The sequence below is a fragment of the Lathamus discolor genome, unplaced genomic scaffold, assembly GCF_037157495.1.
Source record: "Lathamus discolor isolate bLatDis1 unplaced genomic scaffold, bLatDis1.hap1 Scaffold_69, whole genome shotgun sequence".
Taxonomy (NCBI): domain Eukaryota; kingdom Metazoa; phylum Chordata; class Aves; order Psittaciformes; family Psittacidae; genus Lathamus; species Lathamus discolor.
The window spans coordinates 699,759-770,014 of record NW_027069384.1 but is presented as its reverse complement, the minus strand read 5'-3'; the positions used below and the strand labels follow the sequence as shown (position 1 = coordinate 770,014).

Below are 70,256 nucleotides of genomic sequence, written 5' to 3'. Positions count from 1 at the left end.
GACCTTCTGCCCTGTTCCTGCCCTGCGCTTCTGCCCTGCTTCCATCCCTGTCTGCTTCTTCCCATTCCTACTGCCCTCTTCCTTGCCCCTCGCACCCGAGTTTTGTACCTGACATGCAGCCCCAGAAGTGCACCCGCGTCCTGCTGGTGGCCGCGCTCAGCCCTTGCGGAGGCGAGGACGCCAAGGGCTGCCTCCACAGAGTAAGGAGCCGGTGGGTGCCGAGGCAGGCGCGGGGCCGGGTCTGTGCCCTGGCCCCGCAGGCAGGGAGCACGGCCGCTCACCCCTGCCCTCTCTGCTCTGGCAGGTCCTGAAGCCGCTACCGCCCCGCAAGGCGCTGAAGAAAAGCAGGCAGAGGATCCTCCGGCTGCACGCGCCAGCCTGTCAGAGCTGGTGGGTGCCGCTGCACAAGGAGCCCCCGGCCTCCCGTCAGCTCCTGCTGGGGACGTGCCCGGGGCCCCAGTGCCCCACGGCTCTGCCCGGGCAGCGAGACGGGACCGGGCTACCCAGAGCCCTGTCCCACAGCTGCGCTCCGCTGCTCTGGGCAGCGCCAATGCACTCTTCTGCTCGGCTTTTGCCTTAGGCTGTTCCAACACATGCGGGAGCTGGAGGAAGAGGCCACCAGCAGGACCCGAGTGGGGCTGCGTGAAGAACCGATGGAGGTGGACGGGGAGGTGGAAGAAGCGATGGAGGTGGACGGGGAGGTGGAAGAAGCAATGGAGGTGGACGGGGAGGTGGAAGAACCGATGGAGGTGGACGGGGAGGTGGAGGAGGATGACGCGATGGACACCAACTGATGAGTGGTAAGGCAGCACGTGCTCCCCATCCGCTGCTACAAACACAGTGACCATCAGTAGCCTCACTGAAATGACCTTGTGCTGCTTGTTTCCAGGGCTGGTCGACGGGGAAGTTTGCTGTGTGTTTCAAGTTTTCGTTAGAAGAGTTCCAGTTTTCCTTTAAGATTGTTGGTTTTTAAAGAAGATTGTTCGTTTTTCGTTAGGAGTTGTAGGTTTAGGTAGAATAGGTGTAGTTTTAAGAAGAAGAGTTGAACTTTTAGGTAGAATAGTTGTAGGTTTAGATAGCGTAGGTGTAGGTTTAAGAAGAAGCGTACTTTTAGGTAGAATAGTTATAGGTTTAGGTAGAGTAGGTGTAGTTTTAAGAAGCTTTGTACTTTTAGGTAGAATAGTTGTAGGTTTAGGTAGAAGAGTTGTATTTCTGAGAAGAACGGTTGTTCTTTGCTGTTTATTTTGTTCATTTTTTGTTGTTTTGTAAATACATTTCTTGACGTTCTTCTGACCCAGTCTCTCTTTGTAGTCACTGCGATCACACGTGGCTTTGGCAGACAAGTGGTTTCCACTCGCTCTGAGCTCCCAGGGCTGGAGGGGCCATGGCGGCTGGCGCTGGGTGCTGGGGCACCCCAACTGCCCTCACGTGGGCTCCCTGCCCTGGCAGAGCGGCTCTTTCAGGCTCTCTGCAGCTGTGGGCAGGGGTGGGCACGGGCGAGGGACCAAAGCTCTGGGCGCTCAGCCCGACCCCTCGCTGGCTGCAGGGCACCTGGTCTGGTGCTGCCGTCGGGCACAGCCTGCGCCGGCGATGACCAAGGCTTCTCGGGCGGCTCCTCAAGCTGGGGGAAACACGGCCACGTACAAGGAATCCCTCATGGAATCACAGAATCACAGCGTGCCCGGGCTCGGGTCACTGCAAGGAGCAGCCTGCACTCGGTATCCTGTTGGATGCTGCTGCCCAAACCAAGCCTTTTACCTCCTTCTGTCCCTTCCTTCCAGCGAGTTCCTTGGTCTCCATCCCACAGGGTGGGAAGAGGGTCTAGGGCCGGAGCTGGTTTGGGATACCAGATGTTGGCGGCTGCAGCTGGAGCCGGAGCTCTCATGTGGGACCCTGCAAGCGGGCAGAGAGGGGGAGCTGCCAGCAGGAGAATGGCAGCGGGCTGCAGGGGGAGCTGCTGCGTGCATGAGGTGTGTGTGCAAATGCAGATGGGGACACGCGAGTTACAATCATAGAATAGAATCATAGAAGAGTTAGTTCCAACCCCCTGCCATGGGCAGGGACACCTCACGCAAAACCCTGCCACACAAGGCTCTGTCCAACCTGGTCTTGAACACTGCCAGGGAAGGAGCATTCACAACTTCCCTGGGCAACCCATTCCAGTGCCTCACCACCCTCACAGTAAAGAGCTGCTTCCTTATACCCAATCAAATCTTCCCCTGTTTAAGTTTTAACCCATTACGCCTTCTCCTATCACTACAGTCCCTAGGGAAGAGTCCCGCCCCAGCATCCCTATAGGCCCCCTTCAAATGCCGGAAGGCTGCCCTGAGGTCTCCACGCTCCTTCAGGGCAAACATACATACCTCAGACTATGTTTCATGCAAAAACCACTGCATCTTCCAGAACTGCCACCTTGCAAACTAAAATCCCATCAGAATCTATTCCCATGCTGGAAAGTTTCAGGAGAGGTTGAGCAAAAGCAACTGCTCAGAACACCCAGTCTGAACCTCGCCCAGCGTAACTCGAGGCTGTTTCCTCTTGTCCTAGCACTTGCTGCCTGGGAGAAGACACCTAGCCCACCTCACTACAATCTCCTTTCAGGCAGTTGTAGGGAGCGAGGTCTTCCCTGAGCCTCCCTTTCTCCACACTAAACAACCTCACTTCCCTCAGCTGCTCCTCATCACACTTGTGCTCCAAACCCTTTATCAGCTTTGCTGCTCTTCTCCGGACACACTCCAGCATTTTAGTGTCTCCCTTGTAGTGAGGGGCCAAGAACTTACATGGCATTCGATGTGCAGGCTCACCAGGGCCCAGTGCAGAGGGCCGGATGATCACGTCCCTCATCCTGCTGGCCACGCTACTTCTGAAAACAGGCTAGGATGCTCCTGGCCTTCTTGGCTACCTGGGCACAAGCCGGCTCATGTTCAGTTGGCTCTTGAGCAGCATCCCTCCCAGGTCCTTCTTCCCAGGCAGCTTGCCAGCCACAAAGCTGCGTGTATGTCTTAAAATACAATTTCAACAGTTTCAAGATGTCATGCCCATTCTTAGCAGTACAAACCAGCAGGCATCGACTCGCAGCTTTGTCCTGCTCTCTAGGCTCAAAGAAATGGAGTTTTGAAAGCAGCAGATTTCACAACAAAAAGCAGAAACAGAAACATGCAGCCCTGGCTTTTGCTTCAGAAAGAGGACTCAGAGCTACACGGTTTGTTTCTTTCGACACGTATGAGAGTAGGAGCCCCACTCAGATTCATGGACAACACAATCATCTCCTTGCAGCTTATCAAGAGCCAAAAAAGAGGTCAACACAGACAGGTGGATTAAAAGAATCCACAGAAGCAGAGGACAACACGGAGAACTGCGGGACAGCTCTGCAAGCCACCAATTTGTTTCCAACAAGAAGGAACCAAAAGCCTTGTGATCTCCAGCACTGCCAAGGGTCTCCTTGACAAAACCACTATAGAATCCAACAGATACAGCTACACTGAGCCAAGCAGTCAAAAGCCCACGCAGGCAGCAACAGGTTTTTGGTCTCACCTGACTGAGTTTCTCTTGGGTTTCTGCTTTCTCCTTTGCCAGGGTCCTCAGCTCTACCCGCAGCCCCTCCTGTTGCTCCTCTGCTTTCTTCAGCAATTGCTCCAGATGGGCTTTCTCTGTGCTGAGCTCTTCATTTGCTCTCCCACACAAGCTCAGCTTATCCTGGCCAGAGATCTTTGCTCTCTTCATCTCATCCACCTTCACTGACAGAGCTTCATTCTCTTGCTCCAGCTGCAATCACAGAAGCACAGAGGAAATAAAGTACAACAACATTTGCTCCATAGGAGGTTTGGCTTGAACAGACACAGGAACATTTCCATATTCTGTCGGTCACACTGTTGAAAGGCAAGAAGCCTGAGAAGCAGCAGCAACTAGAGACAAACTCCTGGCAAGATCTTGGGCAACTCTGCTCACCTGCAGCACAAGCTGGTTCAACTGCACTTTATCCAATGCAAGAGCTTCATTGATACTGCTCATCTTCACCGCTGCAACACGTAGATCAGCTGTTTCAGCACTCAGCTTATTCTGAGCCCCTGTCAACTCTGCCACTGACTGCTCTGCCTGAAGGGACAAAAGAACATGACAACAAAGGCAGGAAAATCCCCGACTTCCAGCAGCAGCTCCAGATTACCTTTTATGTCTCTGATGTACTCCCAGTTCAGCACTCCCGTTAAGCACTACCCCAGAGAGCCCGTATGGTGTGATCACCATTTTCCAAGGGGGAGGACAACATTTTCCCTGTCTTCTACTGCCAGAAGCAGCATCTGTGATGGTTTTGCTATCACAATTCCCTCTCCCACAAATGCTACCTAAGAATAAGGTGATCATACCTTCCCTAGTGCCATGGTAAGCTCATGTTTCTCCTGCTTCAGCAGATCCCTCTGAAGGTGCAATTCCTCCAGCGTCTCTCTTGCAATTAACAACTCGCTCTGTAATGATGAATTTTTTCCTTCAAGCGCAGCTAAGTCCTTCAGTCTATGAGAAGGGGAAAGACAAGTTTTTAATGTAAAATACCTTCTCATTTCCAAGACCCAGATATGTACCATGCCCAGGACATGGCAGTATGAATGACTCCTAACAGATCTCCTTGTACACCGACGGAATGCTGGAATTTCCTGACTAGAGCTGCATCACTCTTTGTCACTGATGGAGATGAAACATTTGCCATGGAGAAAGTAAAACAAGCTTCCAGAAATCACAGAACATTTCCAAACAGTTCAGTTCAACTGAACAGCTTCCTGCCTGTTCGCTCTTGCTCTGCTTTTTGACGTATTGGCTCCAAGACTTCCCAAAGTTCTTCTTCGGGTGAGACAGGCTTTTTAAGTCAGATTCGTAGTCCCACAATTACTCTTGCCCTCCACAGTGAAAGAGCCTGGAATCTATGTGGCAAAGAGGTGTGTGTGAATTCCCGATCCAATAATCATAGGGTCACATCCATTCAGGCTGGCAGGGACTCCAGGAGGCCTCTAGCCCAAGCGTGAGCTCAAAACAGCTGGGCTCAGCTAGGGGATCAGCCCAGGTTGCTCAGGCTTTATCTTTATCCAGTCTGGTCTTCCAAATTTCCAGGCATGGAATCTGCACAACCTCTCTAAGCAACCTGTTCTGCTGCATGACTGCCTTCATGGTTCCAGCTTTTGTTCTCCTTAAATCCAGCTTGAACCTCTCTTGTCCCAGCTTGTGCCTGTCACCAACTCCCCAGGTCAGGTTCGGAATGATGCTTTTCAAGGGTCATAAAGGAAGCACAAGGAGTCAGCCAGACCTGCCCACGTGCTCCCTTCCCATTTCTGTGCTACAAATGATGAGCATGCAAAATTTCTTATCTTTATGTGGGCTGCCTAAAGCCCAGCAGTGCCCACCCCTGCCCAGAGAAAGCTTTAACACTCACAGGAGCTCCTTGTCATGATGTGCTCTCTCCAGTGCCTGCTGCTGCTCCACCTTTTCCCCCTGGGCTGCATCTTCCTTCAGCTGCAATTCAGTGTTACTCTGACGCAGACGTGAGGCTTCTTGCTCTCTTACTTCAAGCTGTTGCTGTAACTCTTCCCTGCTTTTCTCGAGGTTTGCACAGTCACTGCAGAGACAAGGCTCAGTTAGAATGAAGTGGTCTGAAAGTCACAGATCCCATTTTCATCATTCCAGGATGGAATTGTAGGGAGCACGGTGAGGAGCAACTTGCTCTTCCCCTCACAAGGTAACTGAAGAGGGAAAGAGAAAGGCAGGCTTTTGCTTTCATTCAGTGGCTAGGAAAGGGCATCCAAAGAAGAGGAACTCAGAGAAGCAGCACGTCAAGAGGGAGGCATACACACAGGAGGGCAGGCAAGTTCTTTGCCCATAGCACCTCCGAACTCCCCAAACCGGAAGCAGATTGCCTCTAGAACACAGGAGGAGGAGCAAACACTCACTTTCTGAGTGCTTCTGCCAGAGACTGGACGTGCTGCTGGGGGCTGCTGGACGTCTTGCATTGCTCCTCCAGTTGTTCAGTCCTTTGCTGCAGCCTCCTGCACTTCCCTTCCCGCTCTCTGTGCACTTCCCTTCCTGCTCTCTGTGCTGGTGCCGCAGGTCACTGGTAGCGTCCTGCCTGGCAGAAAGCTCTTCTTTTAGGGCCTGCAAGGGATGGGCAGGGAAAGAGCACAAACAAGCAATAAAGAACAGGGAAGACGGCTCCAGACAGATGAGAGAAGCAGCAAGAAGAGAGACAGCTCACCTGAAGGCAAAAATCTATGATAAGGTTTGGAGACCAAGGAGAGAAAAGCAGAAGAGCACAGAGGTGGTGGGACTGGAAAGACAGTACAGGACCAAGAGTGGGAAGGCTAGAAAGAAACCAGCTAAACTGGCTAAGCAAAGGAAAAGGTTTCAAGCTAACTGAGGCATTAGCAGTTGAACCTGTGGCCAGCAGTGAAGACAAGCAGAAAGTCTCACCCGTGCTGCCCCTCGCCTCCTTGACAGTGCTTCCTGCACTAACACAAAGGCATGCTCTGCATCAGCGAAGCTCAGAGAAGAGACGATGTTGCTAGACTCGATGTGCTGGGAACTGTCAGTGGAGGCAATGCTGACCATGCTGTCACTGTCATCTAACACCACCTGACATCCCACATCAAGCCGTTATTCTTTTTCATTCTACTTGCTTTTCCTTTTCTAACTCTCTTCCCCCCCCCCCCCCAACTTCCTCACAGAGCCATTAGAAACTCAGTCCTCTCATTCCCTCAGTCCACAAAGAAGTTTTGCCCCTGTGGCTACAAACACACCAGGGACTTCTGAATACAGCTACAATAAACTAGAAGAGCCAAGTGTGAAGTGGCTGGAGGCTGCCTGAACATCCACTTTCTTGATGCTTTCAAGAATGATTTTGCTCTCCTTCTGTTTCTTAGAGCCACAAGCACCAGATGCACACTGGAAATACCAAGGAAAGGAAACATTAATGCTGCCCAGGGAAGAAGGAAGCTGATGAACGCTAGAAAACAGCAGTGAAAAAGCTAATGTTTAGAATTACTCAGAGCAGTAGCACAAAAGGATAAATACAACTGTGCAAGGGGAACAAACTGACTTTGTGAGAGGCTACGTAAGAGATCTGATATTAAACCCCCCTTCACAGAGGGAAGTTTAGGACTGAGTTAAGGTTACCCCTAAACAGTTAGATCACTTGCAAATCTGGGGAGATAATAATGGTCAATGAACGTAGAGCGAAGGAGCAGAGCTGGCCAGTGCATCAATTGTGTCAGTGACCTTTTATAAAAGTCTGAGGAACAGCAGAGTCATTGCTCAAGGAAGATGGGGGAAGCATCCAAGAAAAACTGCAATACAAATGTCAAGTAGAGAACTCAGAAAGCACAGTCCAAGAGAGACTTTAGCAGGACGGTGAAGGCAAAGGTACTGAAACTTCCAGCCAACACAGCCTGAAGTGTCACAGGACAACCCGGGAGATCTAAACAGGTTTTATGTCAGAAAAGTGGTATAAAAACGAAACAGTCAGTAGCAGTTAACACAGTTTACAACACAGACCTAGCCCCTGGGCTTCTCTGTTGCCTTCCTCAAGTACTTTCAAATCAAATTCACAGGAATCTCCAGAGCGGCCCTGCAGAGAAGGACCTGGGGGTGCTGGTGGATGAGAAAATGAACATGAGCCGGTGGCAGTGTGCGCTCACAGCCCAGAAAGCCAACCGTATCCTGGGCTGCATCAAAAGGAGTGTGACCAGCAGGTCCAAGGAGGTGATCCTGCCCCTCTACTCTGCTCTTGTGAGACCTCACCTGGAGCATTGGGTGCAGTTCTGGTGTCCTCAACATAAAAAGGACATGGAACTGCTGGAACAAGTCCGGAGGAGGGCCACGAGGATGATCATGGGACTGGAGCACCTCCCGCATGAAGACAGACTGAGGAAGTTGGGGCTGTTCAGCCTGGAGAAGAGAAGGCTGCGTGGAGACCACAGAGCAGCCTTCCAGTACCTGATGGGGGCCTATAGGGATGCTGGGGAGGGACTCTTCGTCAGGGACTGTAGTGACAGGACAAGGGCTAACGGCTTAAAGCTTAAACAGGGGAAGTTTAAATTGGATATAAGGAGGAAATTCTTTCCTGTTAGGGTGGTGAGACACTGGAATCGGTTGTCCAGGGAGGTTGTGAGTGCTCTATCCCTGGCGGTGTTCAAGGCCAGGTTGGATGAAGCCTTGTGTGGGATGGTTTAGTGTGAGGTGTCCCTGTCCATGGCAGGGGGGTTGGAACTAGATGATCTTGAGGTCCTTTCCAGCCCTAAGTATTCTATGATTCTATGATTCTGTATTTCCTACTCCCTCGACAATGACTTTGTTTTCAGACAGAGGAAGTAAACGTGCTTCCTAGGGTTAGCTAAGAGCTCTCTGTGATAGCAAATTCATTTGCTTTGAGTCTTCACAGTTGCAGATTTCCATCTACAATTTCGCTTCCCCCTTCCTCTTCAACTTTGATGATGCCAACAGTTCGTGTCTTGCCTCCCCTTTGTGCTGTCTGGTCGCCGGATGCACCACCTTTCTCTGGCATTGTCACTTACTGAACCACAGAGTCATTTAGGCTGGAAAAGGACCTTTAGAGGTCACCTGGAATAACCCCCCTGCTCAAAACAGAGCCATTCAGCACACAAAGCTACAAATGCACCATAGACAGAGACTGAGGACCTGTCTCCCTTTGAAGCGGCTCCCCCAGCTGCTTCCCTTGGGAAGACCAGGCCATACCCATGGCTAGGTTTTCCCTCACTTCCAGGAGCATTCAGGATACCAAGTATGAGAGAACACTCCTTTCTTTTACCTTTGATGCTCCTCTTCCAACTCAAGCAGTGCTTTCTCCAGGCTCGGGTCATCTTCTTCACACCGGCCTGCAACGGATCCCTTTAGAAGAAAGGAAATATCAAATGTTTAGTTAACATTCCTGCGTTCCCTTCACTACTGTAAGCACCCACCACTTTCCTCTCCATTTGTTTGGTATCCCAGCAGCTAGTGGCTTCTTCCAGGCATCCCAGTGCCATGACTATGGAGAGGAAGGCAGTTACTCAGTGAGTAGCTCTCCTCAGTCTCCCGTGGTTGCACTCTCACAGCTAGGTAACCTCAGCTCCTGACCGGGAGTGCTCACGTAAGACCTGGAGCCTGGGAATACTCTCCTACCCTTCATTTCCCAGGTTTACTTTAGCTGTGAAGCACACAGCAAGCACAGAGACAGCTCTCTATGTTGAATGCCAGCACTCTCACCTTCCAAAATGCTATGCTTAACCAGTTCTTTCTCGGAGACAGCCAGAGAACGAATGTAAGAGGCAGTGCAGCCTGAACCTAAAATCCTTCTTGACAGGGTTTTCTGGACTGGCATTTCCAAGACTGCTGCCTGCTCTAAGAATGGCAACTGGACAAAACACCAATGGGCAAACTCAGAGTGCTTCTTCAAGCCAGTCTTGTTTTCCCCCGTCATTGCTTTGGGCAGCTTTCTGCCTGCATTAACAAATGCTACATGCACTACCTTTAGTTGGCAACCTACACACTCACCCCTCCTGCTTCCAGCTGCTGCTCCAATTCTTGACCCCGACTCCAGTACTTGAGGACCTGGATGGATACATGGAACGAAGTAGAGCAAATGCAGGCTGTAACTCGGCTCCTCCTGCAGTAGCTTTTCTCTTAAGTCTTTACAGCCCAAGCACGGTACATTTCACAGTGCCGCGGATACGGCCAACAAGCCACGATATAGGGAAGCTTCACTTTATCTCGCAGTAAAGGCATTGAGACAGGGCTTCTTTCCCACACACTGCTTCCTGCTGACCCTACTAACCCTGCCAACCCTGCCAGGGTTAGAACTGTGGGGTGCTAACAGAACCCCAGCCTGCTGTGGGTTGGAGGGGACCTTCAAGATCACCCAGTTCCAACCTCCTGCCACGGGCAGGGACAGCTTCCACTGGAGCAGCTTGCTCCAAGCCCCTGCCTCCAACCTGGCCTTGAGCACTGCCAGGGATGGGGCAGCCACAGCTTCTCTGGGCACCCTGTGCCAGCGCCTCAGCACCCCCACAGGGAAGAGCTCCCGCATTAGATGTAACCTAAATATCCCCTGTTTAAGTTTTAACCCATTGCCCCTTGTCTTGTTGCTACAGTCCCTCATGAAGAGCTGCTCTCCGGCAAACCTCTTGTAGGCCCCCTTCAGGTACTGGAAGGCTGCTCTGAGGTCTCCACACAGCTTCTCTTTAGGCTGAACAGCCCCAGTGTTCTCAGCCTGCATTTGTAATGGGAGGTGCTCTAGCAAAGGCCAAAGGGCCCCAGAGGACGAGGGCAACACCCTCAAACCTGCGTCTCATCAGCAAGAAGTTGGCAATGACACTAACTTTAAAGGTGTGCTGGAGTGGACTGCCTTCATGATAACGCTAAAAATGACACCCCATTGAGATAAGAGACCCCTGCCCAAAGAGACCCTTGCTCACAAACCAAGTGTAGTAAAATAAATCCATGTTGTGTCTCTAAATAGAGAAGGTAAGACCTAATGACTGTGAAATGCTGACCAAACACGGTACTATGCAATCACTTCTGGGTATAAATCGAATGAAGAAGCCGGCGTGGGGTGTGCTCCGCTGGTGGAAATAAAACACTGAGCACTCTGTGCAGAATCATAGAATAGTTAGGGTTGGAAAGGACCTTACCATCATCCAGTTCCACCCCCCTGCCATGGGCAGGGACACCTCACACGAAACCCTGACACCCAAGGCTCTGTCCAGCCTGGCCTTGAACACCGCCAGGGAGGGAGCATTCACAGCTTCCCTGGGCAACCCGTTCCAGTGCCTCACCACCCTCACAGTAAAGAGCTTCTTCCTTAGATCCAATCTAAACTTCCCCTGTTTAAGTTTTAACCCATTACGCCTTCTCCTATCACGGTTGGCCTTCTGGGCTGTGAGCACACACTGCAGGCAGCTCATGCTCATCTTCTCATCCACCAACACCCCCAAGTCCTTCTCCGCAGTGCCGCTCTGAATCTCTTCTTTGCCCAACCTGTAGCTGTGTCCGGGGTTGTTCTGACCCGGGTGTAGAACCTTGCACTTGGCATGCTTAAACTGCATGAGGCTGGCATCAGCACACCTCACAAGCGTGTCGATTTCCCTCTGGATGACATTCCTTCCCTCCAGCATATCAACCGAACCACACAGCTCGGTGTCATCGGCAAACTTGCTGAGCGTGCACTCAACCCCACTGCCCATGTCAGCGACAAAGATGTTAAACAAGACCTGTGCCAGCACCGATCCCTGAGGGACACCACTCCTTACGGGTCTCCAGCCAAGGGTAGGTGTCAGGATGATGGAGCTAGGCTTTTTTCAGTGATATCCAGTGATAGGACAAGGGGCAATGGGTGTAAACTGGAACATAGGAAGTTCCACGTTAACATCAGGAAGAACTTCTTTACTGTAAGAGTGACAGAGCATTGGAACAGGTTGCCCAGGGGGGTTGTGGAGTCTCCTACACTGGAGATATTCAAGGCCCGCCTGGACAAGTTCCTGTGTGATGTACTGTAGGTTACCCTGCTCTTGCAGGGGGGTTGGACTAGATGATCTTTTTAGGTCCCTTCCAACCCTTGGGATTCTGTGATTCTGTGATTCACAACAACTCTTTGTGTGCGGCCATCCAGCCAGCTCTTTATCCACTGACTGGTCCATCCATCAGACTGATGTCTCTCCAATTTAGAGACAAGGATGTCGTGCGGGACAGTGTGGAACGCTTTGCACAAGTCCAGGCGGATGACATCAACTGCTCTACCCCTGTCCATCAGCTCCGTAGCCCCATCATAGAAGGCCACCAAACGGCCAGGCAGGATTTCCCCTTAGTGAAGCCTTGCTGGCTGTCACCAAGCACCTTGTTGTTTTTCCTGTGCCTTAGCACGCCTTCCAGGAGAATGTGCTCCAAGATTTTGCCAGGCACAGAGGTGACACTGACTGGTCTGTAATTCCCTGGGTCATCCATTTTCCCCTTCCTGAAAATGGGGGTTCTATTTCTTGGGATGGTGTGGGCAGAGCCTTTGCCAGTGAAGACCGAGGCAAAGAAGTCATTCAGAACCTCAGCCTTCTCCGAATCCAGGGTAGCCAGGTCTCCCGATAGCTTCTGGAGGGGGCCTGCATTGTCCCTAGTCTGTCTTTTACTCGATACGTCCCTACAGGAATCCCTTCCTGTTCTCTTTAACATCCCCGGTGAAGTTTAATTCTAACTGGGCCTTAGCTTTCCTAATCTGGTCCCTAGCTTCCCGGACAGCAGCCCTGTATTCTTCCCAGGCCTCCTGGTCTTGCTTCCACCTTTTATAAGCCTCTTTTTTCCTCCTGATTTTCCTCAGCAGCTCCTTATCCACCCAAGGAGGTCTCCTGGCCCTCCCGCTGCACTTCCTTCTGGCTGGGATGCAACACTCCTGAGCATGCAGTAGGAGATCCTTGAATATCAACCAACATTCTTGGGCCCCCCTGCCCTCCAGGGCTATATCCCATGGAACCTTCCTAAGCAGGTTCCTGAAGAGGCCAAAGTCTGCTCTCTCGAAGTCGAGGGCAGTGAGCTTGCTGCACGCTCTTCGCACTGTCCAGAGGATCTCCAATTGGACCATCTCATGACCGCTGCAACCAAGGCTGCCCCGGAGCGACTTCAAGGTGCGGAGCTGCTGCAGACCCCTCCTGAAGGAGGCGGGCCTGGACACACGCTGCCGGCACCACGTCTTGTGCTGCCCTCGCAGCCTTCCATGCGCGTGGGGCGCAGGTTCTCGCACGGGCTCAGCCGTGATGGGCACGGCTGGAGGACGTCATGGGCAGGGCTGAATCCCAACCCCATGGACACATCCCAACTGCAGCACATGGGCATTGCTCAGGTCGCTCACTGAGTGCTTGTGGGACAGGGAAGGAGCACAGGAGACGAGCCTGGCCCTGTGGAGCTGGCCAGGGCAGCCCTCACCCACTTTATTGATTATTTAAGCACCAAAGTGTGTCTCTCTCGTCTCAGGGGGTCACGTAACCATTGCCCAATGTCCCCCATGAAGCTGCAGCCCCTTCAGGGCTCGTCCCCATCCCCTGCTCGCAGCAGTTCTGGAACTCTGGGGTGATGTCACAGCCCGCGTTACAGGGGCAACTGCCCGTGCCCAGACACCAGCACAGACCTTCACCCCTGAACCCGCTCTGTACCCCTGCTCCCACCTGCGTGCTCCGAGACCTTCTGCCCTGTTCCTGCCCTGCGCTTCTGCCCTGCTTCCATCCCTGTCTGCTTCTTCCCATTCCTACTGCCCTCTTCCTTGCCCCTCGCACCCGAGTTTAGTACCTGACATGCAGCCCCAGAAGTGCACCCGCGTCCTGCTGGTGGCCGCGCTCAGCCCTTGCAGAGGCGAGGACGCCAAGGGCTGCCTCCACAGAGTAAGGAGCCGGTGGGTGCCGAGGCAGGCGCGGGGCCGGGTCTGTGCCCTGGCCCCGCAGGCAGGGAGCACGGCCGCTCACCCCTGCCCTCTCTGCTCTGGCAGGTCCTGAAGCCGCTACCGCCCCGCAAGGCGCTGAAGAAAAGCAGGCAGAGGATCCTCCGGCTGCACGCGCCAGCCTGTCAGAGCTGGTGGGTGCCGCTGCACAAGGAGCCCCCGGCCTCCCGTCAGCTCCTGCTGGGGACGTGCCTGGGGCCCCAGTGCCCCACGGCTCTGCCCGGGCAGCGAGACGGGACCGGGCTACCCAGAGCCCTGTCCCACAGCTGCGCTCCGCTGCTCTGGGCAGCGCCAATGCACTCTTCTGCTCGGCTTTTGCCTTAGGCTGTTCCAACACATGCGGGAGCTGGAGGAAGAGGCCACCAGCAGGACCCGAGTGGGGCTGCGTGAAGAACCGATGGAGGTGGACGGGGAGGTGGAAGAAGCGATGGAGGTGGACGGGGAGGTGGAAGAAGCAATGGAGGTGGACGGGGAGGTGGAAGAACCGATGGAGGTGGACGGGGAGGTGGAGGAGGATGACGCGATGGACACCAACTGATGAGTGGTAAGGCAGCACGTGCTCCCCATCCGCTGCTACAAACACAGTGACCATCAGTAGCCTCACTGAAATGACCTTGTGCTGCTTGTTTCCAGGGCTGGTCGACGGGGAAGTTTGCTGTGTGTTTCAAGTTTTCGTTAGAAGAGTTCCAGTTTTCCTTTAAGATTGTTGGTTTTTAAAGAAGATTGTTCGTTTTTCGTTAGGAGTTGTAGGTTTAGGTAGAATAGGTGTAGTTTTAAGAAGAAGAGTTGAACTTTTAGGTAGAATAGTTGTAGGTTTAGATAGCGTAGGTGTAGGTTTAAGAAGAAGCGTACTTTTAGGTAGAATAGTTATAGGTTTAGGTAGAGTAGGTGTAGTTTTAAGAAGCTTTGTACTTTTAGGTAGAATAGTTGTAGGTTTAGGTAGAAGAGTTGTATTTCTGAGAAGAACGGTTGTTCTTTGCTGTTTATTTTGTTCATTTTTTGTTGTTTTGTAAATACATTTCTTGACGTTCTTCTGACCCAGTCTCTCTTTGTAGTCACTGCGATCACACGTGGCTTTGGCAGACAAGTGGTTTCCACTCGCTCTGAGCTCCCAGGGCTGGAGGGGCCATGGCGGCTGGCGCTGGGTGCTGGGGCACCCCAACTGCCCTCACGTGGGCTCCCTGCCCTGGCAGAGCGGCTCTTTCAGGCTCTCTGCAGCTGTGGGCAGGGGTGGGCACGGGCGAGGGACCAAAGCTCTGGGCGCTCAGCCCGACCCCTCGCTGGCTGCAGGGCACCTGGTCTGGTGCTGCCGTCGGGCACAGCCTGCGCCGGCGATGACCAAGGCTTCTCGGGCGGCTCCTCAAGCTGGGGGAAACACGGCCACGTACAAGGAATCCCTCATGGAATCACAGAATCACAGCGTGCCCGGGCTCGGGTCACTGCAAGGAGCAGCCTGCACTCGGTATCCTGTTGGATGCTGCTGCCCAAACCAAGCCTTTTACCTCCTTCTGTCCCTTCCTTCCAGCGAGTTCCTTGGTCTCCATCCCACAGGGTGGGAAGAGGGTCTAGGGCCGGAGCTGGTTTGGGATACCAGATGTTGGCGGCTGCAGCTGGAGCCGGAGCTCTCATGTGGGACCCTGCAAGCGGGCAGAGAGGGGGAGCTGCCAGCAGGAGAATGGCAGCGGGCTGCAGGGGGAGCTGCTGCGTGCATGAGGTGTGTGTGCAAATGCAGATGGGGACACGCGAGTTACAATCATAGAATAGAATCATAGAAGAGTTAGTTCCAACCCCCTGCCATGGGCAGGGACACCTCACGCAAAACCCTGCCACACAAGGCTCTGTCCAACCTGGTCTTGAACACTGCCAGGGAAGGAGCATTCACAACTTCCCTGGGCAACCCATTCCAGTGCCTCACCACCCTCACAGTAAAGAGCTGCTTCCTTATACCCAATCAAATCTTCCCCTGTTTAAGTTTTAACCCATTACGCCTTCTCCTATCACTACAGTCCCTAGGGAAGAGTCCCGCCCCAGCATCCCTATAGGCCCCCTTCAAATGCCGGAAGGCTGCCCTGAGGTCTCCACGCTCCTTCAGGGCAAACATACATACCTCAGACTATGTTTCATGCAAAAACCACTGCATCTTCCAGAACTGCCACCTTGCAAACTAAAATCCCATCAGAATCTATTCCCATGCTGGAAAGTTTCAGGAGAGGTTGAGCAAAAGCAACTGCTCAGAACACCCAGTCTGAACCTCGCCCAGCGTAACTCGAGGCTGTTTCCTCTTGTCCTAGCACTTGCTGCCTGGGAGAAGACACCTAGCCCACCTCACTACAATCTCCTTTCAGGCAGTTGTAGGGAGCGAGGTCTTCCCTGAGCCTCCCTTTCTCCACACTAAACAACCTCACTTCCCTCAGCTGCTCCTCATCACACTTGTGCTCCAAACCCTTTATCAGCTTTGCTGCTCTTCTCCGGACACACTCCAGCATTTTAGTGTCTCCCTTGTAGTGAGGGGCCAAGAACTTACATGGCATTCGATGTGCAGGCTCACCAGGGCCCAGTGCAGAGGGCCGGATGATCACGTCCCTCATCCTGCTGGCCACGCTACTTCTGAAAACAGGCTAGGATGCTCCTGGCCTTCTTGGCTACCTGGGCACAAGCCGGCTCATGTTCAGTTGGCTCTTGAGCAGCATCCCTCCCAGGTCCTTCTTCCCAGGCAGCTTGCCAGCCACAAAGCTGCGTGTATGTCTTAAAATACAATTTCAACAGTTTCAAGATGTCATGCCCATTCTTAGCAGTACAAACCAGCAGGCATCGACTCGCAGCTTTGTCCTGCTCTCTAGGCTCAAAGAAATGGAGTTTTGAAAGCAGCAGATTTCACAACAAAAGCAGAAACAGAAACATGCAGCCCTGGCTTTTGCTTCAGAAAGAGGACTCAGAGCTACACGGTTTGTTTCTTTCGACACGTATGAGAGTAGGAGCCCCACTCAGATTCATGGACAACACAATCATCTCCTTGCAGCTTATCAAGAGCCAAAAAAGAGGTCAACACAGACAGGTGGATTAAAAGAATCCACAGAAGCAGAGGACAACACGGAGAACTGCGGGACAGCTCTGCAAGCCACCAATTTGTTTCCAACAAGAAGGAACCAAAAGCCTTGTGATCTCCAGCACTGCCAAGGGTCTCCTTGACAAAACCACTATAGAATCCAACAGATACAGCTACACTGAGCCAAGCAGTCAAAAGCCCACGCAGGCAGCAACAGGTTTTTGGTCTCACCTGACTGAGTTTCTCTTGGGTTTCTGCTTTCTCCTTTGCCAGGGTCCTCAGCTCTACCCGCAGCCCCTCCTGTTGCTCCTCTGCTTTCTTCAGCAATTGCTCCAGATGGGCTTTCTCTGTGCTGAGCTCTTCATTTGCTCTCCCACACAAGCTCAGCTTATCCTGGCCAGAGATCTTTGCTCTCTTCATCTCATCCACCTTCACTGACAGAGCTTCATTCTCTTGCTCCAGCTGCAATCACAGAAGCACAGAGGAAATAAAGTACAACAACATTTGCTCCATAGGAGGTTTGGCTTGAACAGACACAGGAACATTTCCATATTCTGTCGGTCACACTGTTGAAAGGCAAGAAGCCTGAGAAGCAGCAGCAACTAGAGACAAACTCCTGGCAAGATCTTGGGCAACTCTGCTCACCTGCAGCACAAGCTGGTTCAACTGCACTTTATCCAATGCAAGAGCTTCATTGATACTGCTCATCTTCACCGCTGCAACACGTAGATCAGCTGTTTCAGCACTCAGCTTATTCTGAGCCCCTGTCAACTCTGCCACTGACTGCTCTGCCTGAAGGGACAAAAGAACATGACAACAAAGGCAGGAAAATCCCCGACTTCCAGCAGCAGCTCCAGATTACCTTTTATGTCTCTGATGTACTCCCAGTTCAGCACTCCCGTTAAGCACTACCCCAGAGAGCCCGTATGGTGTGATCACCATTTTCCAAGGGGGAGGACAACATTTTCCCTGTCTTCTACTGCCAGAAGCAGCATCTGTGATGGTTTTGCTATCACAATTCCCTCTCCCACAAGTGCTACCTAAGAATAAGGTGATCATACCTTCCCTAGTGCCATGGTAAGCTCATGTTTCTCCTGCTTCAGCAGATCCCTCTGAAGGTGCAATTCCTCCAGCGTCTCTCTTGCAATTAACAACTCACTCTGTAATGATGAATTTTTTCCTTCAAGCGCAGCTAAGTCCTTCAGTCTATGAGAAGGGGAAAGACAAGTTTTTAATGTAAAATACCTTCTCATTTCCAAAACCCAGATATGTACCATGCCCAGGACATGGCAGTATGAATGACTCCTAACAGATCTCCTTGTACACCTAAGGAATGCTGGAATTTCCTGACTAGAGCTGCATCACTCTTTGTCACTGATGGAGATGAAACATTTGCCATGGAGAAAGTAAAACAAGCTTCCAGAAATCACAGAACATTTCCAAACAGTTCAGTTCAACTGAACAGCTTCCTGCCTGTTCGCTCTTGCTCTGCTTTTTGACGTATTGGCTCCAAGACTTCCCAAAGTTCTTCTTCGGGTGAGACAGGCTTTTTAAGTCAGATTCGTAGTCCCACAATTACTCTTGCCCTCCACAGTGAAAGAGCCTGGAATCTATGTGGCAAAGAGGTGTGTGTGAATTCCCAATCCAATAATCATAGGGTCACATCCATTCAGGCTGGCAGGGACTCCAGGAGGCCTCTAGCCCAAGCGTGAGCTCAAAACAGCTGGGCTCAGCTAGGGGATCAGTCCAGGTTGCTCAGGCTTTATCTTTATCCAGTCTGGTCTTCCAAATTTCCAGGCATGGAATCTGCACAACCTCTCTAAGCAACCTGTTCTGCTGCATGACTGCCTTCATGGTTCCAGCTTTTGTTCTCCTTAAATCCAGCTTGAACCTCTCTTGTCCCAGCTTGTGCCTGTCACCAACTCCCCAGGTCAGGTCCGGAATGATGCTTTTCAAGGGTCATAAAGGAAGCACAAGGAGTCAGCCAGACCTGCCCACGTGCTCCCTTCCCATTTCTGTGCTACAAATGATGAGCATGCAAAATTTCTTATCTTTATGTGGGCTGCCTAAAGCCCAGCAGTGCCCACCCCTGCCCAGAGAAAGCTTTAACACTCACAGGAGCTCCTTGTCATGATGTGCTCTCTCCAGTGCCTGCTGCTGCTCCACCTTTTCCCCCTGGGCTGCATCTTCCTTCAGCTGCAATTCAGTGTTACTCTGACGCAGACGTGAGGCTTCTTGCTCTCTTACTTCAAGCTGTTGCTGTAACTCTTCCCTGCTTTTCTCGAGGTTTGCAGAGTCACTGCAGAGACAAGGCTCAGTTAGAATGAAGTGGTCTGAAAGTCACAGATCCCATTTTCATCATTCCAGGATGGAATTGTAGGGAGCACGGTGAGGAGCAACTTGCTCTTCCCCTCACAAGGTAACTGAAGAGGGAAAGAGAAAGGCAGGCTTTTGCTTTCATTCAGTGGCTAGGAAAGGGCATCCAAAGAAGAGGAACTCAGAGAAGCAGCACGTCAAGAGGGAGGCATACACACAGGAGGGCAGGCAAGTTCTTTGCCCATAGCACCTCCGAACTCCCCAAACCGGAAGCAGATTGCCTCTAGAACACAGGAGGAGGAGCAAACACTCACTTTCTGAGTGCTTCTGCCAGAGACTGGACGTGCTGCTGGGGGCTGCTGGACGTCTTGCATTGCTCCTCCAGTTGTTCAGTCCTTTGCTGCAGCCTCCTGCACTTCCCTTCCCGCTCTCTGTGCACTTCCCTTCCTGCTCTCTGTGCTGGTGCCGCAGGTCACTGGTAGCGTCCTGCCTGGCAGAAAGCTCTTCTTTTAGGGCCTGCAAGGGATGGGCAGGGAAAGAGCACAAACAAGCAATAAAGAACAGGGAAGACGGCTCCAGACAGATGAGAGAAGCAGCAAGAAGAGAGACAGCTCACCTGAAGGCAAAAATCTATGATAAGGTTTGGAGACCAAGGAGAGAAAAGCAGAAGAGCACAGAGGTGGTGGGACTGGAAAGACAGTACAGGACCAAGAGTGGGAAGGCTAGAAAGAAACCAGCTAAACTGGCTAAGCAAAGGAAAAGGTTTCAAGCTAACTGAGGCATTAGCAGTTGAACCTGTGGCCAGCAGTGAAGACAAGCAGAAAGTCTCACCCGTGCTGCCCCTTGCCTCCTTGACAGTGCTTCCTGCACTAACACAAAGGCATGCTCTGCATCAGCGAAGCTCAGAGAAGAGACGATGTTGCTAGACTCGATGTGCTGGGAACTGTCAGTGGAGGCAATGCTGACCATGCTGTCACTGTCATCTAACACCACCTGAAAGCCCACATCAAGCCGTTATTCTTTTTCATTCTACTTGCTTTTCCTTTTCTAATTCTCTTCCCCCCCCCACTTCCTCACAGAGCCATTAGAAACTCAGTTCTCTCATTCCCTCAGTCCACAAAGAAGTTTTGCCCCTGTGGCTACAAACACACCAGGGACTTCTGAATACAGCTACAATAAACTAGAAGAGCCAAGTGTGAAGTGGCTGGAGGCTGCCTGAACATCCACTTTCTTGATGCTTTCAAGAATGATTTTGCTCTCCTTCTGTTTCTTAGAGCCACAAGCACCAGATGCACACTGGAAATACCAAGGAAAGGAAACATTAATGCTGCCCAGGGAAGAAGGAAGCTGATGAACGCTAGAAAACAGCAGTGAAAAAGCTAATGTTTAGAATTACTCAGAGCAGTAGCACAAAAGGATAAATACAACTGTGCAAGGGGAACAAACTGACTTTGTGAGAGGCTACGTAAGAGATCTGATATTAAACCCCCCTTCACAGAGGGAAGTTTAGGACTGAGTTAAGGTTACCCCTAAACAGTTAGATCAATTGCAAATCTGGGGAGATAATAATGGTCAATGAACGTAGAGCGAAGGAGCAGAGCTGGCCAGTGCATCAATTGAGTCAGTGACCTTTTATAAAAGTCTGAGGAACAGCAGAGTCATTGCTCAAGGAAGATGGGGGAAGCATCCAAGAAAAACTGCAATACAAATGTCAAGTAGAGAACTCAGAAAGCACAGTCCAAGAGAGACTTTAGCAGGACGGTGAAGGCAAAGGTACTGAAACTTCCAGCCAACACAGCCTGAAGTGTCACAGGACAACCTGGGAGATCTAAACAGGTTTTATGTCAGAAAAGTTGTATAAAAACGAAACAGTCAGTAGCAGTTAACACAGTTTACAACACAGACCTAGCCCCTGGGCTTCTCTGTTGCCTTCCTCAAGTACTTTCAAATCAAATTCACAGGAATCTCCAGAGCGGCCCTGCAGAGAAGGACCTGGGGGTGCTGGTGGATGAGAAAATGAACATGAGCCGGTGGCAGTGTGCGCTCACAGCCCAGAAAGCCAACCGTATCCTGGGCTGCATCAAAAGGAGTGTGACCAGCAGGTCCAAAGAGGTGATCCTGCCCCTCTACTCTGCTCTTGTGAGACCTCACCTGGAGCATTGGGTGCAGTTCTGGTGTCCTCAACATAAAAAGGACATGGAACTGCTGGAACAAGTCCGGAGGAGGGCCACGAGGATGATCATGGGACTGGAGCACCTCCCGCATGAAGACAGACTGAGGAAGTTGGGGCTGTTCAGCCTGGAGAAGAGAAGGCTGCGTGGAGACCACAGAGCAGCCTTCCAGTACCTGATGGGGACCTATAGGGATGCTGGGGAGGGACTCTTCGTCAGGGACTGTAGTGACAGGACAAGGGCTAACGGCTTAAAGCTTAAACAGGGGAAGTTTAAATTGGATATAAGGAGGAAATTCTTTCCTGTTAGGGTGGTGAGACACTGGAATCGGTTGTCCAGGGAGGTTGTGAGTGCTCTATCCCTGGCGGTGTTCAAGGCCAGGTTGGATGAAGCCTTGTGTGGGATGGTTTAGTGTGAGGTGTCCCTGTCCACGGCAGGGGGGTTGGAACTAGATGATCTTGAGGTCCTTTCCAGCCCTAAGTATTCTATGATTCTATGATTCTGTATTTCCTACTCCCTCGACAATGACTTTGTTTTCAGACAGAGGAAGTAAACGTGCTTCCTAGGGTTAGCTAAGAGCTCTCTGTGATAGCAAATTCATTTGCTTCGAGTATTCATAGTTGCAGATTTCCATCTACAATTTCGCTTCCCCCTTCCTCTTCAACTTTGATGATGCCAACAGTTTGTGTCTTGCCTCCCCTTTGTGCTGTCTGGTCGCTGGATGCACCACCTTTCTCTGGCATTGTCACTTACTGAACCACAGAGTCATTTAGGCTGGAAAAGGACCTTTAGAGGTCACCTGGAATAACCCCCCTGCTCAAAACAGAGCCATTCAGCACACAAAGCTACAAATGCACCATAGACAGAGACTGAGGACCTGTCTCCCTTTGAAGCGGCTCCCCCAGCTGCTTCCCTTGGGAAGACCAGGCCATACCCATGGCTAGGTTTTCCCTCACTTCCAGGAGCATTCAGGATACCAAGTATGAGGGAACACTCCTTTCACACACCTTTGATGCTCCTCTTCCAACTCAAGCAGTGCTTTCTCCAGGCTCGGGTCATCTTCTTCACACCGGCCTGCAACGGATCCCTTTAGAAGAAAGGAAATATCAAATGTTTAGTTACATTCCTGCGTTCCCTTCACTACTGTAAGCACCCACCACTTTCCTCTCCATTTGTTTGGTATCCCAGCAGCTAGTGGCTTCTTCCAGGCATCCCAGTGCCATGACTATGGAGAGGAAGGCAGTTACTCAGTGAGTAGCTCTCCTCAGTCTCCCGTGGTTGCACTCTCACAGCTAGGTAACCTCAGCTCCTGACCGGGAGTGCTCACGTAAGACCTGGAGCCTGGGAATACTCTCCTACCCTTCATTTCCCAGGTTTACTTTAGCTGTGAAGCACACAGCAAGCACAGAGACAGCTCTCTAAGTTGAATGCCAGCACTCTCACCTTCCAAAATGCTATGCTTAACCAGTTCTTTCTCGGAGACAGCCAGAGAACGAATGCAAGAGGCAGTGCAGCCTGAACCTAAAATCCTTCTTGACAGGGTTTTCTGGACTGGCATTTCCAAGACTGCTGCCTGCTCTAAGAATGGCAACTAAACGAAACACCAATGGGCAAACTCAGAGTGCTTCTTCAAACCAGTCTTGTTTTCCCCCGTCATTGCTTTGGGCAGCTTTCTGCCTGCATTAACAAATGCTACATGCACTACCTTTAGTTGGCAACCTACACACTCACCCCTCCTGCTTCCAGCTGCTGCTCCAATTCTTGACCCCGACTCCGGTACTTGAGGACCTGGATGGATACATGGAACGAAGGTGAGCAAATGCAGGCTGTAACTCGGCTCCTCCTGCACTAGCTTTTCTCTTAAGTCTTTACAGCCCAAGCACGGTACATTTCACAGTGCCGCGGATACGGCCAACAAGCCACGATATAGGGAAGCTTCACTTGATCTCGCAGTAAAGGCATTGAGACAGGGCTTCTTTCCCACACAGTGCTTCCTGCTGACCCTACTAACCCTGCCAACCCTGCCAGGGTTAGAACTGTGGGGTGCTAACAGAACCCCAGCCTGCTGTGGGTTGGAGGGGACCTTCAAGATCACCCAGTTCCAACCCCCTGCCACGGGCAGGAAAAGCTTCCACTGGAGCAGCTTGCTCCAAGCCCCTGCCTCCAACCTGGCCTTGAGCACTGCCAGGGATGGGGCAGCCACAGCTTCTCTGGGCACCCTGTGCCAGCGCCTCAGCACCCCCACAGGGAAGAGCTCCTGCATTAGATGTAACCTAAATATCCCCTGTTTAAGTTTTAACCCATTGCCCCTTGTCTTGTTGCTACAGTCCCTCATGAAGAGCTGCTCTCCGGCAAACTTCTTGTAGGCCCCCTTCAGGTACTGGAAGGCTGCTCTGAGGTCTCCACACAGCTTCTCTTTAGGCTGAACAGCCCCAGTGTTCTCAGCCTGCATTTGTAATGGGAGGTGCTCTAGCAAAGGCCAAAGGGCCCCAGAGGACGAGGGCAACTCCCTCAGACCTGTGTCTCATCAGCAAGAAGTTGGCAATGACACTAACTTTAAAGGTGTGCTGGAGTGGACTGCCTTCATGATAATGCTAAAAATGACACCCCATTGAGATAAGAGACCCCTGCCCAAAGAGACCCTTGCTCACAAACCAAGTGTAGTAAAATAAATCCATGTTGTGTCTCTAAATAGAGAAGGTAAGACCTAATGACTGTGAAATGCTGACCAAACACGGTACTATGCAATCACTTCTGGGTATAAATCGAATGAAGAAGCCGGCGTGGGGTGTGCTCCGCTGGTGGAAATAAAACACTGAGCACCCTGTGCAGAATCACGGAATAGTTAGGGTTGGAAAGGACCTTACCATCATCCAGTTCCACCCCCCTGCCATGGGCAGGGACACCTAACACGAAACAGAATCACAGAATCACAGAATCCCAAGGGTTGGAAGGGACCTCAAAAGATCATCTAGTCCAACCCCCCCACAAGAGCAGGGTAACCTACAGTACATCACACAGGAACTTGTCCAGGCGGGCCTTGAATATCTCCAGTGTAGGAGACTCCACAACCCCCCTGGGCAACCTGTTCCAGTGCTCTGTCACTCTTACAGTAAAGAAGTTCTTCCTGATGTTAACGTGGAACTTCCTATGTTCCAGTTTACACCCAAGGCTCTTTCCAGCCTGGCCTTGAACACCGCCAGGGAGGGAGCATTCACAGCTTCCCTGGGCAACCCCTTCCAGTGCCTCACCACCCTCACAGTAAAGAGCTTCTTCCTTAGATCCAATCTAAACTTCCCCTGTTTAAGTTTTAACCCATTACGCCTTCTCCTATCACGGCTGGCCTTCTGGGCTGTGAGCACACACTGCAGGCAGCTCATGCTCATCTTCTCATCCACCAACACCCCCAAGTCCTTCTCCGCAGGGCCGCTCTGAATCTCTTCTTTGCCCAACCTGTAGCTGTGTCTGGGGTTGCTCTGACCCGGGTGTAGAACCTTGCGCTTGGCATGCTTAAACTGCATGAGGCTGGCATCAGCACACCTCACAAGCGTGTCGATTTCCCTCTGGATGACATTCCTTCCCTCCAGCATATCAACCGAACCACACAGCTCGGTGTCATCGGCAAACTTGCTGAGCGTGCACTCAATCCCACTGTCCATGTCAGCGACAAAGATGTTAAACAAGACCTGTGCCAGCACCGATCCCTGAGGGACACCACTCCTTACGGGTCTTCAGCCGGCCATTGAGCCATTCACCACAACTCTTTGTGTGCGGCCATCCAGCCAGCTCTTTATCCACTGACTGGTCCATCCATCAGACTGATGTCTCTCCAATTTAGAGACAAGGATGTCGTGCGGGACAGTGTGGAACGCTTTGCACAAGTCCAGGCGGATGACATCAACTGCTCTACCCCTGTCCATCAGCTCCGTAGCCCCATCATAGAAGGCCACCAAACGGCCAGGCAGGATTTCCCCTTAGTGAAGCCTTGCTGGCTGTCACCAAGCACCTTGTTGTTTTTCCTGTGCCTTAGCACGCCTTCCAGGAGAATGTGCTCCAAGATTTTGCCAGGCACAGAGGTGACACTGACTGGTCTGTAATTCCCTGGGTCATCCATTTTCCCCTTCCTGAAAATGGGGGTTCTATTTCTTGGGATGGTGTGGGCAGAGCCTTTGCCAGTGAAGACCGAGGCAAAGAAGTCATTCAGAACCTCAGCCTTCTCCAAATCCAGGGTAGCCAGGTCTCCCGATAGCTTCTGGAGGGGGCCTGCATTGTCCCTAGTCTGTCTTTTACTCGATACGTCCCTACAGGAATCCCTTCCTGTTCTCTTTAACATCCCCGGTGAAGTTTAATTCTAACTGGGCCTTAGCTTTCCTAATCTGGTCCCTAGCTTCCCGGACAGCAGCCCTGTATTCTTCCCAGGCCTCCTGGTCTTGCTTCCACCTTTTATAAGCCTCTTTTTTCCTCCTGATTTTCCTCAGCAGCTCCTTATCCACCCAAGGAGGTCTCCTGGCCCTCCCGCTGCACTTCCTTCTGGCTGGGATGCAACACTCCTGAGCTTGCAGTAGGAGATCCTTGAATATCAACCAACATTCTTGGGCCCCCCTGCCCTCCAGGGCTATATCCCATGGAACCTTCCTAAGCAGGTTCCTGAAGAGGCCAAAGTCTGCTCTCTCGAAGTCGAGGGCAGTGAGCTTGCTGCACGCTCTTCGCACTGTCCAGAGGATCTCCAATTGGACCATCTCATGACCGCTGCAACCAAGGCTGCCCCGGAGCGACTTCAAGGTGCGGAGCTGCTGCAGACCCCTCCTGAAGGAGGCAGGCCTGGACACACGCTGCCGGCACCACGTCTTGTGCTGCCCTCGCAGCCTTCCATGCGCGTGGGGCGCAGGTTCTCGCACGGGCTCAGCCGTGATGGGCACGGCTGGAGGACGTCATGGGCAGGGCTGAATCCCAACCCCATGGACACATCCCAACTGCAGCACATGGGCATTGCTCAGGTCGCTCACTGAGTGCTTGTGGGACAGGGAAGGAGCACAGGAGACGAGCCTGGCCCTGTGGAGCTGGCCAGGGCAGCCCTCACCCACTTTATTGATTATTTAAGCACCAAAGTGTGTCTCTCTCGTCTCAGGGGGTCACGTAACCATTGCCCAATGTCCCCCATGAAGCTGCAGCCCCTTCAGGGCTCGTCCCCATCCCCTGCTCGCAGCAGTTCTGGAACTCTGGGGTGATGTCACAGCCCGCGTTACAGGGGCAACTGCCCGTGCCCAGACACCAGCACAGACCTTCACCCCTGAACCCGCTCTGTACCCCTGCTCCCACCTGCGTGCTCCGAGACCTTCTGCCCTGTTCCTGCCCTGCGCTTCTGCCCTGCTTCCATCCCTGTCTGCTTCTTCCCATTCCTACTGCCCTCTTCCTTGCCCCTCGCACCCGAGTTTTGTACCTGACATGCAGCCCCAGAAGTGCACCCGCGTCCTGCTGGTGGCCGCGCTCAGCCCTTGCGGAGGCGAGGACGCCAAGGGCTGCCTCCACAGAGTAAGGAGCCGGTGGGTGCCGAGGCAGGCGCGGGGCCGGGTCTGTGCCCTGGCCCCGCAGGCAGGGAGCACGGCCGCTCACCCCTGCCCTCTCTGCTCTGGCAGGTCCTGAAGCCGCTACCGCCCCGCAAGGCGCTGAAGAAAAGCAGGCAGAGGATCCTCCGGCTGCACGCGCCAGCCTGTCAGAGCTGGTGGGTGCCGCTGCACAAGGAGCCCCCGGCCTCCCGTCAGCTCCTGCTGGGGACGTGCCCGGGGCCCCAGTGCCCCACGGCTCTGCCCGGGCAGCGAGACGGGACCGGGCTACCCAGAGCCCTGTCCCACAGCTGCGCTCCGCTGCTCTGGGCAGCGCCAATGCACTCTTCTGCTCGGCTTTTGCCTTAGGCTGTTCCAACACATGCGGGAGCTGGAGGAAGAGGCCACCAGCAGGACCCAAGTGGGGCTGGGTGAAGAACCGATGGAGGTGGACGGGGAGGTGGAAGAAGCGATGGAGGTGGACGGGGAGGTGGAAGAAGCAATGGAGGTGGACGGGGAGGTGGAAGAACCGATGGAGGTGGACGGGGAGGTGGAGGAGGATGACGCGATGGACACCAACTGATGTGTTTGGGATTGCTCTGGCCCAGGTGTAGGGCCTTGCACTTGGCATGCTTAAACTGCATAAGGTTGGCATCAGCCCACCTCACAAGCGTGTCAAGTTCCCTCTGGATGACATTCCTTCCCTCCAGCGTATCAACCGAACCATACAGCTCGGTGTCATCGGCAAACTTGCTGAGGGTGCACTCAATCCCACTCTCCATGCCAGTGACAAAGATGTTAAACAAGACCTGTCAAAAATACCAACCCCTAAGGGACACCGCTCGTTACAGGGCTGCAGGCGAGCGATGGTCCTCTAAGCACCATCAACGTAGCTGCTGAGCAGCCATTAGCATCAAATTGTAAGTTTAGCACATCAGTCTGGTCAAATGAGCCCTTCCCTTTCCATGCCAAATCCTAAACACGTTGCCTAAGCTTGCCTAATAGGAGAGAACCAAATACCCATCCCCAGCTTTTGCACTTGAGTTAATTTTAACAGCAAGCTCCCTTCTTGGCTAAGCAGATTGTATGTTCATGGGGATACATATTTTCGTATATTTATGGGAAACATCATGAGAAACCTTTCTAGATGTTTTAGTTGACTGACAAACAATCATAGTGCCTACCTGGTGATGAAACCGGTCTGTGTCCCTCTCTGAAACCGCAGTCTGAAGGATGGCTATTTCTTTCCTCAAAGTCCCATTGGCCAATTCACATTTCCTAAGGGCAAGAGTGAGGGCTTGGGCCGTCTCCTTCTATTCAATTTCTCCACTTTCAGTCTGCTTCAAAATAGCAATCACACGCTCCATTTCTTCCCCCTTTGCCTTCCTTTCATCTTCCAGTTGCTGGGTTAGCTCTTTCTGCCTTTGCAAGGAATGGTCTCTCTCTTGGAGCACTCTCTTCTTCTCTGCTTCCACTTCCTCCCACTTTTGAAGTTTTTGGATTAGTTTCTTTAGGGTGTGCCCTTCATCTTTCCATTGCAAAACTGATGTGAATTGTTTTAGGAGTTCACTTTGCCTCTGAAGCTCTTGTTCTTTTCCTGGCAGAGTCTTCTCTAAATTCCTGATTCTGTCTTGCTGGGACTTTACCTCTTCATCCTTCTTTGTCAGAGTCTGCTGAACATGCTGGAGATCTTCCTGAAGAGCTCTTACTTCCTTTTCTAATTCTTTTTGCCCACCTTGAGCTTTGGTCTCTTGCTCCCTCTCAGACAAGACTTCTTCCAGGACCTTCTTGTGCTCTCGGCGATGTCTCACCGCCTCGTTGCTCTCAGTTAGCCTAACGTGGAGATTCTGCAAGGTCTTTAATTCCTCTTCTTGGTGCTGGAGTTTTTGCTTCAGAGCTTCATTGTCTTCATCCCTCTTCCTCACCACTTCCTCAAGCAGATTCACTTGCTTCTGGCATGACGTTAGTGCTATTTCCATGCTTTTGCCCTGAAGCTGTAACATGCTCATTTGCTCTGTCTGCTTGAGGAACTCCAAACGCTTCTCCTCCAACATCCCGCTCGTTTCTTCTAGATCCTGCTCTAGACGCTTGGCTTGCTTGCCTTCTAACTCCTTCTGCTCTTGAAGGTCCTGCACACGCTCCTGCAAAGACATTATCTCTTGATCTTTAGCTTCTAGAGAAGATTCAGCATGTTCTAGTTTTTGCAGTATGGCTTTAGCCTGCATTGCTGCCTCCTCCTTTTGCCGCTGAAGCTCAGAGACAGCCTCCTCCAGAGCCCCTATCCTTTCTTCTCTTTCTTTCAGAGCCAGTTCTATAGCTTGAAGATTTGTTTGCTCAGCTTCAAGTTTTGCCTCCTTTGCCCTGCCTGCCTCACACTGCTTTCTAAGGGATAAAATTTCTTATTCCTTTCCCTTCAGTGCCACTTCAAGATGCTGCAGAATTTTCTTCTGCTGTTCAGAGTCTTGTTCCTGGTTTTGGAAGGTCTCAATCACTTCCTTCTGAGATTCAATCATGAAATCCTTCTCTTTCAGTATTGCCTTAGTGTATTCTCAGTCTCTGTGTAAGACATTCATCTTTTCTTCTGTTTTTTCCTCATAGCTCCTCATTTGTTGCTTTTGGATGTCTATGAGTCTGTCCTTTTCTTTTAAGCTTTCTAAGGTCTGGTCCAGTTGGTCACGGAGAGTCCTCAACTGCATTTCCATGGTTTCTTCAGCTTCCTGGATTTGTTTTTGTTATGACTCAAGCTCTTGATCTTTCTTAGATAAAGAAAGTGCCATCTTTTCAACTTTACCATGAAGCTCTTGAAGTTGCCCCTCTTGCTGCTCCTTGTACTGCCGCAGGAGTCTTAACTGATCCCTTTGAGAATCACACTCACTCTCTCTGTCCCTGAGACCTGCCCTCAGGTGTTCAAGGCTTGCCTGCAGAGATTTCACTTGTTCTCTGTGCATTTCCAGTTCTTGGTTTTGCTGAGTCAGAGACACAAGCGCTGAGTTTTTCTCCTTCAAGTTTCCTTTCATATGATCAAGATCCAGAAGCAGATTTCTCACTTGTGATGCACCGTGTTGTTCTAGCATCTTTATTTTCCCTTCCCGGAATTTGATCTCCTGATCCCTCTCCTCCAGCTCTTTGCTCACCTTGCTGACAGCAGTCCTCTGCAATTCTAACTGCTTCTCCAGCTCCCGTATCTCTTCTTGCAGGGACCTGATCTCCAGGTCCCTCTCCTCCAGCTCCTTCCTCTTCTCAGTCCTCTGCAGTTCTCGCTGCTTCTCCAGCTCCTGCATCTGCTCTTGCTGGGACGTGATCTCCTGCTCTCTCTCCTGCAGCTCTTTGCCCATCTTTCTCATCTCAGTCCTCTGCAGTTCTCGCTGCTTCTCCAGCTCCTGCATCTGCTCTTGTTGGGACCTGATCTCCTGCTCTCTCTCCTCTACCTCTTTGCTCACCTTGTTGACAGCAGTCCTCTCCAGTTCTCGCTGCTTCTCCAGCTCCCGTATCTGCTCTTGCTGGGATCTGATCTCCCGGTCTCTCTCCTCCAGTTCTTTGCTCATCTTGCTGACGGCAATCCTTTGTTTTTCTTGCTGCTTCTCCAGCTCCTGTATATGTTCTTGCTGGGATGCCACCTTCTGTTTTTTCTCTGTTATGTCCTTAATAAACTGATCAAGAGTAGCTTTATGTACTTCTTCCTGGTTTTCCAGCATTCTCATCTGTTCCTGGTATAACTTCATTTCTCCCTCCGTCTCTGACAGGATGGCACTCATATGAGCGAGGGTCTCCTGCAAAGCTTTTATCTCCGATGTCTCTTTCTGGAGCATCGGGATTTTCTCCCGCTGGGTTTCCACTTCCCCATTTTTCATTTTTAAGATGGACAATGTGGCTTGAAGCTCTTGTTCCAGGCAGTGATTCATGTCTGTTGCTGTGTTTGCTCGAGCTTCAGAGGCTGACACTGATTCCTGAAGAAGTTTTCTCTTTAACTGCCTGCAGTCTGTCCCGTTTGTGCTGCAAACCAGGGAGAAAAAGGCTCAATAATTCCACTGCTATGCATTTGCTTTTCATATTGGATTTGACTCCTGCTCTAGTGGCAGTCACGGGCAGCCTGCTCTCTTCCTGCCTCTTGAGATGTTGTGCCACCCTATACATTGCATCTTTTCCAGCTGACTCAGCCAGCTCCATCTTCCTTTTTGCCCTTCCTTGAACCTAGCTCCAGTGTGTTCTTTTGGGGAGGAGCTGCCAGAACTGCAGCCAGGATTTAAAGTCCAGATTAATCACGATTTAGGCAGTGGCTCGATGACGCCACTCTATTAGGAAGAAAAAAAGAGAACACTTCATTACCCTTTTTATTATTTGTTTGAACCTCTACTGTGCAGAATTGTCATGGGGCCATCCTCTAGAACGCTACTGTCCTCTCTTGAAGGAGTAACAGTCAGATCAGTGTCTGTCATTCTGTGTTTGAAACCAGGTCTAGTTTTCCCCTTGCAGACATACATATTTAGCTGGATCAGCATTCTGGTTTCTCAAATTTGTCTCCTTTCTCCCCACTGTCTGCTCTCAGATGGGTAACACTGAACAGTTTTCTCTATTAGCAGACTTTGTCTTCTCACCCCTTTCCAGATCAGTACTTAGAAATCTACATCTGGATTTGGACACAATAACTGGACAAAGCATGAACTGTAAATAGAGACAAGTTTGAAAATTACTTTCACTAAAGCTTCAAGGCAAAATTCTTCAGAATTGAGGAAAAGAAGCACCCTGAATCATAACTGGGGTTTTATGTGACTGCAGCATCTTTTCCTACTTACTCAGAAGGATGCAACTGGAAAAGTTCAACTGAAAAAGTTGCTCTTTTAGAATTATTAACAGAAGGCCAACAAAATGTAAGAAATGGCCTTTCACAGCATCTGCCAGCCTCACCAGGGCATCCTTTCTTTGCTCCTCAGCACGCCCAAGTTTCCTTTCCAAAGATGCCACTTCTTGATGTAGAGTCATAGCCTCCTCCTTTAAAGCAGCGGCCTCTTCCTGCAGGACAGCTTGTAGAGAGTTCTTCTGGTGTTCTGCCATCTGTGTCTCTGCAAGCAGTAAAGGTGAAGGTGAAAGGGAAAGCAAGACCAAAGGACAGAGAAAATGTAGTATCTGTCTACCTGCGGTTTCCAGGCCCACAAGGACTTTCAAAGCAGACATAAATCAAGGAAAATTCAGTCAGAGAAAAGAGGAATTAAAGTGGCAAGGTTCGAAAGAATGTGAAAATGTGTTTGCTCTTCTGCTTTTCGAAAGGCCAGGGCTAAGAGCATGGCAGCACATCACCCACAGCATCAGATGCAGGTAGAACCGACACTGATGAAACAAGGAGAGAGACAGTAGATCAGAGTCAGATCTAGTGTCCTAAATGAAAAGGAAGAAGCAGCAAAAGTGAAGGCTGACTGTGACACGGTTAATTGACTGGGAAGGCTTAAGAGATGTTACAGAGGACAGACATCAATGTTGTACTTGAAGTGTACAAACTAAACTAACAGACAGGAACTTGTTGTGGTTTAAACCCAACCACAAACCTCGTACACTCACTCCCCCCGTTCTTGCCCTCCCCCTGCTCCTGGAGGGACGGAGAGGAGAATAGAAAAGAATGCAACTCCCACGGACTGATATAAGAACAGTTTAGTAACTAAGGTATAACACAAATCACAGAATCACAGAATCCCAAGGGTTGGAAGGGACCTCAAAAGATCATCTAGTCCAACCCCCCTGCAAGAGCAGGGTAACCTACAGTACATCACACAGGAACTTATCCAGGCGGGCCTTGAATATCTCCAGTGTAGGAGACTCCACAACCCCCTGGGCAACCTGTTCCAGTGCTCTGTCACTCTTACAGTAAAGAAGTTCTTCCTGATGTTAACGTGGAACTTCCTATGTTCCAGTTTACACCCATTGCCCCTTGTCCTATCACTGGATATCACTGAAAAAAGCCTAGCTCAATCATCCTGACACCTACCCTTTACATATTTGTAAACATTGATGAGGTCACCCCTCAGTCTCCTCTTCTCCAAGCTAAAGAGACCCAGCTCCCTCAGCCTCTCCTCATAAGGGAGATGTTCCACTCCCCTAATCATCTTTGTGGCTCTGCGCTGGACTCCTTCAAGCAATTCCCTGTCCTTCTTGAACAGAGGGGCCCAGAACTGGACGCAATATTCCAGATGCGGCCTCACCAAGGCTGAGTAGAGGGGGAGGAGAACCTCTCTTGACCTACTAACCACTCCCTTTCTAATGCACCCTAAGATGCCATTTGCCTTCTTGGCCACAAGAGCACATTGCTGGCTCATGGTCATCCTCCTATCCACCAGGACCCCCAGGTCCCTTTCTCGTTCACTACTTTCCAGCAGGTCAACCCCCAACCTGTACTGGTACATGGGGTTGTTCTTCCCCAGATGCAAGACTCTACACTTGCCCTTGTTAAATTTCATCAAGTTTCTCCCCGCCCAACTCTCCAGCCTGTCCAGGTCTCGCTGAATGGCAGCACAGTCCTCTGGTGTGTCAGCCACTCCTCCCAGTTTTGTGTCATCAGCAAACTTGCTGAGGGTGCACTCAGTTCCCTCATCCAGGTCATTGATGAAAATATTAAACAGCACCGGTCCCAGCACCGACCCCTGAGGAACTCCACTAGTCACAGACCTCCAGCTAGATTCTGCGCCATTGACCACAACTCTCTGCCTTCTTCCTTTCAACCAGTTCTCGATCCACCTCACTACTTGATCGTCAAGCCCACACTTCTTTAGCTTATCTATGAGGATGCTGTGGGAGACAGTATCAAATGCCTTACTGAAATCAAGAAAAACTACATCTACCGCTCTACCATCATCCCTCCACCTAGTCACTTCCTCATAGAAGGCTATAAGGTTGGTCATACATGACTTCCCCCTCATAAAACCTCGCCCGTTTCCCACGACTTACCAAAGATGATGGAAAGTGGCCTAGCAATGACCTCCGCCAGCTCCCTCAGCACCCGTGGGTGCATTCCATCCGGACCCATCGATTTACAGATGTCCAGATTGCATAGCTGATCCCTACAAATAAAAACAAATCACTACTGCTACCACCAATAATAATAATGCTAAAGGAAAATAACAAGAGGAAAGAATACAACACCTCAACACCAGCCGACCGATAACTTGCCCCACTCCCCCCAGCAGAGCACCAACCGATACCTCGTCCAACCCTGCAGTCCCAGCCCTTCCAGGGTAACTCCCCGTTACATCCTGGGCATGACGTGCTGTGGTATGGAATACCTCTTTGGTCAGTTTGGGTCAGGTGTCCTGTCTCTGCTTCCTCCCGGTCTCCCCTCCTCCCTGGCAGAGCATGAGGCTCACAAAGTTCTTGGCCAGACCAAACATTCGAGCAGCAACTGAAAACATGGGCGTTATCAGCACTGTTCCCAGGCCAAAAGATCAAAACACAGCACTGTACTAGCTCCTAAGAAGGAGAAAAATGACTGCTGCTGCTGAACCCAGGACATTATCCACCCCTCATTCCATACCATTCACGTCTTGCTCAGATCCCACATCTTCAATATGCCAACACTCTTACATATATATATATACAACTACATACACACAGAGAAAAAAAAATAATTTCTTAGTGCATGGACCTATAAAGCTGCTGAGTCCATCTGGTCCATGATGTCAGGCTCCATCTCTTGTAACAGTCTCTCGGAGCAGGAGAGGCTGTGTGCAGTGTTCACACTCGTGAATAACCTGGGCAATAGTGTCAATTGCTAAGTCCACCCCTCGATCATGAGTCCATCTCTATGTTGCATCTCTGCCCTGATGGCCTGAAGTGTCATGGGACCACCAGATTCAAAATAATTCACTGTTCTCCTCAGCAGTTTCTGCAGCTTGTTGCTGGGGACTCCATAGAGCTGCCTTCCACCTCCGACGCTCCCAAAGCACTGGAGTGGCCCAGTGGACCAGATACTCTTCGCTCATACCGTCCCACACACCCTGCCACTCATGACTGTCCAGCCTTGGGGAAGATCTCTTGGTCCTCCCATATTGTGGTCTAACCCCAGAGGAGAAGCAAACCTGACTCTGCTTAACTTCTGAGATGAGACAAAATGGTGGTAGGTAGAACACCCTCTGTGTGTGTGCCAACACGCTGATCCCCATCACAATCAGCAGGCAGGTCCCAAGGGTACCCACAGGCCATTCAAACCCTTCAGAACTCTCCAATGACGCTGCTATACTTGTCCGTGGGGCTGGTGTAGCTGCCGTGCTTGCCGCCTCTCCCACCACCAGCTTCTCTTTTCCTGGGTGCAGCTCTTCCTCCTCTGCCTTGCTGGGAAATGCTGCCTGGGCCCCTGCATCCTCCTGGGGCTCGGCGGACGGCTGCCGGGCGACGCTCTCGGCTGCCGCGGGGCTGGGCTCGTCCGCGGGGCTCGGCTCCTAGGCCGCCTCCTCCCGCTGCTCAGCAGCCGCCTCTTTCCCGGCCTCTGGCCCCGCTCCCGCCGCCGCCTGGTCCCCGGGGCCGCTCTCCCAGGCCGCTTCGGCCGCCGCCGGCTCCCGGGGCCGCTCCCCCTCAGCTCCCCGCAGCCTCACAAAGACAGAGGCGAGGACAAGGGCCAGGGCCGTGAAGAGCAGCGGGACGGCCGGGTACAAGTCCACGGCCACGTCCATCTCTCCCTGCTGCTGGAGCCCACCCGTATTACAAGTCATTGCCATAAAGCACAGTGAAACAAGAACCTTAGCCCAAGCCCCACACTTGATAAACACTATCACAGCAAATACTGGCTCTAAGTAATGTACTACATTCTGAAACTCTGAGAGCAAGAGAAACAACTTTGAGAGCCAATAAACCAGCATTGTGATGACTATTAATCCGATCATCTCTGTCATTATCTCAACCCTTCGCGCCCCACGTTGGGCGCCAAAAAAAGAACTGTCGTGGTTTAAACCAGTCCACACAGGTCGTCCACTCACTCCCCCCCTTCTTGGCCTCCCCCTGCTCCTGGAGGGACGGAGAGGATAATAGAAAAGAATGCAACTCCCATGGGTTGAGATAAGAACAGTTTAGTGACTAAGGTACAACACAAATCACTACTGCTACCATCAATAATAATAATGATAAAGGAAATAACAAGAGAAAAGAATACAACACCTCAGCACCAGCTGACTGATAACTCGCCCCACTCCCCCCAGCAGAGCACCGACCGATACCTCCTCCAACCCTGCAGTCCCCTAGCCCTTCCAGGTAACTCCGCGCTACATCCTGGCCATGACGTGCTGCAGTATGGAATACCTCTTCGGTCAGTTTGGGTCAGGTGTCCTGTCTCTGCTTCCTCCCGGTCTCCCCTCCTCCCTGGCAGAGCATGAGGCTCACAAAGTCCTTGGCCGGACCAAACATTCGAGCAGCAACTGAAAACATGGGCGTTATCAGCACTGTTCCCAGGCCAAAAGATCAAAACACAGCACTGTACTAGCTCCTAAGAAGGAGAAAAATGACTGCTGCTGCTGAACCCAGGACATTATCCACCCCTTGGATAATGTCTGACTGTAAAGTACGATCTGCATTTGGCTGCAGAAGAGCTCTCAGCACTGAGTCAGGCCCAGGAGCAGGTGCAGACATTTGTGCAGAACATCCTGTCTCTGCTGCTGGCCTGGCCAGAGGCCTCTGGAGACTGCTGAGGGCAGGTCAGGCCTGGAGAACAGCCAGGATCAAGGGCAGCAGCGCCACCTCCTCTGAAGGAAGCCCAAGGGCTGAGGCTCTGCAGTCTCTCCTTTCCCCTGCACCACCCTTGGCTTTCAGCCCCACAGCAGAGCCCTTCTGCAGCCGCTTCTCAGCTCTTGTCATTCGCTGGTAGCTTCCAAAGGCACTTGTGCCTCTGCCGGAGCCAGAGCGATGGCCCAGCCCGTGCTGCGGTGTGTGCGGCGCTCTGATGGCACCATCAAGGGAGTGCAGGGCTCGGCAGCGCTGGCAGGAGCAGAGCTGTGGGGCCTGACCCTGCTCCTGGGGCAGAGGTGGCTGAGCTCCAGCACTTGGGGTTTTGGGCAGGAACCTTCGGCTCCGCCTTCCCCTCAGCCTGCACGGCCGCCATGACACCGGGCGGCGCCGCCGGATGACGTCGGAACTGGCGGACGGAAGGGAGGGGGGGAAGGGTCCGGGCGCGCGGCTTCTGTGGTAGCCCCGGGCGGGGGTTGTGAAGATGAAAGGGCGGGATGGGGCCGGGATGGAGCCGGGATCAGAGCGGGCAGGAGCCGGGCAGGAGCCGGGCAGGAGCCGGGCAGGAACCGGGCAGGAGCCGGGCAGGAGCGGCGTGAGCGGGGCTGTGGCAGGGATTGAGTGGGAAGGGCAGGGGCTGGGCTGGGCTGGAGCCGGGGGGCAGGGGTCGGGAGCAGGGATGCAGTGGGGGGGTCAGGGCTGTGGGGCGGGGTGGAGCGGGGTGGGCAGGGGGCACAGCAGGGGTGCAGTGGGGTGAGGTGGGCTGGGCTGTGCCAGGAGCGCACGGGAAGCGGGGCCGGACCCAGCAGGGGAAGTGCAGGCAGGGCTGGAGCCCACGCTGCGCATGCTGGGGATGGCGGCGGGCCCAGTGTGTCCCAGCAGGGCTGGGCTAAGGAGCCCCCGCCGTGCTGGAGCAGCGCTGTCTGCGGTGCTGAGCAGTGTAAAGGACGTGTGTGGAGGGTTAAAGGGTCGGTGACGGAAGGAAAGAGTTGCGGTGCAGGCTGGTTTCCTGGCCCTGAGGATCCGTTCCCGAGATGTGGAGTACATCTTTGTGCGATGTAAAATGTTGTTGTATCCAAATGCAATTCGTCATTCTTGAATCGTGTGACACGATAATGACGATGGAAATGATGCAAAGTCGTGTTTGGCACCTGTTTGATAGGCATATTCTTAATGCATAGAGAAGCTGAGATAAGCTGAAGCACTGGCTGTCTCGCTTTAGCCCTTTGCAGGACATCTGGCATCTATTCCGATGGCTGCAGTGAAACAAGAGGCTGGCTCCAATGTGCCATTCGGGTGGAGAGGCTTCCCTGGGACTCCCTCCTACCACATAGCATTGATGTGTGATGCTAAAGCTGTTTCCCTGGAACACATAGGAGCCAGACGTGAGTGAGGAAGGTCAAAGTGATATGAAAGCGGCAGTGCTCATCTCAAGCTTTGTTCACAGTTGTGCAACAGGAGCATAAGTTGGAATTGGGATGGTTGTTAGCACCTTGATCATTTCCAATGTGAAAACCATGCCATGACGAATAACACTTTAAAGAATCTGGTGTTCGCTCTTTAAGAGAAACCAATGAAGACAGGAATCCCATTCAAAGACCTTATGTCTCAATGCATTCTTCTGTTCAGAAACATTATTGTCTGCCTTTTTGCTTTTCTTCTTTCCAGAGCACAGTGGAGAAAGTGGTGGCTGGCTCTGTCCCAGTTCCTCAGGTGATCCCACTTGGAATCCCTCTTCCAGGGAAGGATAAGCATGAAGTAGCCACAAATACTCTTATAGAAATGAAATCGGGTCTGAGTAAGGGCTTTGAATCCAGGTGAAAACTTCACTTATGTGTTCATGTGGAATATTAAGCCTCGAGACTGCAAAAAGCCGTGTGTGTAAGTATAGTATATTTTATTAATTTCTCATCCACATCCTCTGTGGATCATTGGCCTTCACCCCCAGCTCAGGAGATAAACATCTGAGGCTGAGAGAGCTGAGCTTGTTGAGCCTGGAGAAGAGAAGGCTTCTTAAAGGGAGAGCTTAGAGCAGCTCCCAGGGCCTAAAGACGCAATGAGAAACCTGGAGAGGGGCTTTGGACAAGGGCCTGTAGGGACAGGACTAAGGGAATGTCTTTAATCTATGAGAGGGAAGATTGAGATAAGCTCTTAGGCAGAAGTTCTTCCCTGTGAGGGTGCTGACATGCTGGCACAGGGTACCCAGAGAAGCTGTGGCTGCCCCATCCCTGGCAGTGTTCAAGGCCAGGTTGGACACAGGGGCTTGGAGCAAGCTGCTCTAGTGGAAGGTGTCCCTGCCCGTGGCAGGGGTTGGAACTGGATAAGCTTTAAGGTCCTTTCCAACACAGACTAGTCTGGGATTCTGTGATTTTGTTCAATACCTTTAGCACTGGATGTAATTCTTAAATGATGGGCAAAATGAACCACAGAACCCTTCAACTGCCATATATGTTAGTAAGGGTAAGACTGGAAAACTAAGTTGTGTTTTCTTCTCCAGTGTCAGGAAACATGACCAAATTCAAGTTCCTCTTTGTCCTGCAAAAACAACCACCGCATCTTTAGGAGCTGCGCATGCATCTTGTTCCAGTGCTAACTAGTGCAGTTAGTTAGGAACTACTGCTTGTGTCATAGGTGTAGAAGATCCATCATGCCTCAAACCTTGCACGGTGGCAGGTGTGGGCATATATGTAAGAGCTCCAAGTTTTTCCAGTGATGCCTGTAAGTGTCTTCTCTCTGGCTTTTTAATTTTACTGAAAACTAACTTAGTACCATTCTGGCCTAGTTTAGTTGTCAGTAAAGTCACTCTTCCCAGTTGTTTTCCTATTTTCTCAATAGCCTTTGAGCTGTAAGGATCAGTACCAGCAGCTGCAACTATCAGCCGCTGTGTCTCAGTTTTGTGACTTTGTGACTGCTGCTGCAGACTCTAATCAGGAAAATACTGAAAACCTCTTGTTAGCCTTAATGACATGTGATGTGGCTTTTTCTTCAGATGGCACCATGTCTTGAATGCAGACATCTGCTACCAGTAAATGCACCCACTTGCATTGGATGGGAGTCAGCAACAGCTGCACAGGTGCATCCCCAAACCAACATCTGCATAAAGGTAATTGAGAATAAATCTAACAAAAGAGCAGTTTACCTCCTGGCATGCATGTTTCTAACAGATGACTTCATTAAAGCTAGTTTGATCCAGCTTGGGTTTCTCTAATTACATTGTGACAGCTTTAAGGGTTAGTAGAATTCAAAGCATCTTGACTAGAAATAAGCATTAAAGGTAAACCACATAAGCTCAGGAAGGCATCTTGAAAATCACAGGAGGTAACAGTGTGAAAGACAGGATGTGCACTTGTGTTCAGTAGGGAGGTATTCTGTGATTTTTATCATTATGGCCTTACTATTACTGAGCATTAGAAGTTTATTAAATAGGTCCTCATTACTCTGCTTCCCTCTGTTGCTTGTAAGTGCTTGGCACAGATGGGCTGGCAAGATTGGGGCAGTGGGGAGATGCACAGAATGCTCAAGCACAGCATTAGTCAGCGATCCAAAAGTGCTGGTGGGCTAAAGTAGTCAAAATCTACCCTCCAGAATACTCCCTACATAAGGGCATGGGGACCCACGCAGGGGCTGTCCTCCACCCTTCCAATGAGGGGAAGGGGTGTGAGAAGGAGCCAACTGACACTGCATGTCCACAGTTGGTAGATTATAGACACTGCCCCAAACTGGGTGTTTCCTGGCATTCCTGATGCAGGTGCAAAGGCAGCCCTAAACTATTTGGTGCAACCATCAAAAGAGCAGACTCGTGATTCTCAGCTGTGGTGGAATCTTGCTTGTGAGATACAGTGACTGTGCTCGGTCACCCTCAGGGCGATAAGATCCATTTTCCTTGCAGATACTGGACTTGCTGTTTTGTGTGAGTGCAGTGACTAAGCAAACTGGCACTAGTCTGTAGAAACATCTGCAGGTATTGATGCGGGATCTGCTGAGGGAACTGTACCATAGTTGAAAATGAATTGGCACCAACATCCATGGGTTTGTGCTGGGCAAGCACTAAGGCCTAATGTCCTGGGTTCAGCAGTAGCAGTCATTTTTCTCCTTCTTAGTAGCTAGTGCAGTGCTGTGTTTTCATTTTTTGGCCTGGGAACGGTGTTGATAATGCCGATGTTTTTAGTTGCTGCTCAAATGTTTGGTCTGACCAAGGACTTTGTGAGCCTCCTGCTCTGCCAGGGAGGAGGGGAAGCTGGAAGGAAGCAGAGACAGGACACCTGACCCAAGCTAGCCAAAGAGGTATTCCATACCACAGCACGTCATGGCCAGGATGTAACCGGGAGTTACCCGGAAGGGCTGGGACTTGAGGGTTGGAGGAGGTATCAGTCAGTGCTCAGCTGTGGGGCGTGGGGTGAGTTATTGGTCGGCTGGTGTTGAGGTATTGTATTCTTTCCTCTTGTTATTTCCTTTATCATTGTTATTATTGGTGGTAGCAGCAGTGATTTGTGTTATACCTTAGTTACTGAACTGCCCTTATCTCAACCTGTGGGAGTTGCATTCTTTTCGATTGTGTCCCTCGAGGAGCTGGGGGAGGGCAAGAAGGGGGGGTGTGAGTGGACTTGCTGTATGGTTTATGGCTGACTTTGTTTAAACCACGGCACCTAACTAACACCTGAAGCCCACAGCAAGGACTTGAAGGATATCTTCTATCTGCAGGGCTGAATAAGCACAGCACTTGGTAAGATTAAGTCCTGTTCTTATTAGAGTTGTTCAGTTTGCAGATACTATGTAAAACATATTCTTTCTCTATTTAAAAGGGCAAAGTAATTTGTCAGGCATGTGGTACAGGAAATCTTTACTATAAACGCTGTGCGACTTGCGAAAGCAAGCTGCCTGCAATACAGATGCTGAGGCTTCTTTCATCAGTCACAGTGGGGTTAAACAAATCAAAGCACAACATTCTTTTTGTCTAGGAAACTGAAGTCATAACCCTGTGTTCCTGTTATAAAAGCAGAGATTCCCTCCCTCATGGGATATTAAATCCCGGTACTCCCCCAGATTGTCCATCACAAATGTCCAGCTACACAGAAGCTTACGTTTGAGTTTCTCCTCCGGAAGTCAGGATTGTTTGTGCCATTTTAAGAAAGCTCAGAAGGCTCTTAGAAAATGGGTAGTCTTGACTCCAAGGGAGTTTTGTTGTGTTCAGATTATTTTCAATTGCAGTAGAAACCTTGAATGTCTACATGAGGAAGCCAGTTTTTGTTGTTTTCCATTATTTTGTGAAAATAAAACATTCTTTTATACTATTTTTCTTACCTCCATTTTCATCTCCATCTCTATGTACATAGAGCTCCTCTGCTTGAATTTGGCTGTGAGAGTGTAAGGGATGGGAACCTAGCTGAGAGTTGATTCCCTGTCATGACTGAGAGACATAACACAATGTGATTTTTTTCACAGTGTATTTGGCAGAGTGCATATGTGTATGCTCATGGTGACTGTCGGGAAGAGGCAGGAAACCATCAGGGTGCACCTCTTTTATGAGCTTCCCACTTGGGCACGCCAGGGTGCCTGGCCAGCGCTCTCGGTGAGGCCAACACGGAGATGATGAGAAACTGCGCGGCCCCACGAGTAAACAGTGACAGAGCTGGCATAGAGCCTGTTGTGTTTCTAAGGGTATAAAAGCAGGAGCCTCTTGCAGCCGAATCTGAGGCCTCCCGTATGGGTGGATGTGCCTTGCAGGACCATTCCCACTTCCCTGAGACTCCCAGCATCAGCTGCAACCAGGTTTCCCAGCTGAAGTGTGGGCCTGGAGGGTGGTTTGGTGGTGACTGGTGATGTCTTTCTTCTCAATCTCTATTCTCTTTCTGCAGTACTTATGTGATGCATTGCCAATAGCTCTCTGTACTTTTCTTATACGCATATACAAAATTTATTTAATTATTTACTGTTCGCTTTGCTGTGCTTGGTTGCTTTAGTGTGCTTGTTTAATACACTGTGCATGTTACCCAGCTAGTGTACTGTCCTGGGTTAAGCAGTAGCAGTCATTTTTCTCCTTCTTAGTAGCTAGTGCAGTGCTGTGTTTTCATTTTTTGGCCTGGGAACAGTGCTGATAACGCCGATGTTTTCAGTTGCTGTTCAGGTGTTTGGTCTGGCCAAGGACTTTGTGAGCCTCGTGCTCTGCCAGGGAGGAGGGGAAGCTGGAAGGAAGCAGAGACAGGACACCTGACCCAAACTGGCCAAAGAGGCATTCCATACCACAGCACGTCATGCCCAGGATGTAACAGAGAGTTACTCGGAAGGGCTGGGACTGCAGGGTTGGAGGAGGTATCGGTGGGTGCTCGGCTGGGGAGAGTGGGGTGAGTTATTGGTCGGCTGGTGTTGAGGTATTGTATTCTTCCATCTTGTTATTTCCTTCATCATTATTATTATTGGTGGTAGCAGTAGTGATTTGTGTTATACCTTGGTCACTAAACTCTTCTTATATCAGTCCGTGGGAGTTGCATTCTTTTCGATTCTCCTCTCTGACCCTCCGGGAGCAGGGGGAGGGCAAGAAGTGGGGGGAGTGAGAGAGTGACTGTATGATTTATGGGTGACTTTGTTTAAACCACATGTGTGATCATTTTGTGGAGTAGCCTGCCTGTCAGCAGAACACTTGTGTACCCAGCAACCTCCCTGGGACTCTGACAGACACCAGGTCCTGCTGCATTCCCCAAGGTGGAACTGGACGTCTGCAATAAAGGAGCTCCCATGTACACGATGGAACCAAAAGCAGCCTTGGAGGAGACAAAACAGGGAAGCCAGGGCCAGCAGACTAGCACCCGGGAAAGGTAAGGCAGCCTGCCCACCTCTCCTCCTCTGCTTTGCAACTACCGGCCTTTGAGCCTCCCTGCTTTCTGTTGGGGGTTCTGAGAGCACACGACCACCTTAGCGCAGTGACCAGCCACAGAACAGCAGGCCTGCTCTCCTGCCTTGGGCCAAGGCTGAGCAGAGGGAGGCCAAGGAGCATCTTTGCCTCTCCACTAGCTCAGCTATTGAAAGCTGACACGTGCTCACACATCACGAACTGTTCGGAAGGCATAAGCAGACCGTGGATCAGACCTTTGTCGTGCACTGGGGATCAGAGGGCAGAGTAGGGGCATCCAGCAATGTCTGGCTGGGGCTAGAAGGGTTCTAGACTTGGAACCAATTCCAGTGCCAGCTCAGCTCTAGCCATGAGCTTGCCCTGCCACATGGAGTGGGCATGTCACTCCAGTTTCCATCAGAGACTAGATTTTTTCCTTTGAGTGGCCTTCTAAAACCCCTTGAAGGATGTATTTTATCTGCCCCATAGCTCTGTCTCTGTTGCCTTTACCTTCCTCCCCCAAAAAGGGAGAGATGCCAGTCAGTACTGTGGCAGAGCACTAGCAATGTCCTAGTAACACCAGAGGTTTCAAACGTGCCACTGGGACCTGGGGACTTTAGCTAAAGGTGCTGTCATGGTTTAGGACAGCTGGTAGCTCAGAACCACACAGCCGCTCACTAAGTCTCCTTCCTGTTCCCCCCCTTGGCTTCTGGAGGAAAGGGGAGGAGAGTGGAAAGAATGTAACTCCCATGGGTTGAGATAAGAACAGTCCAGTAGCTAAGGTATAACACAAAACCACTACTGCTGCCACCAATAATAATAACAATAAGGTGAATAACAAGGGGAGAGAATACAATTGCTCAGCACCCATCAACCTGCCCTGAGCAGGGATCTGGGCCTCCCGATGGACTCCTCCCAGTTTCCCCCTGGGGCGGCTGCAGGGTCTCTGTGCCCCCCTGCAGGATGGAGGGATGCGGGCAGGGGAAGGGAAGGGCAGCACAAGAGACGTGACCACACCGGGGAGCGTCACAGACCGGGTCACAAAGGGCCCCGCTGTGACCCTGCCGCCAGGGGCAGGAGGCACAGGGTGTCCGGTGCAGGCTGGCCCTGGAGCTGGGATAGTCCCTGTGCCAGGAGCTGTCCTGCTGTCGGGAACCTTCTCTGCAGCTCTCTTTGTACCCAGCCCGGGTGTGCTGGGCTTCCTCCATCTGCCATGGCCCTCAGTGGGGAGCGGGGGCACTTGCTGGATCTGCTGCTGCACACGTGAAGGGAAATGGACTTGGAGCTGTGCCTCACTGTGCTTCACAGGGGAATGGTTCAGAGAAGCCATCCTTGTGGGGATAACTGAAAGGGCCTTGTTAATGACCAATGGTAATTAATCAGGGACTGAATTAAAATCAAATGGGAATCCAGTGGTGATTTAGCAATAATTGATTTTCAATTCAACTCTTAGTTCACAATGATTTGAAGATGATACATATGATAATTTGGATGATGACTTAGACAATGAGTTTGCCTCCCAATATCTGTTTGATGCCTACAAGAAAGCTGGAGGGGGATTCTTTACAAGGGCATGTAGTGATCAGACAAGTGGGAGCGGCTTTAAGTTGACAGAGGGGGGTGAATAAGATGAGACCTTAGGTGGAAGTTCTTCCCTGTAAATGTGGCGGGACACTGTCACAGGCTGCCCAGAATGAAATCCATCTGGCAGCAGTTTTCTACTGGTTCAAGACCTGCAGAGAGGCAGCTCTGCCTGGATTTACCACTGATTTAACAGAGATTAACCCATGGCATGGGGGGTTGGAACTAGATGATCTTAAGGTCCTTTCCAACACTAACTATTCTGTGATTCTGTGATTTGATGAGAAGGAGAGAAATTCTTTTTAATAAGTGTCAGATTTGAGAAAATGCTCTCTGCTCCTGGCAAAATTGGAGTATAATAACCCCAGTTTGGCTGCTATGACCCCTAGAGCAGCCCTGGAACATCCTCAGGAGTCCCGGAGCATCTTGGGGATACCACTAGAGAATCCCAGCGAATGCCTGTAGCACCTCCGGAGTACCCCATGGACCCAGACAGAGCTCATGCATCACAATGACCTTGGGGACATGGGACCACAGGGGTGGCTGATTCTGGAACACTCCATGTTCAGGCGTGCAAGGCCACGGAACTCCACGGAACCCTTCAGCAGAGGCGCCGGGAGACGACAGCTGCCCCATGGAGCACAAGCTACCGGTGGAGGAGGCAAGAGCAGCTCCTCTGGTGGTTCCCGTCTTGGTGCCTCGGAGCCGGTGCCACCTGTGGAGACAGGAGCGTGGAACGAGGTGGGTGGCGATGGTGATCTTGGGGTGCTTTAGGAGTTGCCAAGAACACCTCAAGTGACTTCCCCAGAGTGGCTGCTTTGGAGTGGGTGTGCGAGTTGCGCTGGCTGAGCCGGCAGCGGAGCGCTGCGGCTGCGTAGGGATGATCCTGGGATCTGGCCTCATTTCTTGTGGGGAGAAGAGGGGCCTGTGGGGTTGGGACAAGGGGAAGGGCTTTAACCTGGCAGAGAGGGGAGATTGAGAGGAGATCTTAGGATCTGTGACAGGAGCTGTGCACTAACGTCTCCTTTCTCCTGCAGACTGCATGCTCACTCCCTGCTGCTCCACTGACCTCAGGCCAGTGTCAGAGCGACTCGTCTCAGCCATGGGCTGCACCGTGTGCCTGCCGGTTCTACCGCTGCAGGGAGGCAGAGCTGTCATCTGGGGATACAAAACTGCCCAGCAGGAGGGAGCCATCCTCAGTTATGCTTTCGATGGAGCCAGCACCACCGCTCCCCCTACGAGAGCCACGTGAGGTTCAGCAGAAGGAACTTCTCGCTGCAGATGGTGCTGCAGTGGGGGGACCACTGGCTGTAGCGCTTCAGGTCCCAGCTGGAGGCCATGGGCTGGCTGCAGCTGCATGTTGTGGGTGAGTGATGAGATAGAAACATTCCTCCTCCACAGCCAGAGAGCTTGAAGGTGCTCTGGGATCCGAGACCTGGGAACTGTGGCTTTGAACGCTGACAGTCACTCCATGTCTCCCAGGACCACTTTCTGAGGCAGAAACTGTGCGCAGCTCATCCGTGAAGGTAGCTTTTTGCTTGGAGAGTGTTTGAGGGGGTGAAATTCAGTCTGGGTGCAGACACTGTAGATTGTTTTCTGCAGAGATGCAGCAAATGTGGTGCTGCCCATGATGCTGGCAAGCATTGCCGTAGGCTCGCTGGCAGGTGAGTCCTAGGCCCTGGCTTTTTGGCCACTGCAGTGGGTGCTGCATGCGAGGAGGGATGTGGGAAGAGGCTCTGTGCTGGCTGAGGTGACGTGGTCATGCTGGGACCTGCGTTTACCCCCAGGAACCCTGTGGGCAGGGACTGGGGCTTTGCCACTGCTGTCCTTGCAAAGCAGAGCAACCTGTCCAAGGAGGTTGTGTTGTTCTCTGCTCCTTTCCAGCTTCTGCCTAGGACAGCCCTTAGCTGCAGCCCAGCAGTGCTGCTCTGCCTCTCTTTTGCTGCAGGGACTTGGTCCAACATTTCCTGTATTCCAGACTGAGAAATGCTCTGTGCGCTCTGGGAAAGCCTGAGAGTCCCCTTTCAGTCGTCCTTTCGAGGTCATCCTCTCCTCAACATGCTATTGATTCCTGAATCCTGGAATCCCAGACTGGCTTGAGCTGGAAGGGACCTTAAAGCTCACCAGTTCCAACCCTTGCCACGGGCAGGGACACCTTCCACTAGAGCAGGTTGCTGCAAGTCCCTGTATCCAACCTGGCCTTGAGCACTGCCAGGGATGGGGCATCTACAGCTTCTCAGGGCACCCTGTGAGGGCTGGGGCATTCCTGTCCCCACGAGGCACACAAGGAGGGTGTTTGAGTCTGCGTTTGAGTCTGCTTTGATTGTCCAGAAGAGTTTGTGTGGGTGTGTTCTGTGACAGCACCGCTGCTGCCTTTGGAGCTGTGCCCCCCATGTCCCTCTTGTCCCCTCTCCCTTCTCCTCATGGACTCTCTGTGCCCCAGGCTGCAACCCAGGGGCAGGTTCCCGAGGCTCCTTGCCTCCTCCTCTGCTGCTGGAGCTGAGCCAGAGCCCTCGGCCTTTGCTCGCCCCCCCCATCCCTTGGGTGTTTCTGGGCCCACAGGAGCGCTGGGACGGAAGGGGCTCTCTCCATGTGGTTCAGTGTCTATGAAAGAGGCGACTTGAACATGAAAGTGCTTTTTGTTCCGTCAGGGCCAGTTTGAATAGGTCACAGGAAGAGCCATGCTCCGCAAAACCCCATTCTACTATGAGAGGGTGGTGGGGGTGTACAGGCCTAAGTGACTGGTATGGTTTTAATTCCTGTATTAGGTATTTCCTGCTTCCTCATGCTCTGGATTCCATTCCTATGGTTTTCCCTTTTGTAACAGTGAGTACAGTGGGTGAGCAATGCTAGAGATTCCAGGGCCATGTTTCCTCCAGTGTCCTGGAGGACCCACAAGCTGTTGTAATTCCTTCCTAGACTGGGGCATCTGCCCTTGTTCTGTTTTTCTGAAGGTGTCTGCAGCAATCACTGCACTGCTGCTATCCACCAAGTACCCCCCAATTTGACTGGTTTCTGCTTGGTTTCTGACATTCCTTAGGTGGAACTTCAACTTCTGCACCACGCAGTGCTTGCCACACTGTGGTTGCTGTAGTTCTTTGGGGCAATCTCCTCTGATTAAGACATCATATATATATATATTGGTACATTTTCGCCTTCTGAAGAAGTGAGAGTTTTGTGGTGCTCATGGGAGGGAGCTGAGTCCCCTTCCAGCCCTTCCAGTCCCCTGAATCCCTTCCTTCAGCAGGGGTAAAGGAGCTCCCAGCCTGTCCTGGCCTGCCTGTCCTGTTTGATGAGGGGACAAGAAAAAGGCTGCCCACAGCTGTTGATGTGTCACCTTCCCTGGAGGTATTTAAAAGACATGTAGATTTGGGACTTGTGGACATGGCTTAGTGCTGGACTTGACGGTGCTTGATTAACACTTGGACTCGATCTTAAGGGTCTTTTCCAACATAAATGCTCTGTGTGCTCTGGGAAAGCCTGAGAGTCCCCTTTCAGTCCTCCTTTCGAGGTCATCATGATTCTACAGAATCTTGATTTTTAGATCAAACTCTGTCTCTCAGCTGAGAAATGACACTGCAGGAAGGCAGTGTGTCCCCCAGCTGAGGGATGGAACATGGGTGCTTTTTAAGGCATGAATGCATGATTCCAATTCTTAGTGAAAAGCAGAAAATATTTATTAATTATGCTGGCACCTATTGGATAAGCTTTTCTGAATGAGCATCTCTACTCCCTGCTGAAGGGTGAAACCTAGACAGATAAGAAAAAGGCAGTAATCAGTGTAGGTTGGCCCAGTTCCAGAGCTAGGTAACACAGCCAAAACACAGAAAAAAAAACCTACCAGCTTAACCTCACAGTAATGCTAGCAATATTAGAGAGTCTTCAGCAGAGGTGCACTGACATGGAGGAGGTTACTGAATTTAAATTTCTTTCTTTGATCAAATGTATCTAAAGTCATCATCCCCGAATAGCAAAACATATCAGTAGCCAACCAGAAGATCATGCACAAAAGACAAAAGGTCACACTGCTCAAAGTCTGAGAGGCTTTATGCATGCTTGTGCCACATTCTTCAGTCTTCAAAGGGGGTCATTCATATCAAGCGCAAGGGTCAGCACAGGGCACATGGGGAAGGACCGATGGACATTGCAGCTCTCCTGGCTCTGCCCTGAGCGACAAAGAGCTGAGAACTTCTCCCTGCCTCGATACTCTTCAGGTTTTCGGTCATACAAAGAATGGTTTGCACCCCAAATAAAATCCCTCAGCAGTGTTATGCCAGTAAATAAATAAAACAGTCAAAATGATTCTGAGGCCATGCTGAGCCTGTCTTGTGCCGCCCAGACTCATTCAAGTCATGAGTGCCAGTACTGAACTTTACAATCAAGTCAGATTTCATCTGACGTCCCTTCTGACCATGAGAGCTGGGCAAAGCACTGCTTCAGAGCAACGCTGACTCCAGGGCAGCACATGGGCAGAGGTCCTGCTCCTCACAGCACACTCAGCCAGCACAAACCAGAGAAAGGAAATGCATTTCGGGGGGGGGATTTCTATGAGAAATGCAGTAGATTTGCTCAGAGGAGCCTATCGTAATTTTTCCCTGCACTTTCCTTCTTTGAACAGGCTCCATGCCCACAGGCAGCAGATGTCAATGGCAGCTCCATCACCCAGGTCCTCCTCCTGCCATCTGCAGACACCCAGGTGCCAGCTCTGCCGCTTCTGGCTGCCCCTGGGCACCTCCCTGGCTGCGCTCCTGGGCAGCGGCCTCATCATTGAGACAAGGAGGCAGGAAAGCACCAAATGGAATCGGTTCTAAGTAATGTGAAGTTTGATGGCTTTGTAATGGAAAGTAACTGCGGTGCTGGGAGGCAGTTGACATAGTTGTAGGTCCTTAGGAGCTTAGTGCAAAAAGTGTAAGAAAAGCAGAATAGAGAAACAGGACCTGGGGGTGGGGAGTATCCGGGACTCGCAGATGTCCAGGATGGGCACAGTTAAACTGACTGGTAACTAGAAGGACAGGGTAATTTCTATGTTTGTGGGGTCAAGGAACCCATGAAGCTGGTGTAAACACCTACTGGGGAGCAATTTGGTGATGATACCCATCAGGAGGAGCTATCCCCCGTGTGTCTCCCGGCGCCGCAATAAAGAATAGCTGCTTGCCAACTTCAGCTTTTCTGGCGAGTCTGTTCCTGGAGTTTTTTCTAAATCAACCCCCAAGTGATCCCGTGCCCCACATCTGCCCCCCAAGTGACCCTGAAGTGAACACCCAGACCCACAACTGCCCCACCAAGTGAACCCCCAGATCCACAACTGCCTCACAAGTGACCCCCAAGTGACCCCCCAGACCCACAACTGCCCCCCCAAGAGACACCCAAGTGACTACCCAAGCCCACAACTGCCCCCCAAGTGAACCCCCAGACCCACAATTGCCTCCCATGTGACCCCACCAGACCCACAACTACCCTTCAGGTGACCCCTGAGTCACCCTTCAGACCCACAACTGCACCCCCGGTGATAGCCCAGACCCACAACTGCCCCCCAGTGACCCCACCAGTCACCTACAGACACATAACTGCCCTCCAGGTGACTCCAGAGTGACTCCCAAGACACACACCTGCCCCACAAATGAGGCCCACAAGTGCCCCCCAACTGAAACTCCACACCCACAACTGCCCCCCATGTGACGCCCAAGTGAAGCCCCACACCACCACTGCCCCCTAAGTGACCCCCAAGTGAAGCCCAAGTTACCCCCAGACACAGAACTGCCTTCCAAGAAGCTCCCAAGTGACTCCCCCAGACCCACAACTGCCCCCCAAGTTGGGGGTCAGAGAATCCTGGCATCCCAGAGGCACGGATGGCTTGTGGGGAGCAAACTTTCCCGGTTGGTTCCATTTCAGCCTGATCAGCGCCAGCAGGAACATTCCAAAAACCTTTCTCTCCTTGTCCCGAGTCCTGCTCTGTGGGGCTGTCTTGAAGGCTGGCATCCTTGCTCTTATTTACTGTCTCCTTATCAGTCCCATGATGTTCCTTCCCCCATCAGCCAAACGTTCCTTTCTCTCTACACGTTAGCCAGAACAGTTTGGCCTATTCTACTATGCTAAAGGCACACACGCTGTTGTTAGTTTAAGGTTACAACACAGTGACCACAGGGACACGCTGGGGACACGGGGACATGGTGACCATAGGGACATGGTGGGTCACATGGGAACCATGGGGACACAGACATCACAATGACCATGGGGACCCGGGGACCACAGGGGTGGCTGATTGTGGAACACCCCATGTTCAGGTGTGCGAGGCCACGGAACCCCACGGAACCCTTCAGAGGAGGCACCGGGAGACGGCAGCTGCCCCACGGAGCACAAGCTACCGGTGGAGGAGGCAAGAGCAGCTCCTCTGGTGGTTCCCGTCTTGGTATCTGGGTGCCTGGGCAGGCAGCGGGGCTGCTGTGACACACTGGGATTGACATCACCTGCCATGCACTATGACATCACCGCTCCCACCGCTTATATTGCATGCAGCGAGTGCCCACGGCAGTCACTGTGGGGAGACGACAGAGAACTTCCCAGAGCAGCACCTGCAGCATCATGGGGCAGCACCCAAGAGGAGGGACCTTCTGCACCGGCAGCGCCAGCAGCACCCGGGTGCATCAACCCTGCACGATGGTCCAAGGGTTCGTGGGGAGCTTCCAACCTCTGCCTGGGAGTCCCTGTTCCAGAGGCACCCACAGTTCCTCTGGCTGCTGCAGCCCTGGCTTGTCTTGGGAACTGGGGCAGTTCTTTGGTGTGAAGGGTTTCAAGGCTGCCTGGGCAGGCAGCGGGGCTGGTGCTGGCCTCAGGGCTGAGCTCCCATCCCCTGCTCAGGCAGTGGGGCTGGTGCTGGCCTCGGGCTTGAGCTTCCAGCCCCCTCTGTGGTGTTTTGACTGGGATAGAATTAAGTCTCTTCCCTGTAGCTGGTGCAGTGCTGTGTTCTGGCTTTGTTCTGGCTTTATTCTGGCAGTAACACTGGTAACAAGCTGACAGTTTAGTTGTTGCTCGGTAGCACTTACCCTGATCAAGGACTTTTCAGTCTCTCATGCTCTGCAGTGAGGAGGGGCACAAGAAGCCGGGAGGACGCAGACAGGACACCTGACCCAAACTAGCCAAAGGGGTGTTCCATCCCACAGCATGTCATGTCCAGTATAGAAACTACAGGGAGTCACCCTGAAGGGATGTGTTATAAATTGAGACCACAACGGATCATAATCCAATTGAAATTTTATTAATTATAGCAAGTAGAATATGAGCAAAGACAGCGCTGGACGACAGGGGAGTCTGCGCTCCGCTAACTGCTGTGTTAAATATTTCAAACAGCCCCTTTTTATACATCTTTACTTCTTTGTTCATGAAATATTGGAAGTACTCTGCGCATGCTTCAGTTGTTGTTAGGGGGTAGTTTCCTGCCTCCTGGTGATCGATGAGACCAAGGTGAGAAGTCTTCCTCCTTTGATCCTTCATCCATATGTCTTTGCAGGGAGTTGTTAGTCTTATCTCTGCCAGTTCCTGGGACATCTTGCGGCTATCTTATCTTGGCCAGCTGTGTTTTATCTCTGTCAGTTCCTTTACATTTGGCTTAACATATATCTTAATAAACAATACACTAGTCTATAGTTTCTCACATGGAACATCTTATAGCTATCTTTAGGCAACATCTACTATGTTTGCATAAGCGATAAGCGATTGCGGTTGGCGACTGTTAGTCTATGTAAGCTGTGTCCGGTGACTGTTTGAGTAAGCAATTTCATACTTTTTATTGCCTAACCTTTACATTGGGCTTAACATAAATCCTAATAAACAATATCCTAATTTATAGTTTCTCACAGATGGCATTGGGTCAGGCTGGGTATGGCTCAGTGGGTACTGAGCAATTGCATTGGGCATCACTGCTGGTTAGCAGTTCCCTTTCTCCTCTCTAGTTTTATGCTCTGTCCCTTTTAAACCACAAGAGTTCTACAGGAGCAAAGTTTGCTGTGCAGCTCTTAAGAGTGATTTTAGTGATAGAAGATTTTACCTCTTCTGTTGTTGCTCCAGGTTTGGTTTTTCACTTCTTTTCATGACTTTGTTCTTGTTTTTTTTGAAGAGCTCTGGCTGGTGGGTGAGTTATTTCTCTCTTTATAATCCCTGCGGGTTTGCGACCCGCGCCTTGCTCCTTCAGGTGCTGATTGCCAGGTTTTCCGTGCGGGTCCTTCCCTCCGTGTGTGTCCCGTGCCCTCCCCAGGTCCGTAGCGTTCCCGTCAGCAGCCTGGCGGGGGTGCGGAGCGGCTCCTGCTCCCCAGCTCCCTGTGGCCGTAGTTGTGGTCGCTGCCGTTTCCCTGCCACGGGCAGATTCTCAGTCTGCAGCTGAGGGTTGCTTTTCCCCACGGGTGGCTTGTCTGGGGCTGGGGCGGGGGGGGCTGGCCCCGGTGGTCTGCGCTGTCGGGTCTGGTCGTGGGACCGCGTGTTGAGTGGGTGGGATTTGTGCTCACAGTTAATAGTGCACAGTGTAGGGAGCGCAGGAATCTGGTTTGTTTTCCATGCGGACTGCAATAGAAGGAAGCACTTGATGGAATGGAGCCATCCCTTTATTGTGGGGTTGCGGGATGAAGGATGCTGCGAGAGTGCGAGGTGCAGGGGAGCAGAGCGCGGCTGCTGCGGGTCCTGGAGGTTTGTCTGCCACTGAGACTGCCTGCGGCTCTGGCAGCAGGGTCAGAGGCTGGTTCCCCACGCGGCGACTCCCGGAGCACCCCTGGGTGCCCAGTGGCCATGGGCACGATGCTGCTGCCATGACAAAGCCGTGGCGGTCCCTGTGGATTTGCCCATTGTGACGGGGCCCCCATGGTGAGCGTGGGCTGTTTAAGGAGCGAGAGCCCTGCAGTAACCAGTGCAGGGGAGACCCCTCCCTCGGGAGGCTGCATCTCCCGTGGCTGCCCTGATCTGCTGGTTTCTACTTGGTTTCTGACATTGCTCGGGTGGAACTTTGACATCATGTAGTGCGTCCCACACTGCTGGTGCTGCTTCCACTGCCTCTGTGAGGGGAATCTCCTCTGACTGAGACATCCTCTATATAATGGTACATTTTCACCTTGTGAGGAAGTGAGACCTCATGTGGGTTTGTGGTGTTCATGGGAGGGAGCTGAGTCCCCTCCAGCCCCAGGGCTGCAGTCCCAGGAGGAGACGTGTCAACTGAGCAGGCTGAATCCCTTCCTTCAGCAGGGGTAAAGGAGATCCCAGCCTGTCCTGGCCTGGCTGTCCTGTCTGATGATGGGACAAGAAACAGGCTGCCTGCAGAAGCGGCTGTGTCACTGTCCCTGGAGGTATATAAAAGACAAGTTCTAAGGGACATGGTTAAAGTGTTGACTTGCCAGTGTTCCGTTAATGGTGGACTCGATGTTCTTAAGGGTCTTTTCCAACCTAAACGATTCCATGATTCTACAAAATCTTGTTGTTCAGACCAAACTCTGTCTCATCAGAGAAATGACACTGCGGGAAGGCAGTGTGTCTGCCAGTCGAGGGAGGGAACATCAGTGCTTGCTTCAGGCTGTTTCCCATGGGGTTCCCCTGGAGCCCCAAGGATCCCAAGGATGCTCTGAGGAGGTTGGTGACTGGCTGTGTTTCAGCAGTCATACACTGCCTGCTTTCCTCTGCAAAGGGCTCCCGGTGTAGGTCATGACAGGCCACGTCTGTCTTTGCTGCTTTACACGTGTTTTCCTGTTTCCATTTGTGATGATGTTGTCTGGGTTTTTTCCACTTGTGGTGTTGCTGTCTTCAAAGGCATGTCAGTTTTCATCGCCTGCTCCTTCAGTATCTGCCCACCTTGTCTGAGCCACAGACTTGGTGTCAATGGGGGTCTGTCATTGTGTTTGAGCTGGGGGTGTTCAGCCTGGAGAAGAGGAGGCTCCAGGGAGGCCTTACTAAGCCAGTACCTAAACAGGGCGTACAAGAAATCTGGAGAGGGTTTTTTACAAGGGCCTGTAGGGACAGGACAAGGGGGATGGCTTTAACCTGCCAGAGGGGAGACTGAGATGAGATCTCAGGAGGAAGCTCTTCTCTGTAAGGGTGCTGAGGTGCTGGCACAGGGTGCCCAGAGAAGCTGTGGCTGCCCCATCCCTGGCAGTGCTCAAGGCCAGTGTCCTGGGTTGAGCAGCAGCAGCCATTTTTCTCCTTCTTAGGAGCTAGTACAGTGCTGTGTTTTGATCTTTTGGCCTGGGAACAGTGCTGATAACGCCGATGTTTTCAGTTGCTGCTCGAATGTTTGGTCTGGCCAAGGACTTTCTGAACCTCATGCTCTGCCAGGGAGGAGGGGAGGCCGGGAGGAAGCAGAGACAGGACACCTGACCCAAACTAGCCAAAGAGGTATTCCATACCACAGCACGTCATGCCCAGGATGTAACTTGGAGTGACCCGGAAGGGTTGGGACTGCAGGGTTGGAGAAGGTATCGGTCGGTGCTTGGCTGGGGGGAGTGAGGCGAGTTATTGGTCAGCTGGTGTTGAGGTGTTGTATTCTTTCCTCTTGTTATTTCCTTTATCATTATTATTATTGGTGGTAGCAGTAGTGATCTATGTTATACCTTAGTTACTACACTGTTCTTATCTCAACCCGTGGGAGTTGCATTCTTTTTGATTCTCCTCTCCGTCCCTCCAGGAGCAGGGGGAGGGCAAGAAGGGGGGGGGAGTGAGTGGACGAGGTTTGTGGTTGGGTTTAAACCACGACAGTTCTTTTTGGCGCCCAACGTGGGGCACGAAGGGTTGAGATAACGACGGAGATGATCAGATTAATAGTCGTCACAGTGCTGATTTATTGGCTCTCAAAGTTGTTTCTCTTGCTCTCAGTGCTTCAGAATGTAGTACATTACATAGAGCCGGTATTCCCTGTGTTCGTGTTTATCAAGTGTGGGGCTTGGGCTAAGGTTTTTGTTTCACTGTACTTTATGGCAATGGCTTGTAATACGGGTGGGCTCCAAGAGCAGGGAGGGATGGATGTGGCCGTGGACTTGTACCGGGCCGTCCCGCTGCTCTTCAGCGCCCTGGCCCTTGTCCTCGCCTCCGTCTTTGTGAAACTGCGGGGAGCCGAGGGGGAGCGGCCCCGGGAGCCGGCGGCGGCCGAAGCGGCCTGGGAGAGCGGCCCCGGGGACCAGGCGGCGGCGGGAGCGGGGCTGGAGGCCGGGAAGGAGGCGGCTGCTGAGCAGCGGGAGGAGGCGGCCGAGGAGCCGAGCCCCGCGGAGGAGCCGAGCCCCGCGGAGGAGCCGAGCCCCGCGGCAGAGCCCAGTCCCGCGGCGGCCGAGAGCGTCCCCCGGCAGCCGCCCGCCGAGCCCCAGGAGGATGCAGGGGCCCAGGCAGCATTTCCCAGCAGGGCAGAGGAGGAAGAGCTGCACCCAGGGAAAGAGACGCTGGTGGTGGGAGAGCCGGCAAGCACAGCAGCTGCACCAGCCCCAGGGACAAGTACAGCAGCATCGTTTGAGAGTTCTGAAGGGTTTGAATGGCCTGTGGGTACCCTTGGGACCTGCCTGCTGATTGTGATGGGGATCAGCATGTTGGCACACACACAGAGTGTGTTCTACCCACGGCCATTTTGTCTGATCTCAGAAGTTAAGCAGAGTCGGGTTTGCTTCTTGTCTGGGGTTAGACAACAATATAGGAGGACCAAGAGATCTTCCCCAAGGCTGGACAGCCATGAGTGGCAGGGTGTGTGGGACAGTATGAGCGAGTATCTGGTCCACTGGGCCCCTCCAGTGCTTTGGAAGCATTGGAGATGGAAGGTGGCTCTATGGGGTCCCCAGCAACAAGCTGCAGAAACTGCTGAAGGGGACAGTGAATTATTCGAGCCTGGTGGGCCCATGGCACTTCAGGCCATCAGGGCAGATATGCAACATAGAGATGGACTCATGATCGAGGGGTGGACTTAGCAATGGACACTATTGCCCAGGTTATTCATGAGTGTGAACACTGCACACAGCCTCTCCTGCTCTGAGAGACTGTAACAAGAGATGGAACCTGACATCATGGACCAGATGGACTCAGCAGCTTTATAGGTCCATGCACTAAGAAATGATGTTTTTCTCTGTGTATATGTAGATGTATATATATATAAGTAAGAGTGATGGCATATTGAAGATGTGGGATCTGAGCATGACGTGAATGGTATGGAATAAGGGGTGGATAATGTCCTGGGTTGAGCAGCAGCAGCCATTTTTCTCCTTCTTAGGAGCTAGTACAGTGCTGTGTTTTGATCTTTTGGCCTGGGAACAGTGCTGATAACGCCCATGTTTTCAGTTGCTGCTCGAATGTTTGGTCTGGCCAAGGACTTTCTGAACCTCATGCTCTGCCAGGGAGGAGGGGAGGCCGGGAGGAAGCAGAGACAGGACACCTGACCCAAACTAGCCAAAGAGGTATTCCATACCACAGCACGTCATGCCCAGGATGTAATATAGGCCCACTGCTGAACGAAGTGGGTACCCTGGAGACAGAGGATATAAAGAAGGCAGAGGTGCTGAATGCCTTCTTTGCCTCTGTCTTTACTCCTGCAGACTCTCCCCGAGGGCCCCGGATTTCTATAGCCCCAGAAGGAGTCAGGACAAAGGAGGAGTTTGCTTTGGTAGATGAGGATTGGGTTAGGGATCAGCTATGCAAACTGGACATCTGTAAATCGATGGGTCCGGATGGAATGCACCCACGGGTGCTGAGGGAGCTGGCGGAGGTCATTGCTAGGCCACTTTCCATCATCTTTGGTAAGTCGTGGGAAATGGGCGAGGTGCCTGAGGATTGGCGGATGGCAAAGGTCACACCAATCTATAAGAAGGGCAAGAAGGAGGACCCGGGTAATTATAGACCGGTCAGCCTTACCTCCATCCCTGGAAAGATGATGGAACAACTTATTCTTGACTCCATCACTAGGCATATCAAGGATGAGGGGGTCATTAAGAACAGCCAACATGGTTTTATGAGGGGGAAGTCATGTATGACCAACCTTATAGCCTTCTATGAGGAAGTGACTAGGTGGAGGGATGATGGTAGAGCGGTAGATGTGGTTTTTCTTGATTTCAGTAAGGCATTTGATACTGTCTCCCACAGCATCCTCATAGATAAGCTGAGGAAGTGTGGGCTTGACGATCAAGTAGTGAGGTGGATCGAGAACTGGTTGAAAGGAAGAAGGCAGAGAGTTGTGGTCAATGGCGCAGAATCTAGCTGGAGGTCTGTGACTAGTGGAGTTCCTCAGGGGTCGGTGCTGGGACCGGTGCTGTTTAATATTTTCATCAATGACCTGGATGAGGGAACTGAGTGCACCCTCAGCAAGTTTGCTGATGACACAAAACTGGGAGGAGTGGCTGACACACCAGAGGACTGTGCTGCCATTCAGCGAGACCTGGACAGGCTGGAGAGTTGGGCGGGGAGAAACTTGATGAAATTTAACAAGGGCAAGTGTAGAGTCTTGCATCTGGGGAAGAACAACCCCATGTACCAGTACAGGTTGGGGGTTGACCTGCTGGAAAGTAGTGAACGAGAAAGGGACCTGGGGGTCCTGGTGGATAGGAGGATGACCATGAGCCAGCAATGTGCTCTTGTGGCCAAGAAGGCAAATGGCATCTTAGGGTGCATTAGAAAGGGAGTGGTTAGTAGGTCAAGAGAGGTTCTCCTCCCCCTCTACTCAGCCTTGGTGAGGCCGCATCTGGAATATTGCGTCCAGTTCTGGGCCCCTCTGTTCAAGAAGGACAGGGAATTGCTTGAAGGAGTCCAGCGCAGAGCCACAAAGATGATTAAGGGAGTGGAACATCTCCCTTATGAGGAGAGGCTGAGGGAGCTGGGTCTCTTTAGCTTGCAAAAGAGGAGACTGAGGGGTGACCTCATCAATGTTTACAAATATGTGAAGGGTAGGTGTCAGGATGATGGAGCTAGGCTTTTTTCAGTGATATCCAGTGATAGGACAAGGGGCAATGGGTGTAAACTGGAACATAGGAAGTTCCACGTTAACATCAGGAAGAACTTCTTTACTGTAAGAGTGACAGAGCACTGGAACAGGTTGCCCAGGGGGGTTGTGGAGTCTCCTACACTGGAGATATTCAAGGCCCGCCTGGACAAGTTCCTGTGTGATGTACTGTAGGTTACCCTGCTCTTGCAGGGGGGTTGGACTAGATGATCTTTTTAGGTCCCTTCCAACCCTTGGGATTCTGTGATTCTGTGATTCTGTAACTTGGAATGACCCGGAAGGGTTGGGACTGCAGGGTTGGAGAAGGTATCGGTCGGTGCTTGGCTGGGGGGAGTGAGGCGAGTTATTGGTCAGCTGGTGTTGAGGTGTTGTATTCTTTCCTCTTGTTATTTCCTTTATCATTATTATTATTGGTGGTAGCAGTAGTGATTTGTGTTATACCTTAGTTACTGCACTGTTCTTATCTCAACCCGTGGGAGTTGCATTCTTTTTGATTCTCCTCTCCGTCCCTCCAGGAGCAGGGGGAGGGCAAGAAGGGGGGGGGAGTGAGTGGACGAGGTTTGTGGTTGGGTTTAAACCACGACAGCCAGGTTGGACACAGGGGCTTGGAGCAAGCTGCTCCAGTGGAAGGGGTCCCTGCCCGTGGCAGGGGTTGGAGCTGGATGAGCTTTAAGGTCCCTTCTGCCCCTGTGCATAAATATTTAGTGCCTCTACATCCGAAGTGTTCCAGGGAGGTCAGGTTTTGATAAAAGCTACTGGTGTGCTGAATGCACAGTGGGTTGGTGTGATTCTTAAAAGGGATCAGAGGTCAGCTGAAGCAGTGAGCCCTGGTGTCACAAAGAAGAGTGTGTGCTTCCTTCCTGTCACTGGTGGATTTCTTGGGAGAACCAATGCCAGCTGTTTCTGGAGTCCCCAGCTGTGCGGTTCCTAGCAGGGCACTGCAGGTACAGCTGAAAATTCCCTGCCTGTTTCCTTGGTACATGGTTGAGTTGCTTTGGAGAGAAACCTGACTCTACAGATCTAACACCAAAAGGAACTGTTCACCTTCCTGGGCAGTAGACACACACATCACTTGCTGTGTCACGTGCACTTGCCAGTTACTGAGGAATCTCTCCACGGGCTGGGAAAGGAAACAGCACAGGAGGGAATTCTTAGTTAATAGTTGTTCTTCCTGGTAAAACCTGTTGGGCTTTAGCATCTTGTTCCATATTTTCAATGGTAATTGGAATGTATTTTAGTTCTTAAAAATAACATTTCATTTTCTACTGCCCTTTGTTCTTAGAGAAACAGCAACAAGGGTCTCCCTCAGTTCATCCTTCTCACAAAGTGGTGTGGTCACCTCTTGTCTCTGTGCCTCCAAACAGAGTAGTGCTGAATTCCAGTTATAAATTGAAGGAAATGGTTGGTTGGTTTACTCAGTTGCAAACAGTTTATTAAATATGTTAAAGTCCCATGATCTATGCGAGGAGGTTTCTGCAATAACATAACTTGGCCAGCTGATTTCCATGCTCTAATGTAGAGCAGAATGTTTAACAGCAATCAGAATTGAATAGAAATGAGTAAAATTATGATAGGATGTAAATTTCTCCTTGGTTCCTGTTGCTGTTGGTGGCAGTCCAGACAGGGCATCCCACAGGGATGTTGTCATGGTCAGCATGTGGACGTGTTAGGGACAGGTTAATGGCTGGAGTCGATGTTCTCAAGGGTCTTTTCAAAAGAAATGTTTCTGTGGTTGTAAGGAAAGTTGATTTTTAGCCTTACCTCTGTCTCTCATCAGAGAAATGACACTGCAGGAAGGCAGTGTGTCTGCCAGCTGAGGGAGGGAACATCAGTGCTTGCTGCAGGCTGTTTCACTTTTGGGTTGTTTTTTCCTCCCCTGTCTCAGGAGACTGATCCCCCTGGGATTGCATCTTTGCTGCCTCTCGTCACCCTGTCACTGGCGTTTGGGACCCTGGTTGGTGGGACCCACAAGGTGTGTTATGAAAATTCTCTTCCCCCTAGCTACTAGATCAACCAGTCTGTAAAGTTTTAATAGGTCTTTTATTTATATATGTGTCTCTATATATTTAGATGTACCCTGTAATGTGATGAGGTAGTGGATTTTTCCTGGAAGCTTCAGCCCAGCCCTGGAACTAGGACTTTTCTTGAGGGTATCTTAGAGCTGTCTGTGAAGGAGAAGGGGTATTGCAGCACAGCAGAAATAATGGCAGAATCCCAGCCCCTCCAGCATGTCTTTGAAACTCTCCCACTGTCCCGCACACCATTCATCAGTGTCTCTTGCAGGACTGGCTCCAGGGACATGTGCATCAATAGACAAGAGCAGGACTGCAGCAGAAGTAGCATGAGCGCCTGGCAGTTTGACTAGGACTAGTAATTGGTAGTGAGGGTGCTAGTGCTTGGTCCAAGTGTGTGGTACGTGACTGTTTGAAGGGTGTGAGACCCCTGTGTAAAACCACATTTGGGGTTCCCCAGTGTGTCTGGGACACCCTTGTAACTCTCTGCGTTGCATCCCAGCCTCTGGGCGCAGTGGGCATGGGCCACTTGCGGATTGTGGTGGCAGTTTGTCAAGGCAGATGGGACACCTCTGACTGCCTGAACCAGCATCTCTGCAGAATCTGTGCCCCAGTGATCTGCAGTGCAGGCTGGGGGTGAGTTCACCTGCAGATAGTGTGCTATCAGAGCAATAGGCTCTCCATAGCTATGCTGTGCTGTGCTGTGCCGTGCCATGCTGTGCTGTGCTATCCTATGGTGTACTGTGCTATTCCATTTTGATCCCTGCACTGATCAAAATAATGATGAGCCTGTTATTTGCCTGAAATGTCAGATGTTTTCTCAGATCCATAATCATTTTTAAGGACACACAATGGTTCCAAGAGGAAACAGGATTTAATTTTATTTATTTCATTTCATATTAAGAAAATATGACTCATGTTGAAGGTAGTGTGACAGTGGCAGACTTTTGCCCAGAGAAGCTGTGGCTGCCCCATCTGCGGCAGTGCTCAAGGCCAGGCTGGACACAAGCGCTTGGAGCAAACTGCTCTAGTGGAAGGTGTCCCTGCCCGTGGTAGGGGCTGGAGCAGGATGAGCTTTGAGGTCCCTTCCAGCCCAGCCCAGTCTGTGATTCCAGGATTCTCTGCTGTGTGAATGTCGGTCACTCCCCACTTCTTGTAGGTGGCCGTGACGCCCTGTTCCATTGCCCAGGTTGAGCTGTGACCCCTCGCATGCTCCACCTCTGGATCAAAGGCACTGAGGAAGAGCAGCCCGTGAGGGACCTCCCTGAGCCGGCTGGGCAGAGGCTGGTCCCCCCGCAGAGACTGCCGGAGCACCCCTGGGTGCCCAGTGGCCATGGGCATGATGCTGCCGCCATCACAAAGCCATGGTGGTCACTGTGGATTTGCCCATTGTGACGGGGCCCTGCGGTAAGCGTGGGCTATTTAAGGAGTGAGAGCCCTGCAGTAACTAGTGCAGGGGAGACCCCTTCCCTCGGCAGGCTGCATCTCCTGTGGCTGCCCTGCGCATCCCGGTACGCGTTCTTCGACTTTGCAATTCTGTTTTCGCGTTGGCTTGAAACACATTGTGGGTGTGTGCTGTGAAGGGAGGAGAAGCTGTCAGGAGATGTGCTGGTGCCATCCCAGCTGTAGGAGCAGGGGATGGGTGAGGAGGAGGCACTGGGCTTGTTCACGTGCTTGGAGCTCACCTCTGCGTGCAGAGGTGCTGGGGGCAAAGCAGGAGCCTTGTGTGTGCAGGAGCTGCTGGTGCCAGAGGTGCTGAGAAGGTGGCAGGGCAGGAGAACTTGTACCTCCCTGTCAGAGCCTGGGGGAGTGCAAGGGTCACCCCAGCTCCCAGGAACCCCCCTTACATTCATCCCTCCCCAGGCAGAGGGATGATCTCATCGCCAGCATCCTCACAGGTAAGGTTTAGGGAGAACCCCCCAGCTGCACACCAATAATCTGTCAGGTCCCCCAGATCTCCTGTACTCCCCTCCCCAATGATCTCTGGGGTGGTCTCTGGTGGCTGTAGCCCCTTTTTGAGGGCTCCATTGGTCCCCCAAATTACTCTGCCCCCTGCAGAGCTTGGGCACATTCCCATGAACCTCCAAATCCAGTTCCCTTCTGAACCCCAAATACCCCCATTTATTGCCATGGGCCAACAGGGGCACTGAAGAGTCGGGGTACCCTGGGACAAGTGTAACCCCTGGTTTTAGGACACGGGGTGTTCCCCAAATCCCTGCACCACCCTGGGGAGCTTTGGGGATCCCACCCAATGGCCAAATCCCCTCTGAGCCCCCAAACTCTTCTCCTCCACACATCTCCACCCTGAGGGAAGTTTGCTCAACCAAGAGCGACTCAGGGTGCCCTGGGACCCAGGTACCCCCTGTTTTCGGCACGTTGGGGGTCCCCCAATATAATGTTCAGTTCCGTGGTGGCCCGTTCCTAAAGGGAAAGGATGGTCTTGGTTATGTGGAGAAAATGCTTCTAAGACTCTACCCCCCAACTGGAAGGGGGCATGCACCTTAGGTGCTCTGACACCCAATCTTACTATTATTGACATGTATCCTTCTGGGACCTGGATTAGAAGTTTTGCTAAACGGATTAAGCGAGGGTTTAACCCTATTGCTGAACACAACACCGCATTTCATAGTTTTGTAAGATGGCTAATTCCATCTTCGGGAGTAAGTGAATTAAAGAAGGCGATCGTAAATACCTCAGCAACCACAGAGGAAATTGAAAATAAAACCACAGATGTAATCCAAGCAGAAGAAAAAGAGATAACTAGCCTATCTGAAGTGATATTACAAAAATAAATGGCTTTAGACATGTTACTGGCTTCACAAGGAGGGGTTTGTTCCATAATCAATGAAAGTTGCTGTTCCTATATAGATCAAATTAGAACTTATTGTTTCAATGCACACATTAGCGTTCCAATGCAGAACTTAGCGGTTCAATGCAGACCTTAGCGTTTCAATGTAGAACTTTATAGTTCCAATGCACAACTTTTGAGTTACAAAGCAGAACTAAGCGTTTCAATGCCGAACTTCGCCTTTCAATGTAATACTTACCGTTTCAGTGCAGAACTTAGTGTTTCAAATTAGAACTTATTGTTTCAATGCAGACATTAGCGTTTCAATGCAGACATTAGCGTTTCAATGCAGACATTAGCTTTTCAATGCAGAATTTAGTATTTCAAAGGAGAACTTGTTTCAATGCAGAACTTAACGTTTCAATGTAGAACTTTAGCGTTTCAACACACAACTTTGAGTTTCAATGCAGAACTTAGCATTTCAATGCCGAATGTACCATTTCAAAGCAGAACTTAGTGTTTCAATGCCGAGCTTAGCCTTTCAATGCAGAGCTTAGCATTTCAAGTGAGAACTTACTGTTTCAATGCAGAACTTAGCGTTCCAATGGATACCTTAGGGTTTCAATGCATACCTTAGACTTTCAATGCAGACCTTTACCGTTTCAAAGCAGAAAGTAGAGTTTCAATGCAGAATTTACCATTTCTATGCAGAACTTAGCATTTCAAATTAGAACTTACTGTTTCAATGCAGACCTTAGCGTTTCAATGTAGAACTTTAGCGTTTCAAAGCACAACTTTGAGTTTCAATGCAGAATGCACCGTTTCAAAGCAGAACTTAGTGTTTCAATTCAGAGCTTAGAGTTTCAACGCAGAGCTCAGTATTTCAAGTGAGAACTTTGCTTTTCAATGCAGAACTTAGCGTTTCAAAGGAAAAGTTATTGTTGCAATGCAGACTTTAGCGTTTCAATGTAGATCTTTACCGTTTCAAAGCAGAACGTAGCGTTTCAATGCAGAACTCATTCAATGCAGAACTCATAGCGTTTCAATGCAGAAATTAGCGTTCCAATGCAGAATGTACCGTTTCAAAGCAGAACTTAGTGCTTTAATGCAGCGCATTGTGTTTCAATGCAGAGCTTAGATTTTCAAGTGAGAACTGTTTAAATGCAGAACTTACTTTTTCAATGCAAAACTTAGAGTTTCAATGCAGAACTTAGCGTTTGAATGAGAACTTATTGTTTCAATGCAGACGTTAGCGTTTCAGTGCAGAGCTTAGCCTTTGAATGCAGAACTTAGCGTTTCAATGAGAACTTATTTTTTCAATGCAGATATTAGCGTTTCGATGAAGAACTTAGCGTTTCAAAGGAGAACTTATTCTTTCAATGCAGACTTTAGCATTTCAATGCAGAAATTTATTGTTTCAACGCAGAAGTTTGAGTTTCAAAGAAGAACTAAGCATTTCAATGCAGAACTTACTGTTTCAATGCAGAACTTAGTGTTTCAGATAAGAAATTATTGTTTCAATGCAGACATTAGCGTTTCGATGCAGAACTTAGCGTTTCAAAGGAGAACATATTTTTTCAACGCAGACATTAGTGTTTCAATGTAGAACTTTAGCGTTTGAATGTACAATTTTGAGTTTCAATACAGAACATAGCGATTCAATGCAGAATGTACCATTTCAAAGCCAAATTAGTGTTTCAATGCAGAGCCTAGCGTTTCAAAACAGAACTTAGCATTTCAACGGAGAATTTAGCGTTTCAATGCAGAACTTAGCGTTTAAATGCAGAATGCACCGTTTCAAAGGAGAACTTACTGTTTCAATGCAGAACTTAACTTTTCAACGGATACCTTAGCATTTCAATGCATACCTTAGCCTTTCAATGCAGATCTTTACCGTTTCAAAGCAGAACTTAGCGTTTCAATGCTGAGCTTGTAGTTTCAAGTGAGAAATTCCCGTTTCAATGCAGAACTTAGCAATTCAATGGAGAATTTAGCATTTCAATGCGTACCGTTGCCTTTCAATGCAGATCTTTAACGTTTCAAGGCAGAGCATATAATTTCAATGCACAACTTTGCGTTTCAATGGAGAACGTATTCTTTCATTTCAGTCCTTAGCCTTTCAATGTAGAACTAGAGCGCTTCAATGCACAACTTTGAGCTTCAATGGAGAACTTAGCCTTTCAATGCAGACATTTACCGTTTCAAAGGAGAACATAGTGTTTCAATGCAGAACATAACGTTTCAAATGAGAACTTAGCCTTTTACTGCAGACAATAGCTTTTCAATCTAGAACTTTACTGTTTCAATGCACAACTTTGTGTATCAAACTAGAATAAATCGTTTCAATGCAGAACTTAGCCTTTCAATGCAGAACTTAGCGTTTCAATGTAGATCTTATTGTTTGAATGCACGCATTAGCGTTTCAATGCAGAACTTAGTGTTTCAAATTAGAACTTATTCTTTCAATTATGACCTTAGCGTTTCAATGTAGAACCTAGCGTTTCAATGCACAACTTTGAGTTTCAGTGCAGAGCTTAGCCTTTCATTGCAGATCTTTATCGTTTCAATGCAGAATGTAGCGTTTCAAAGCAGAACTTATTTTTTCAATGCAGACATTAGCGTTTCAATGTAGAACTTTAGAGTTTCAATGCACTTCAGCTTTCAATGCAGAACGTAGCGTTTCAATGCAAAATGTACCGTTTCAAAGCAGAACTTGTTGTTTCAATGCATATCTTAGTGTTTCAATGCTGAGCTTACCGTTTCAAGTGAGAACATGCCATTTCAAAGCGGAATTGACATTTTCAATGGATACCTTCGCTTTTCCATGCATACCTTAGCTTTTCAATGCAGATCTTCACTGTTTCAAAGCAGAACTTAGCGTTTCAATGCAGTCCTTAGCTTTTCAATGCAGAACTTAGTATTTCATTGCAGAGCTTAGCGTTTCAATGCAGAACTTAGTGTTTCAATGCAGCATGTAGCGTTCCATTGCAGAACTTAGCATTTCAATGCAGAACTTAGCATTTCAATACAGAATCTACCATTTCAAAGCAGAACTTTGCATTTCAATGCAGAACTTACTGTTTCACTGCAGAACTTTGCGTTTCAAGTGAGAACTTGGCATTTCAATGCATACCTTAGCGTTTCAATGCGGATCTTTACCGTTTCAAAGCAGAAAGTAGTATTTCAATGCAGAACTTAGCGTTTCAAGTGAGAAATTCCCGTTTCAATGCAGAACTTACCATTTCATTGCAGAGCTTAGAGTTTCAATGCAGAAATTAGCGTTTCAATGCAGAATTTAGCATTTCAATACAGAATCTGCCGTTTCAAAGCAGAAGTTAGCTTTTCAATGCAGAACTTTCCGTTTCAATGCAGAACTTGGCATTTCAATGCATACCTTAGCCTTTCAAAGAGGATCTTTACCGTTTCAAAGCAGAACGTACTGTTTCAATGCAGAACTTATTCTTTCAAATCAGTCCTCAGTGTTTCAATGTAGGATTTTAGGGCTTCAAGGGACAACTTCGAGTTTCAATGCAGAACTTCGCGTTTCAATGCAGAACTTAGCGATTCAATGCAGAACCAACGCTTTCAATGCAAAACTTAGCGTTTCAATGCAGATCTTAGCGTTTCAATGAAGAACTTATTCTTTCAATTCTGACCTTAGCGTTTCAATGTAGAACCTAGCGTTTCAATGCACAACTTTGAGTTTAAATGCAGAGCTTAGCTTTTCAATGCAGGACTCACCGTTTCAATGCAGAACTTAGTATTTCATTGCAGAGCTTAGCGTTTCAATGCAGAATTTAGTGTTTCAATGCAGTATGTAGCGTTTCATTGCAGAACTTAGCGTTTCAATGCAGAACTTAGCATTTCAATACAGAACCTTCTTTTTCAAAGCAGAACTTTGCATTTCAATGCAGAACTTACTGTTTCACTGCAGAACTTTGTGTTTCTATGCAGAACTTTCCGTTTCAAGTGAGAACTTGGCATTTCAATGCATAAACTAGCCTTTCAATGAGGATCTTTACCGTTTCATAGCAGAACGTAGTGTTTCAATGCAGAACTTAGCGTTTCAATGCAGATCTTAGCATTTCAATGAAGAACTTATTCTTTCAATTCTGACCTTAGCGTTTCAATGTAGAACCTAGCGTTTCAATGCACAACTTTGAGTTTCAGTGCAGAGCTTAGCCTTTCATCGCAGATCTTTATCATTTCAATGCAGAATGTAGCGTTTCAAAGCAGAACTTATTTTTTCAATGCAGACATTAGCGTTTCAATGTAGAACTTTAGAGATTCAATGCACTTCAGGTTTCAATGCCGAACGTAGCGTTTCAATGCAAAATGTACCGTTTCAAAGCAGAACTTGTTGTTTCAATGCATATCTTAGCGTTTCAACGCTGAGCTTACCGTTTCAAGTGAGAACATACCATTTCAAAGTGGAATTGACATTTTCAATTCATACCTTAGCTTTTCCATGCATACCTTAGCTTTTCAATGCAGATCTTCACCGTTTCAAAGCAGAACTTAGCGTTTCAATGCAGACCTTAGCTTTTCAATGCAGAACTCACCGTTTCAATGCAGAACTTAGTATTTCATTGCAGAGCTTAGTGTTTCAATACAGAACTTATCATTTCAATGCAGAACTTAGCATTTCAATACAGAATCTACCGTTTCAAAGCAGAACTTTGCATTTCAATGCAGAACTTACTGTTTCACTGCAGAACTTTGCGTTTCAAACGAGAACTTGGCATTTCAATGATTACCTTAACGTTTCAATGTGGATCTTTACGGTTTCAAAGCAGAACATAGCGTTTCAATGCAGAGCTTAGCGTTTCAAGTGAGAAATTCCCGTTTCAATGCAGAACTTAGCATTTCATTGCAGAGCTTAGCATTTCAATGCAGAACATACAGATTCAATGCAGAACTCAGCGTTTTAATGAAGAACTTAGCGTTTCATTGCAGAGCTTATGTTTCAATGCAGAACATACAGTTTCAATGCAGAATTTAGCGTTTCATTGCAGAACTTACCGTTTCAATGCAGAACTTAGAGTTTCAACGCAGACCTTAGCTTTTCAATGCAGAACTCACCGTTTCAATGGAGAACTTAGTATTTCACTGCAGAGCTTAGCGTTTCAATGCAGAACTTAGCGTTTCAATACAGAACTGTTTCAAAGCAGATGCTTGCGTTTCAATGCAGAACTCAGCGTTTCACTGCAGAACTTTGCGTTTTAATACAGAACTTTCCGTTTCAATGCATAACTTAGAGTTTCAATGCATACCTTAGCCTTTCAATGAGGATCTTTAGCGTTTCATAGCAGAACGTAGTGTTTCAATGCAGAACCTACGCTTTCAATGCAGAACTTAGCGTTTCAACGGAGAACTTATTCTTTCAATTCAGTTCTTAGTGTTTCAATGTAGAAATTTAGCCCTTCAATGCACAACTTTGAGTTTCCATGCAGACCTTAGCATTTCAATGCAGATCTTTACCATTTCAGAGCCGAATGTAGCGTTTCAATGCAGAACTTAGTGTTTCAAATTAGAACTTATTCTTTCAATTCTGACCATAGTGTTTCAATGTAGAACCTAGCGTTTCATTGCAGATCTTTACCGTTTCAAAGCAGAACATAGCGTTTCAAATTAGAAGTTATTTTTTCAATGCAAACATTATCGTTTCAATGTAGAACTTTAGTTTCAATGCACTTCAGGTTTCAATGCAGAACGTAGCGTTTCAATGCAAAATGTACCGTTTCAAAGCAGAACTTGTTGTTTCAACGCATATCTTAGCGTTTCAATGCTGAGCTTACTGTTTCAAGCGAGAACATGCCATTTCAAAGCGGAATTGACATTTTCAATTCATACCTTCGCTTTTCCATGCATACCTTAGTTTTTCAATGCAGATCTTCACTGTTTCAAAGCAGAACTTAGTGTTTCAATGCAGACTTTAGCTTTTCAATTCAGAACTCACCGTTTCAATGCAGAACATAGTATTTCATTGCAGAGCTTAGTGTTTCAATGCAGAACTTAGCGTTTCAATGCAGAATTTAGTGTTTCAATGCAGTACGTAGCGTTTCAATGCAGAACTTAGCATTTCATGCAGAATCTACCGTTTCAAAGCAGAACTTTGCATTTCAATGCAGAACTTACTGTTTCACTGCAGAACTTTGCGTTTCAATGCAGAATTTTCCGTTTCAAGTGAGAACTTGGCATTTCAATGCATACCTTAGCCTTTCAAAGCGGATCTTTACCGTTTCAAAGCAGAACGTAGCCTTTCAATGCAGAGCTTAGCGTTTCAAGTGAGAAATTCCCGTTTCAATGCAGAACTTAGCGTTTTATTGCAGAGCTTAGCGTTTCAATGAAGAACTTAGCGTTTCATTGCAGAGCTTACCATTTCAATGCAGAACATACAGTTTCAATGCAGAACTTAGCGTTTTATTGCAGAACTTATCCTTTCAATGAGGAACTTAGCGTTTCATTGCAGAGCTTATGTTTCCATGCAGAACATACAGTTTCAATGCAGAATTTAGCGTTTCATTGCAGAACTTAGCGTTTCAGTGCAGAACTTTGCGTTTCAATTCAGAACTTAGCGTTTCAAAGAAGAACTTATTCTTTCAATTCAGTCCTTAGCGTTTCAATGTAGAAATTTAGCCCTTCAATGCACAACTTTGAGTTTCCATGCAGACCTTAGCATTTCAAAGCAGATCTTCACCATTTCAAAGCAGAATGTAGCGTTTCAATGCAGAACTTAGTGTTTCAAATTAGAACTTATTCTTTCAATTCTGACCTTAGTGTTTCAATGCAGAACTTAGCCTTTCAATGTAGAACTTTAGTTTCAATGCACTTCAGTTTTAAATGCAGAACGTAGCGTTTCAATGCAAAATGTACCGTTTCAAAGCAGAACTTGTTGTT

The 70,256-nt window shown here is 50.2% G+C and overlaps 1 protein-coding gene and 1 pseudogene across 2 annotated transcripts; one reads left to right on the top strand and one right to left on the bottom strand.

Moving 5' to 3' along the window:
• Positions 1 to 16,385: 16,385 nt before the first annotated feature.
• Positions 16,386 to 36,592, bottom strand: LOC136006775 (centrosome-associated protein CEP250-like; annotated as a pseudogene).
• Positions 36,593 to 36,972: 380 nt separating this feature from the next.
• LOC136006778 (uncharacterized) lies at positions 36,973 to 46,117 on the top strand. 2 transcript variants are annotated; one of them, XM_065664834.1, is made up of 6 exons: positions 36,973 to 37,601; positions 37,885 to 38,097; positions 39,206 to 39,319; positions 42,889 to 43,028; positions 45,193 to 45,364; positions 45,661 to 46,117. In XM_065664834.1, exons 3-6 carry the CDS (start codon positions 39,206 to 39,208, stop codon positions 45,991 to 45,993), a joined length of 759 nt encoding a protein of 252 aa, XP_065520906.1. In that variant the 5' UTR covers positions 36,973 to 37,601; positions 37,885 to 38,097; the 3' UTR covers positions 45,994 to 46,117. The 2 variants fall into 2 exon arrangements, 1 of the variants encoding a protein (XP_065520906.1); XR_010609264.1 differs by lacking the exons at positions 36,973 to 37,601; positions 37,885 to 38,097; positions 39,206 to 39,319 and adding an exon at positions 42,312 to 42,557 and having other exon boundaries at positions 42,916 to 43,028.
• The last annotated feature ends 24,139 nt before the right edge of the window (positions 46,118 to 70,256 follow it).

Bases quoted from the DNA above. Each gene is read 5' to 3' on its own strand.
- LOC136006778 (XM_065664834.1), top strand. From the start codon at position 39,206: ATGGCACCATGTCTTGAATGCAGACATCTGCTACCAGTAAATGCACCC. The intron at 43,029-45,192 runs GTAAGGCAGCCT...CTCCATGTTCAG, and splicing joins CAGACTAGCACCCGGGAAAG to GCGTGCAAGGCCACGGAACT. The intron at 45,365-45,660 runs GTGGGTGGCGAT...TTTCTCCTGCAG, and splicing joins AGACAGGAGCGTGGAACGAG to ACTGCATGCTCACTCCCTGC.